This window comes from Lycium ferocissimum, chromosome 10, assembly GCF_029784015.1.
Source record: "Lycium ferocissimum isolate CSIRO_LF1 chromosome 10, AGI_CSIRO_Lferr_CH_V1, whole genome shotgun sequence".
NCBI lineage: Eukaryota > Viridiplantae > Streptophyta > Magnoliopsida > Solanales > Solanaceae > Lycium > Lycium ferocissimum.
Window position 1 is genome coordinate 48,803,593 of NC_081351.1, and position 60,645 is coordinate 48,864,237.

Here is a 60,645-nt window from a genome sequence, read left to right on the forward strand (position 1 = left end):
GAAGCGTTAGTGTGCCAATCAAACTGCACAAATAGTTTTTGCCTATGTCATGAAGTCAACCATGGCAATATGTTCTAGATCTCGTGAGTTTTCTCATCACCCCAGGGCAGTAGCAGTATACATAAGGAGATGCAAAAGGACGCTAAAATGTCATAATTCCAATTTAAACCCGTGACTAAAGATAAATAGTGAACCCCTTTTATCATTACAATATAAATTTTCCTTATATCAAGGGGATTCGATAAAGTTCATATTATTCGCTATTTGCACAGTATAATTTTGCGACGAAAAAGATTCAGTTCAACACCCTTATTGGAATATTATTCCTTAAGAATCTCGCCTTTATTGGAGTATAAGAATCTCCTATAAAACCATTCAACGATCTTCGAATTGGTTTGAGTTGATGTTGTCAAATTGATCTTCACAAAATGTCCAAGTACAAAATAAAGGAAGACTCTGGTTCTCTTTGTCAATCGAATGCGATAGGGGTAGGAAAAAAGGCTCGACTAAGAGGGGCATGTACTGAATTTCGAGCAAAAACAAGGTTTGGTCTTTAATGAGAGAGTCTAACTTCGTCCCTTTTACCAACTATCTGTTGGCCTTTCAAACCCGATATCTGTTCACTACTCGTACGTCTTAACTTAAATCTGCATTAGCTGGATTAATCAAAATGTATGGGGCATTGTTTGTAACTGATGAGGTGCAATAACCGTCCTCAATTTCCAACAAATTGGGATAAGATTATATTTTCAATTAAATAAAGCTCAACTCATGTCATCTACCATATAAAAAAGTGAATATATATATATATATATATATATATATATAAAAATAAGATTTGGTCTTTGATGAGAGAGTCTCACTTCGTCCCTTTTACCACCTATCTATTGAGCCTTTCAAACCCGACATTTGTTCACTACTTGTACATCTTAACTTAAATCGCATTATTTGGATTAATCAAAATGTATGGGGCATTGTTTGTAAGCGATGAGGTGCAATAACCGTCCTCAATTTCCAACAAATTGGGATAAGATTATATTTTCAATTAAATAAAGCTCAACTCATGTCATCTACCATATAAAAAAAAAATATATATATATATATATATATATATATATATATATATATATATATATATATATATATAATAAATAAGGTTTGGTCTTTGATGAGAGATTTTCTAAATTCGTCTCAACTCATTTACCACCTATCTATTGAAAAAAAAAAAAAAAAAAAAGCCTTTCAAAAGAGGTTCACGCCCAGTGTGACTCAATCGCTTGATTAGAAGTCAATCTTAACTTAGGCCATGAGCGCTGTTGTTAACATGTAACTGAATTAATCAAAATGTTGAAGCATTATTTAACTGAATTAATGAAACTCAAAAAATAAGCTAGCAAGAAAAAATTGACAACACTTCTACAACAATTAGAAGATAAGATTATACAATAAATTACACACAATTAAATAAAGCTCAATCATGTCACCTATCATATAGCTTAAAAAAAGAGTACAACAAATTAACCAAAGAGGTTCACGCCCAGTGGGACTCGAACCCACAATCGCTTGATTAGAAGTCAAGCGCCTTATCCATTAGGCCATGAGCGCTGTTGTTAACATGTAACTGAATTACTTCTAAAAGTTGAAGAATTATAATTAACTGAACTAATGAAACTCAAAAAAATAAGCTAGCAAGAAAAAATTGACAGCACTTCTACAACACCATTAGAAGAATAAATATTAAATCTACGAAACAATAAATATACACACAAATATTAAAAAAGAAACCTATCATGCTTAACTCTAATAAAATTTGTTATAGCTTATATGAATCCTACATGATAACTTTATTAGATTAATAAAATTTAACTTGACTCTTTTGAATCGTCGTTTACTAGTCTTGAGCACTCATATGTTTATACCACCGTCCCCGGTATCTTACAACCTATTACAAATTACGCTGTCACCATATATAATTTCACTCAAAGTGCATAGACAATTTCGGATCCTATTAATATATGGTAAAAGTTATTTCACGATCCTCATTTAATTCTGTAATCTAACTCCTTTAGCTAGTAACTGCTGTATTTTTACTACCTTAGCTTAATTAGATTGCCTGTCACCAGATCAATCTACGTATATAACAGCTTTGAGGGTCATCACACATATTTATTCTCTTTTTATCTAGATTCTAAAACTATACGAACCACATATAAGTTATTTGTTTCCTTTGTGTTTGGTTTTATTTTACTTATCTTTAACAAGGATAGCTCATTCTCGTAAAGTAATATTAGAGAAATAGGTAAACATAATCGAAGAAGAAGGCTTTGAGGCGTTGATAAATCAACTTTTTTTAAAGAGATATTATCCGCATACATGTTGGGGAAAATACAAGCAAATTCCTTCGTGATACAAAAGCCTTATGTTTATACCTGCAGATTTTTCTACATATCGCTTTAAAGTATCTTATATTTATAGAATTTGAGAGATGCTTTTTCATAATAGTCACGCTCTTTTCAAATAGATGTGTCTATTCAATTTAAGAATCTTATATTACAAACTATCTAACAAGTAAGATGTAAAGTTGTTTTCTGAAAGTGAATCTAAGAGTGTGTAACCGTTTCTTCTACTGAATTCCCCACGAACCTTTGATGAAACAGATATGAATTCTTAACCCCAACAAAAAAAAAGGTGCACATTAACTTTAGCTTTATTATTAGGGTGAATGAATAAATTCCCAATTTCCCATGAAGCTAAAGGAATTGGAACACTGGTTTTCAAGTTCACTTTGTTTTTTTCCCCTTTTGTTGTTTTTCTGTTAGTGGAGAACATAGTTCAGTACTTACACAGTTCTGTCCAAAAGATTGTTCTTTCCTTTCGAGTGTCGGATACAGTTTCAAAAAAATTATCTCCTTTCAATATTTAATTAATTTAATTTTAAGATTGATTTACATTTATATAAAATATCGAATATTGTTTTGAAAAGACATTTCAAAAGTTTTTCTTTATAAGAAAATTAAATCTATGCCTAGAAATAAAAAACAAAAATAATTTTTTATAGACGGAGAGTTTAAAAATAATTTCATTTATTTTTTTCTTTTTTGTGGTTATGTAGCAATGTAATTTGTTATAGAAGTCTGATACGTGACAAGATCTCTCTGATCACTTTTTGCCTTTGTTTTTTGGCTTTCGTCTAAAAGTTACCAATCATGCAATTGGCTATTGGGTCCTCCTGATATGGACGCGAATAGAATTCATGTTATTGACATTGAAACTTGTTAAGTGCAGACTTACTTTGGTTATTTATATCAAAACATTGTCATTTCTTTATTTTAATTTGGATCGAAATTTATTCTACAAGTCTGTCATTGTTAAAACGTTTACTTTAACATTTAAAACTTCAAAATCAAGTATGAAAATAGAAAAAATTGAAAAAGAGAATTTAATAAATTTGTTATTTTCGAAACTAATCATCGAATAATAATCATAGGGTCGGAAAATAATTTCGCTCCTAGCTATTTGTCAATTAAGGTTACGGTTTTACCACAACTCTACATGAGTTGTTAGCATTAAAAAGAAAAATAGGTCAGGATTCTAATTTATGTTAGTACCTATTATCATCTGACAACTAAAATTACGCTATGGCGGTACCCATGTTATATGTATTTCTTTAGTATGGTATTTACATAGTAAAAAATTAGGCAAAGGGTCAAAAATACCCCTTTATTTTAATTTGGATCGAAATTTATTCTACAAGTCTGTCATTGTCAAAACGTTTACTTTAACATTTAAAACTTCAAAATCAAGTATGAAAATAGAAAAAATTGAAAAAGAGAATTTAAACAAATTTTAATTTTGTTATTTTCGAAGCTAATCGTCGAATAATAATCATAGGGTTGGAAAATAGTTTCCCTTTATTCCCCAATTCTCTCAAACTTCAAACATAGTGAATGAATAAGGGGATCATTGGGTTAAACATTGCTACAGAAGCTTTAATAAAGTTTAAAAAATGATTTAGTTATTTTAGCCATAATTTCACAAACAGGATAATCTTCACGGATGAGGATTTTTGACCAAAATAAATCAAGGATATTTTTGGAAATGGCATCTTTTTTGACAAAGAAAGGTTGCAGATATTTTTAACCCTTTTTCCAAAAATTTATAGCCACTATATGTTTACACTAAGTCAATACTTACATGACATGTATTTGTACATAGATTTTAACATTTAACCAAAATAGATATACTTTCTCGTCTCATTAAATTACTTAAATATGATAAGGATATATTTTATACTATAAAATATCTGTATTTACAGTATTTCTTTATTATTTTCGTTTTGCAATAACAATATTACTTTTATATGATTATGATTTTTTTTGGTACCGCAAAGATCAGATGACGTGCAGATTCAACGTACCTTGGATTTTTGCGGCGACTAGGGTACCAGGCTACTACCAGCTATCAAAACTTAGACAACCATTCATTATAAATGCTCTTTTATAATTGTACTATACTACAGTGATTTTTTTACCCCGGAAGTCCAATAAATGAAGTATAACAAATATTTGTAGGGCTTTTTATTTTTCTCTACTTAGTAGGCGTTTGAAATCAGGTTCTTTTGATAAATAAATATTCAAATATAAATCAATTTTCGATTTAGTTTGAAATTATGATTTGAACCCAAATCATCCAAAAAAGCATGACTTGGGTTTGATACCATAGTTTCAACTTTTTTAAATACAAAATTTAACCTATAAGTTAATATTTTATAAAAAAAAACCCATAAGTTGGTAAATATTTTTAACAATTACCCCCATCAATCATTTACCAATCTCATTAACTTGCACCAACCTTTATTTATGTCTACCAACCTTTAATTAATGTGGGAAGATTATATTAAATAGTAGTTTTTTATTCATGTTAAAGCCATTTTATTAAAGTAAAGTTTGATTAATTGATGTTGCATTTTTTTAGAAAAGCCTTCTAGTAGTGTACTAATTTTATTATAAACTATGATTTGATCATTTGGTAAGATTGTATAAGAATTGAGAATGTTTTGATAGTTTTCACAATTTATAGGGGTTTTCATGTCTATAAGAGAAAATACAACTTAAAAATATTCAAATTTATGTCAAACATGGTTATAAAGTTTTATTCAAACATAGTTTGAAATAGGTTTCAAACCATGATTTCAAACCATGTCCAAACGGGGCCTTAATTGTAACTGGTTCTATTAGATAAATAAATATTCTTATAAATATTATTTTATTATATAGCCATTTTCATAGAAAATCAATTTTATAATCCACTCCATCGTTTCAATTTATGTGAATTTATTACTATTTGAAGAGTCTACTAGGTGATTTTTTGATCATGTTTATCTCACATTTTTTCTAAATGATTTAAATTATAAATTATCATGGCTTATAGTATCTTTTATCTAGTTCTTACAAATATAAATTTTATTTTTATAAACTTAAAAAAATGAAAATTAAAAGGTTAAAAGGGATCATTCTTTGAAAATGTTCACATTAAACTGAAATGGAGGGAGTCTTATTTTTTTAATTATTATATGAACTTTTTCCAAAATGAAAAAATCTTTGTAGATTCATTTTCATGTATTTAAATTATATACTTCGAGATTATATTCTTTTGAGAAAAAAGAAAGAGAAAAAGAAGGGAAAATGAGTTTTTGCATGCACTGTGTGATGGTCAACTTCCGTGAGGTTGAGGAAGACTGTTTTTTTTCTACCATTTCCTTCGTCGAAGTCACATCAATCTATCTCTCTCTTATCAAAATTAAAAATGAAAAGTAAGAGGCTAACAGGGATTCATGAATGCTGGTTTCTCAATTACCACGAAGAGCACCATCAATGTCTCATCCGTCCCCATTTCCAAAAAAGGGCCAAAACCCGTGTCTTTCTTCTAAACAACCAAACAAAAAGGAATATAACAATATTATACATTCATCATCCTCCCAAAATCTCTTCAAAGAGGGTTTTTGGGTTTGGATGTTTTACTCATAAAACAATTTTTTTTTAAAACTATTTTGGCTCGCTATTCAGATTATTAAATCGCAAAAGGTGTCTACTTACTCATATTTCTTCCATTCATGGCACTTTCTTCTTTCTCTCTCTGTATTTGAGGGTTGCTATACATATTGTTTAGTCTTTCTTATTTAGATATATTCACAAACTATTAAAATTTGTTTTTGAAAGTAAAAAATATGTAGATAATGTGAAAAAAATTTAAACCCTAAAAACTTATAAAAACACTTATATCGGGCACTTATAGCGCCAAAAATGACAACCCGGATTATCTTGGGTCTTTGATGGTCTTAGCTTACAATAATAACCACATTCACAAATATTGGGTTTTACAGCAAAGTTTGACGTTTCGGATATTTGAGACATGATTTTCGGGGGGCTAAAGTATGTTGAAAGAATGGAAATAGAGGAGGTGAAGAGTGACTTGAAAATAGTTAAGTGTTAGGGTTTATACTAACCCCTATTGCGCTGGAAATTCTTGCGCAAAAGGTAGTATGATAATTTTTTTTTTTTAGTGGGTATTTATGTTCAAAATCCCACAAAGCACAAAGTGGATTATTTAAGTTGCGGACTCCTCTTAATATGGACGCGAATACTTTTTTCATTTACGTCCTCCTGTGAAAGAGCTAGGTTGGGTTAAATTTATGTTATAAACATTGAAACTTGTTAAGCGGAGACTTATTTTGGTTATTTATATCAAAACATTGTGATTTCTTTATTTTATTTTGGGTCGAAATTTATACTAATTATTGCTCCATCTCAAATTATCTGTCGTGGTTAGTAAAAATAGTCGTCTCAAATAATTTGTCGTTTTATAAGTTCAAGACCTAATTAATTATTTTTCCCCATTTTATTCTTAGTAAATTTTGTCATTAATAGAGATAACACACAAATAAATAAACATTTAATAGAGAGAGAATATAACAGTAAAATTAGTCAAATAATCCTCTTAACTGATATTTCTTAAGGGCAAGTAAAGTAAAAAAAACGACAGATAGTTTGAGACGGAGGAAGTACAAGTATGTCATTGTTAGACGTTTACTTTTAACATTTAGAATTTCAAAATCAAGTACCAAAATAGGAAAAACTGAAAAAGAAAATTTAAACAAATTCTAAATTGTTATTTTCGAAACTAATTATTGAAGAACATTTTTAGGGTGGGAAAACAGTTTCGCTCCCTATTTGTCAATTAAGGTTATGGTTTTACCATAACTCTACATGAGTTATTAAAATTAATAGTTTGTTTGATCAAATTTTTAATATTAACTTATTTTAATTATTTACGATTTTTTTCCAATGACAATATTATTAGTACTATATATAAGGGAGAATCTTCATTTTTTGTAGTCCTCATATGATTTTTTAATCTCTTTTTATCTCTAATTAAAGTTTTTATGACTTTGTAAATCTTCACACATAGTTGTAAATTTCAAGAAATTTAAGGGCTATTTTTTAATGCCACTTAAATGATGATATCATGGATAAGGTTATAGTGGCCCTCACAAAGCATACTCATACATATTTGAGTCTTTTATGTGCAAATATAATTAATTTATTTTAAACAATATTTTTCCTTAAAATTTATTATAGACATGTAAAGAATTCTCATGTCATTCAAATTCTCTCTTAATATAGGCATAATTATTGAATTAAAATACTATTCTTATAATATTATTTAAGAATTATTTATTGATGTTATTTACCATTTATCATTTGCTATTTTATATTTTTATTCGTCCGATTAAATGTAAGTTTTATTTTATTTTATTTTCTCATGTCATTTTGTGTCGTACTTGCTGACAAACATAAGTAATTAACAAAGATTTCACTTAAAGTAGGATTAAGTTTTAAATTTAAAGAATAAATGCAAATAACTTATATCATCGTTAAATACTTTAAAAATGTATCAAAATGCAAATTATAGTCCATCCGTCTCAATCAAAAAATGAATTCGAAAGTACGGTAGTTAATTAATCAAATTTTACAAGTGCAGCTTTTAACATAAAATTAATCTAATAAATTACTTATTAAAAGAGAAACTATAAAAAGTTAGTTTTATATATATTATAGAAATGTTTGAAAACAATATTGTAGTTAAAAATACAATTTGATCTCCAAACAATAATAATACTAGACGATTGTAAAAAGTATATATTTTTTAATATAAATGTATTTTGCAAAATATCGGATAATCAATATATATATTTAGGACAAAATATTTAAGTTCGACATAAAAAAGTTATATTACAATGTAAATTTCATAAAATAGTTCATTAAATTAAGAAAAGAAAAATGTTTATTTTTTAACATGCATCTTTTGGAAGTAAAAAGAAGCTAAGCTTAAAGTAAAAACAATTTAATTTCATTGACTTTTCAATATTTTTTATGTGGTTTAATTTGAATGGAACGCGTATAAAATTATCTTCCAATATCAAGATATTTAATTATTTATATTTATTTATTTATAAGTTAACTTTATTGATATCATCATAAAACAGTATTTTCGCATCAAATAATTTTGATATTTATTGGATACTATAATATCTTGTAGTAAAAAATAAGTTAGCCAATATGGTTCAATTTGAAGAAACAAATGATATTAATTTAACATATAAAAAACTTGATTTGGATTATCAGAGACTTTAATCTTAAAAATTACAGTAAAATAGAAACTAGAAGAGCTTTCAATTGTTTGATTTTTTTTAAAAATATTTTATATATATAAAAAATATTTTCTTTTAACTTTCAGACACGTTTTTGTACTTTAATATTTTAGAAATTTTTTTGAATACGCAAGAACAAAAAAATATCTACATATTAAATTTTAACGTCGGTTTGGGCCCGGACTTACTACCGAACAAATGACACTAGTTGATTTTATATGATTACGACTTTTTTGGGTACGGCAAAGTCAGATGACGTGCAGATTCGCCTTACCTTGGATTTTTGCGGTAAATAACAGAAAAGCTTGGGTACCAGGCTAACAACAGCTATCAAAACTTCGACAACCATTCATTATATATGTTCTTTTAATTGGCTGAAAAAAAATGTTCTTTTACACACACACACGCACACACACATATATATATATATATTCTGTCTCGATTTACGTGATTTTTAAAATTTTTTATCTCAAAAAAACTATTACATTTCTATACTTAAAAAAAATATAACTTAAAATTTGTCCTTTGATCTATAATGAAATAATTTATAACTATACAAATATTCATGACTTGTTTTATACTATAAGTTTCAAAATTCTTTCTTTCTTTCTTTCTTTCTTAAATTCTGTACCTAATCAAATTATATCACTTAAATTAAAACGGAGGGGGTACTCATAATTTCTTTCCGAAAGTCAATAAATAAGTATAAGAAATATTAGTAGGGCTTTCTATTTTTCTACTTAAATTGCAACAGGTCATATGAGAGATATAAAAATATTCTTATAAATATTATTTTTATTATATAACCATTTTCATAGAAAATTAATTTATAATCTACTATTTTTCTAATTATATGACCTTTTTAACAAAAGAAATAACCTTTGTAGATTCATTTCATCTAGTCAAATTATACTTGAGGATCATATTCTTTTGAATGAAGAAAAAAGAAAGAGAAAAACAAGGGAAAATGACTTTTTGCACTGTGTGTTGGTCAACTTCCGTGAGGGAGAGGAAAACTGTCTATTTTCTACAATCACTTTCTTATCAAAATTAAGAATGAAAAATAAGAGGCTAACAGAAGTTCATGAATACCCTTATTGCCAACTACCACAAATAGCACCATCAATGTCTCATCCGTGCCCATTTCCAAAAAGGGCCAAAATCCGTGTTTCTTTCTTCTAACAACCAAACCAAAAAGGATATAAACAATAAGAAGGTTTTTGGGTTTGGATGTTTTACTCATAAAACCATTTTTCTTAATATTTTGGCTCGCTATTCAGATTATTAATAAATCGCAAAAGGTGTCTACTTACTCATATTTCTTCCATTCATGGTACTTTCTTCTTTCTCTCTCTGTATTTGAGGGTTGCTATACATATTGTTTAATCTTTCTTATTTAGATGTATTCAGAAAACTATTAAAAATGTAAATAAGCTCTTATTTCCTTTTTTTTTTTTGTTAGTTCAAAATGTTAAAAATCGTTGTAAAAAATTACTCTTTTAGGAAAAACAGGTTGGATTATGGAAAGAAAGTGTTCTCTTTTTGTGTTTTATTTTGCTTTTCTTTAACTATGAATTTTCATTAATCTCTATGTAAACTCTGAAGTAGTAAGATTAAAAGTTGTCTCTCTGAATAGTGAATCTAAGTAGGCTTTTGGCTATAGATTTCAATTATTTTTCACTTCATTTGGTTTATGAAGTTGGAGTTAAATGGAGTTGTGGTTTTACTACTTTTTGCAAAAAATATTTGAAATAATGTTCATTATTGAATGTACTTAAATATAACTTTAAAAGTGAAATGAAAAATATGTTATAAGTTATTTTGCAAACTTGAAATACAACTTCAAGTTGGATCTCAAATGTTTATGACCAGACGCTGATTTTAAAATAAAGTGAAAATTATCCGTAAAAAAAGTGAATAAGTTTTAATGTCTCTTTGGTGAAATAGATATGAACTCAGCTTTACTAGTGAATGGTCTGATTGGCTTTATTGTTGTCGCTTTTCGTAGGTTGTTGTGTTAGTGGAGAACATAGTTCAAATAGTACTAAAAAGATCTTTTAATTTGGTTATGTGGGGATGTAATTGGCTGTAGAATTCTGACAAGATCTCTCTCCACTTTTTGCCTTTTTGTTAAAATGTCATCAACCATGCAATTTGGCCGTTGGGTCCACTTAATTTGTACTACATGAACAGTGTTTTTATTGCACTTAAACAAATGGGTGCATGCCTAAGTTGTCTAAAAAATAATTTAAAAAATCATTGCAGGGCTCCAAATGACTTCTTCCTAGATTCTTTTTCCCTTTCAAAGTAATAATTTTTGATTTATGTCAAATAGTGAACTTGTAAATATTTTTTTATCTAGCTTTATTACCTAAGCATTTTTAATCTTGAAACAACTAAGAGAAGTGCCAACTTAACTAAAAGTTGTTCTCAATCAAGTTCTGTCATAGCCGTCCTTACAAACAGTTAGGTGGAATCAGATTCATGTTGATGACATTTGGTTGAATTATTGCACCTGTTTATGTATTACAGTACAAGACATCTTTTTTGACAATAGCCACGTGAAAATGTCCGTTAGGAAGCAGTCAAGGTTGAAGTTATAAGTTGACCTTATTTGATAGTACATTTTCTTTCGTGGAGGAGTAAACTTGTCCTCTATATTAAATTGTTACTGCACAAGTTTTTCTGGTTTGACTGAGTTGCTCTTTGAAGTTGTTGATATGCAGTTCTTCAACCTAGGAACTTAAATCAAACCAAGCAATTGTATTGAAGATTTATCTATAAGGTCTTGACCTTTTTTATTTTTATTTTTTATAACCGTGATATCTGATCCAGCTTGCACGTTCTATTAGGTCTTGATCTTCTGATACTATTTTATTCTTTCTTATGTTCAGTTCCCTTTTCAACTTTGGTCTCGTCCGATTTATTGATACATCTGTTGGGACAACATTCAGAAAGTGATCTGGATCAATTTTTTGTTGCTCCTTGTTTTTTTTTTTAATTATATGTAGCAACTTCGGTCTACTCTAGTTTCTAACTGTCTTGATGATTAAGTTTTTTTTATCCTGATATTTGAGTGGTTATATTTGTCATGGCTAGCCATATACTACTTTATTTCATAGGTGATATCATACAAATATTTTAAGTAGGTAGCATCACTTGTTTCATGCTATTTGTAAGCTTCCACATATGGAGTAGTTGGCTATAAGTCATTTGTTTATGCAGCCAATTGCATCATTCTGAATGTCATCTTACCTTGACAGTTGACTGAATATAGAAGTTTTTAGCTTCTTCAATAGTGAATGAAGTTCCAGTGAAGGATCATGGATTGTGAGAATAAGGATTCTGAGCTTAGAAAAGTTGGATCATCTCGCACAAGCAGTGCCTGTTCTTCTCTCAGGAGGCGTTCTTTAAGTTTATCACTTTCTCTTCCTAAACATCTGAATGATGATGACGATGAAAGTGAATCTGTATCCGAAGCAGGAGATATCGGGGATCGAGAGCTTCATAGCAGTAGGTACAGTGGGAGTTTCAGGCTAAGATTAATTGGTGAAAATGCACCAGAACATGGAGTGGTTGTTCCCATTTCAGAGGACAGTATGTTGGAGTCTAATGCCAATTCATTATGGTCTCGTGATCCCAATGCTATGAGTGGTGTTACTCCCGAGCATAAAAAGAATGTGAGTATGGTTAAATTTCCAGTAAGCTTATTCTAGGTATTCCAATCTACTTCTTCTGACCATCAGTGATCTTCATGCAGGATGAAAAAATAGAGGTGCCATGGATTTTGGAGTATGCTTCATGTCTCTTGTTTCTAGCTGTACTTGGAATATTGGGGGTAACGCACAATGTCTTATTTTGAGTCCACTAAAAAGCGTTTAGTTTGCATATTAGATTTTTGCCTTTCCAAATAGTAGGGGAAGTATGCTGGTTTGTCAATGTCCTGCCATCTTGCTTTTTGTTTCATTTTCTCTTGGGGTTCAAGTCTATATCTGATTGTCTCTCATTGGTTTTATTTCAAATTGGTTAATTTCCTATTCTTCTGCATTTGGATTCTTAAGTAAACTGTTGTCCTGAAGGCTCCTTCTAAACTGGCATGGTCTATACTTCTATTGGTCTATTTAATTGAAGCTATTTCATGAATTGAATTTTCTTGAAACAAAATTTGGTTTTCCAAAATGGAGGTATGGTGCATATGGCTTTTGAGAAGGTATGATGGGCAGTTTCAGTTGTTTTTGTTTGTTGAAAATGCCTTTATTTCCTCATGAGACTATACTGACTATATCTTGTCTGAAGATGCCCGAATCTGAATTTTGGACAAGTTACTGTTGATTTGATGAAGATTAACGCATTGTCTGCCGGTCTTAAGGTTGAGGCATTTGATGTGTGGAAACTTTTTGCTTCAGTTTTAATGATAGGATTATGCTCCACAATACTTGGTTTGGCTTTTGCAAGAACTCAAAAGTAAACACAAGGAAATATAGGGAGGATCTTGAACCCATAGCTATATCTGCTGACGTGTAGGACCATCACTTTTTTTGGGTGATTGGCTTGTTAAAAAGTCCATATGGACCTCGTCTGTGTTTGCTCTCTGTATGATTATATCTTCGTTTTTTTTTCTGGAATACTAAAATCAGCTTTGTACTGTTTTAGAAAATTGCAAAACATCACCAGACTGTAGTGCAACTTTACAGGAATCTGATTATGTAATACTCTGCAGGTTTTGTTGAGGTACGGTCTCCAAAAATTATTCGGACCAGGAATAGTTGGTGCCACATATGATCATAGTTATATGTATCCCGACCTGCCTTCTAACATGGTATACCATCCTCTTCCTATTCTTTTTATTCTCTGTACTTTTTTTTTCTCAGTAAGGTAGACTGCATGTTAAAGAAGATCAAAGATTTAAAGAGAAGATGTAGAATGATTATGACATCAAAAAAGAGACATTAACCGACCTGATACTACTATACAAAAACTGCCATATGTGAAGTCCAAAATCCATATCGATTCCAAACTCGTTCAAGATTCCTCCTTCGAGAAACAACTTTGTGGCTGGCAAAACTCTTCCTCCTGATTTAGGATTTCTGCATCCTCATCATCTGGTTTCACCATATCCAAGTTGTAGAAGCGATCAAGTAGCTTCAAAAAATCATCAGGAGCAAATTGCCTATTGAAGCTTCTACGCAGATATTCTGTTAAGCAGTGAAGGACAAAATGACGATGTATGCCTCTCAGTTTGCCCGGGGGGGGGGGGGTGTGGGTAGATTTCAAGAGCCTCCAACAACCTTATCTCCAATTCCATCTGCGATTGCTCCCTTCTTCTTCTTCTTCTTCTAATGTTTCTTTCTTCATTTCTTCTTCTACTTTCTTGCCTTTGCCACTTGCACCAGTGTTTGCCCCATTACCTTTTTTTTTTTCTTCTCGTTCTTGGGGTTTTATGGGTGTGAAGAATTTACCACATTCTTGGAGAATGATCCATGAAAGATTTGATTTTTGATATAAATTTTTGGTTTCTTGAAAGGGGTTTTGATTCAATAAGTTTCTTCTCTGTACTTGTTTATCTGCTTCATGCTGCAAGCCAAATATATGATTATGCCAATGGATGGGATTTAGTTTAAAGTATCAAATTTACTCCAGGTTGCAAGAGATCAAATATATACTGTTTGTTTCTGCAGTGAAGCAATGCCAAATTGAATATCCTGTTTCTCATGTTGTTCTGACTTATCTTTAATCTATGAAAAAAATGTTCGTTGAAGGAGTTCAAAAAAAAAAAAGTTCATTTGATGAGCGCAAGCTGGAGGGATCTCAGCAATTTGTTAAATCTTTGATGCAGTTGCTTTTACTTTAAGATGATATTATTAAACACATTCTGCTCTAGAATAGAATGAAGCTTATCAAATCATACACACATGATGATTATTTACACCTTGCCGAATATATTGGTAAGGTTCATAGGATTATCAGGGTTAGTACTATACTTGGTTCTTGTAGTTTTGTATGTGAATATTCATATGTATTTGAAGTCATTTGTTTGTTTATGCTTCTGTATATCCTTTTGATCAGCAAGGTCATGACTTGATACAATGCTCAACCAAGAACATGTGGTTTTAGCATTTTTCATGTTTCTCTTGCAACTCTTTTGTGCTAATTGTATTTTGTTATTTGACCTCATACAATTTATTTTTGCCTGCTAAAGGTCGGTTCGTTCTTGATGGGTTGGTTTGGTGTCGTCTTTAAAGAGGACATTTCCAGAATTTCAAGTCAATTGGCAATTGGATTGTCAACTGGTTTTCTAGGAAGCCTTACTACTTTCAGTGGTTGGAACCAAAAAATGCTCGAGCTTAGTGTTGGAGGGCAGTGGGTTTTTGTAGTTCTTGGCTATCTTATAGGTATATATTATTTTCGTGCATAGACGTACAGATGGTGTGTCAAGTTAATTACTGGTATAGATATAACTTCATCATAGTTATTTTTGCCTCTTTAACTCTTGTTAATCTTATTAGAGGAACCATTGTTTCCTTTTTTTGAACTTATTATTGATATCTACGAATTCTCGTAGGTTTATTTCTTGTTGCCTACTCGATCATATTTGGAATTGAGACTGCCAAAGGTGCCAACTGGCTCTACAAAAGAGCCAGTATGAATTCATCCAACTTGGGCACCGACTACCATTGGAGAGCAGATAGCTGCAAGCGCCATTTAATAGTAATACTTGTTCTACTAGTCATTCTAGCATCGCTCTGGGGGATGAGCATAGGACTGGAGGTAAATGAATTCAGCAGTGGCAGTACAAAAGTGCAGTTGTGGCTGGGCTGCATAGTTGGTCCATTTGGCGTGTGGATTAGGTGGTTCTTAGCACGACTAAATGGACGTGGTTTAGGAAAATCAGGCTTGCTCAAATGGGTACCTTTCGGAACTTTGATTGCCAATGTATCAGCAGCTTCTATCATGGCAGCACTTGCAACCTTGAAGAAAGCAGTAAGTATGCATATTCTTAACATAACGGCTTTCAGGGGCTGTCCTATGTGGTTTCAAGTGGGTTCATATGAACCCACTTTGTTGAAAAATAACGCTGTATATACATGTATATTTAATCTGTTTTTAAAAAATATATATGTATATACAGTGGTATTTATATATTTCTTATATATTGAAACCACTTGGTAAAAATCCTAGGTCCGCCACTGACGGCTTTATGTCAATTGTAACATATATAACGTTTAACTGTATGTATGTATTTTGATGTTGGTGGTGTAGGTCAACACACAGACGTGTGACACTGTTGCTTCTGGTATTCAGTTAGGATTATTGGGTTGTCTAAGTACAGTTTCAACTTTCATTGCTGAATTTCATGCAATGAGAGGAAGCAAGTATCCATGGAGGGCGTATGTGTACGCTTTGTGTACGATACTTATATCATTTGTCTTGGGGACACTTATATACTCCGTGCCTGTTTGGGTTGAAAATTTCAGCTAGAGGATCAATAATACAAGATCAAAGTCGATGTCGGGGTGCTTTCAAATAGTAAGTTGTTCTCAGCAGATCAGATCTTCATAATTTGGGCTGTTGAGGTCCTTATATATCTCATGGCAAATACAACAGTTGGCTGTTTCCCAGCTCCAAAGAAACAAGAACAAATACAAGAGAGTGTTACAAAATTGGGAAATGAAAAATCTTACCCTGAATACGGGTATTTAATCAAGTGGACAGTTTAAGGATGCAAGTTCCAGATCGTATTAACAACTGTTGTAACTTCATACATGTTACCTTCTCAAAAAGAAAAAAGACAACTGTTGTAATTGTAGGTCAATTTTAATCTCATATTGGCAGCATTTTATAGTTATTTTCTCCAAATTGGCTTTTGGATCTTTTGGTACTTTTTAGCCCATAGATATTCTTTTAATGAAGTAAACAATTGTTGAGATGTTTTCAACTTCTGAGGTTAGCACAAGACATGGATGGGTGGTTATTATAGTTTGACTATTCAGAGACAAGGAATGCTGGACATTTTGCATATTAGTGAAGACCGGCTTATCTTTTCTTTTTAGCTAGAATATGACAGTGGACTTATAATTAGTAATAAGCAACTGTTGTAGAATTTGAATTTGTTGGAAAGAGAGAAGTATAATTATGATGGAACAATTAAGGGTTCTTTCGATTTTTCACTAATAGTTAAAAAGGTATAATTTTTTTAATTAAAAAGGAAAAAAAAATCTTGATTTGTCTTGATGCTGATCGTTGAGATTTGAATGATTTGAAGCATATGAAGACATCTTTGATTTTCTATTTAGTGGTAAAAAAATTGTGATCAGTAAGTGATGCAAATTTGAAAAAACATTACCTTAAAATTTGGAAGTTCCTCAATTAAAACATAATAGTAGGTACTAGTGGTATACATGGATCGGGTTGGTTCGGATTTTTCAAATACCAAACCAAATTAATTGCGTCGGATTTTTAAATTTATAAATCAAATCAAACCAATAAAATTCGGCTTTTTCAACTTCGGAATTTCTCGGATTTTCTCGGGTTTTTTCGGGAAAAGTTTTCATACAAAACATATAACTTTTGCTTCAAATATTTCTTTAGTCCTAGTGAGTATAATTAAGGTGTTTCTTAAGAAAATAACACAAAATGTGAGATGAGTGATAACATTGTATTAAAATATTCAACAAAAAAAATAATAAAATCGATTAAAATAAATATTGCTAATTAATAAGTCATAAAGAAAATGATCATAATCTAAAACTACTAAGTCATGCTAAAATAGATACGGCTAGTAAGTATTAATTACATGATAAAGAAAAAAAATAAGTTATGTATTTTCAATCTCTAAGCCAATTATGCAAAACTCAAGAATAAATATCCAACATTATTGTCATTCTAATATTAAAATTGAATTTCTTTTCTTAGCATTAGTGTTGAGTTGATCTTGGTTTGGGCTTTATTTGAGTTATTAACATCCGTGAGATATAAAATTTATTGACAGTCAAAATTCTAAGTTCAAGCTTGAAATAATATGATAAAAGACAAAAAAATTAAGAAATATTTATAAATTACATTACAATAAATATTTTTATGTATAAAATGTTTTAAAAATTGAATACATGTAATGTCGGGTTGATTTGGTTCAGTTTGGCTTTTTTTAGCTAAAACCAAACCAAACCAATTATGGTGGTTTTTTTTTTTTCAACACCAAACCAAGTCAAACCAAACCACTAGTCGGATTTTTTTCTCGATTTGACTCGGTTTACTGGTTTGTCGGTTTTCTTTGTACACCCCAAGTAGCTACTATGATATTGATGGTTTAGACTTATTTCCGAATTAAATGAGACAAGTAGTACAAGTAAAAAATTACTCTAATCAATCTACTAAATCATATAAAAGGATTTAGTTTTCTTCAAAATGTGTATATCGATCATAGAATAATGAGTTCCAGTAACAATTGCATTTGTGGAAAGAATTTTTTCAAAATGAAAATTGTAGAAACTTGGAAACTTGCCTAAATTGACAATGTCTCGAGAGGAATTAAACAGATTAGTTATATTATCAATTGAAAATAACTATTAGAAGATATCGTTTATAAATAATTAATGCTCCGAATGACTTTACTCTTTGTGCAAGTGTATGTAGTCAATGGAGGCTTCTACTTATAAGTCATGCAATTCCTAGAGAAAACAACCCAAGAACAAGTTAAAGTCATGCAACTACTCTTCCAAAATCGTATGATTAACTTACTAAATTCTACTAATTATCTAAACAAGAAATAAAACAAATTAGTTATATTATCAATTGAAAAAGAAATTATTAGAAGATATCGTTTATAAATAATTAATACTCCGAATGACTTTGCTCTTTGTGCAAGTGTATGTAGTCAATGGAGGCATCTACTTGTAAGTCATGCAATTCCAATAGAAAACAACCCAAGAACAAGTCAAAGTCATGCAACTACTCTTCTCGTAGAAACTTACCTAAATCGACAATGTCTCTTAGCGGGCGGATGCTCTCTTTCTCTTGTCCAAAAAATGACTAAATATGCATATTTAGTGATAGTGTGAAAAATTAACAAAGGGTACAAATAATATAAATTGACACTAGATATGCAAAGTCAACTTTCACGGTTGGTCTAGCGCATAGTTAATGCTTTTGTGGAGTGTGGTCAGGGGTTCGAATCTGGTCAATTGCATGTTTTTTCATCTTTTGTTTAAATATTTTTCTGTTCTTTTTTAATGGGCTTTAAGCATTTTGCTATTTTATTCTTTCATCTTCTTTCTTAGTAGTAAAATTAATTATGAGTTTTTGAGTTGATGCCTTATATAAAAGAAAAGTATATACTAACATTTTTAATTAGACTATTGTAATTACATTTAAAATTATTGAGTTGTAATCATGTATTCCCCTAGTCCAATTTTTACTAGTCCAGTATAGACTTTGTACTCCTTTTGAAAAATCACTTATTAAGTTCTAATTTTACTAAGTTATACATATTAATTTGGATTTGGAAATCTAAATTCGACTACTATTATTCTAATAAATTTTGAGAAATAATTACATGATAAGGGTTTAAAGATGAAAAAATATCTCTATTGATTTTACATTATGAAAAATAAGAAGTTAAAAAAAATATTTTAAAATATTGAATAGTAAAAGATAATTAAAAGTACTAAAATATGTCTTATTCATATAATTTGAATGTATTTTTTATTTTCTTAACATGATGTTGTTATATTGATTTGTTCATTTATCTACTTCTTCCAAAATCGTAGAAATTTACTTAGAAACTTACCTAAATCGAAAATGTCTCAAGAGGAATTAAACAAATTAGTTATATTATCAATTGAAAAAAAAAATTATTAGAAGATATCGTTTATAAATAATTAATACTCCGAATGACTTTGTTCTTTGTGCAAGTGTACGTAGTCAATGGACACATCTACTTATAAGTCACACAATTCCAAGAGAAAGCAACCCAAAAACAAGTCAAAGTCATGCAACTACTCTTCCAAGTTCGATGAAACTCATTGGCCAAATACATGACTTTTTAGCTCCAATGCATTGTTTTCAACGACATCTTCTTTCCAGAGGACAAGGTGGATAATTAATACTTTTAAAAGACCTTGTTTCATTAGAGAGGAAACCAATAAACAAGCCTGAAAATAAAGAGAGCAATTATCCAATCGACACCATTTGCCAAGAAACATGATTTCAAGTGTTCTTTCTGATATTAACATGCCATCAGCCAAAACGATTATTTCTTCCACAGCTTCCATAGCTGCTACAGCCATGGTTGTTCGGTCAGTAGCCCGAGAGCTAATCCCTTATGAACTCCAACATTATGTTTACATGAGCATCCGTGGCTTCTTTAAATCATTTTCTTCTGAAATAGTTTTGATCATTGAAGAATTTGATGGCCTAGCCAGCAACCAAATCTATAAGGCTGCTGAAATCTATTTGGGCAGCAAGGTTTCCATTTCTGCTGGTAGCTTCAGAGTGAGCATGCCCGAAAAAGAGACTAAGATATCCACCTTGATAGCCAAAGACCAACAAGTCTTGGATAAGTTCAATGGTGTTCAGTTCAAATGGACGCAAGTTACAAGGCAGGTTGAATCAAAGATCAGGTCCAATTACCCTGGTCAATCTTCAACTCAATCAGAAATTCGCTACTTTGAGCTATGCTTTCAGAATAAATACAAGAAGATGGTATTCGAATCCTATTTCCCTTTCGTCATCAATGAGTCAAACAAGGTGAAAGAAGAGAAGAAGACCCTCCAAATTTACACTATGAATGGTGAACACATGAGGAGATACTCGTATAGTAGTTCGGGAGATTATACATGGAACTCCATCAAGCTAGACCATCCTGCAACATTTGACACATTGGCCATGGACAGAGAGCTCAAGGAAATGATCGTGGGCGACCTGGAGATGTTTGTGAAAAGAAGGGATTTCTACAGGAAAGTTGGCAAGGCATGGAAACGTGGCTACTTGTTATATGGTCCTCCAGGGACTGGGAAATCAAGTTTGATAGCAGCCATGGCTAATTACCTTAACTTTGATATATATGATTTAGAGCTAACTGACATACGTGCAAATTCAGACCTTAGGAGAGTCCTACTTTCAACAGGGAACAGATCAATTCTAGTTGTGGAAGATATTGACTGCAGCCTCGATATTGAAGATAGAAAAGCAGAAGAACAGACTTTGAAGGCACTCAAACCTCATATAACTCAAGCTCAAACTATAAATATTGTTAGGAAGCCAAAACCTCAGGAGGTAAGTCACACCTTAATTTCTCCTATATCGTCTCAAACATTCACTTCAACTAACTAGTTCAAAAAACAGACATTTTTCACAACAGTGCACAGAAGTTAAGTTTTTATTGATTTTGTTCATTATGGAATGTTGTTAGGTTACGTTATCAGGGTTGCTAAACTTCATAGATGGGCTGTGGTCAAGCTGTGGAGATGAAAGGATAATAGTGTTTACAACAAATCACAAAGACAGATTAGATCCTGCGTTATTGAGGCCAGGCCGTATGGATGTGCACATCCACATGTCTTATTGCACACCTTGCACTTTTCAGACATTGGTTTTGAATTATCTTGGAATTGAGGATCATCCTCTTTTCCACGAAATCTTTGATGTTTTGAATGAGGCAATGGTGACCCCTGCTGAAGTGGCTGAGCAATTGCTGAGGAATGAAGGGGTTGAGACTGCTATGAGCAGTCTCCTTGATTTCATCAACAAGAAAAAGAAAGAAGCTGATGAATTCAAGGCAACAGGTTTGAAAAATGAACAAACCGAGGGAGAATTAGTTGACGAGATTACTCAAGAATAAAAGTAAGAGTTAGTTTTTGGACATTCTTTTTGTTTAACTTTGATAGTTGGAGTGCATTTCGTTGAGAAAAGCATCAACTGCTATAGTGAAAAAGAATGTTCTCTATGATGTGTGATATATATATCATTGTACACTTGAGTTAATTCATAAACCATTTGAGCACTAGCTCTTATTGATAAGCAATAACTAAACAAAGAGATGGTCTCTTCAAGAACTCTTTAAGCTAATCGATGGTCTCTTCAAGAACTCTTTAAGCTAATCCACTGACAACTATCACACCTAGACAACAGAAGAAAGATGTCAAAGACTGATGGGGCTAAACTTCTCCTATGATCAACCAAAGACATCCAGAATTCACCCAGAAACGTAGTTGCAAAGCAACCTGCTACAACTTGAAAGTTGATTAGGTTGAAAATTCATTTCCAAATGTCCATTCCCGATTTCTGCAGTTAGCCTAAAAGTCAAGTTTACATGAGAACTAAATGGATTTTACCATAACTCGTTGGATGGATAATGGTCGGGTTGCGTTTATTGAGGGATCATGAGGTTTACAACTCAATCGACCAAAATCAACATCCCAAGTTTGTTAGGATCCGTCAGATAAATCCTCTGTATCATTCTATTCTATTTAGGTCCATTTCATTTTAATACTGGATATAATTTCCTTTTAATGCACATTAAGGGTAAATCTCTCACTTATCTCTGCACGATTAACTAGTTCAATCTCTACTAGCTGGCACTGCCCATACAGATTGTTTATTTCCAATATGTTTTTTTCTTACTTAAGTTTTCTTGAGTTCGAGAGATTCAGATATTTTAAAATAAGTTTCATTAACGTGAGGTCGACCTCGTCCTCTTACACTTTCAACAATCATATTGTTACATAACCATTTAGGTGATCTGAAGGTCCATGAGTGATACTTGCACCCTGTGTCAGATGTAATCAATTCTGATTTTTTCCATTGTGATATGACTAGTTCGGTTGCAAAATATGCCAAGAGAGCGTGAACCGATAACCTAACAATTCAAAACATATAACTTGTACATTTTCTGAAAAATTGACCTTTCTAATTATCTTTAGTGCAAGAATGAACATTATAATGATGATAATCATGCCTGGGAGGCCGGGTCTCAGAACCACCATTGATAATTGTCCTTAATGATATACTATTACATCCTGAGATATTCTATAACTATTGACTCATATGCAAAAACTTAACTTAGGGGCTTTGAAGCAATAATTTATGAGATACTCTATGACTACTGCCTCATAGGCAAAATTAGCTCAGGACTTTGAAGCAACAACTTATTCCCCATGGACAACATTTTACATTAACTCAATTTGACTAACTTATGACATACTCTACAATTCCTGCCTCGAAGACAAAACTTAGATTAAGGACTTTGAAGCCACAACTTATTCCTCATTGACAACACTTTACATTAGCTCACTGTGTCTAACTTATGAGATACTCTCATAGATGAGTTCTGCTTTCCTTGTTTTCAGTGTCACTAACTTTGTGATTTTCAGCCTCCGTCGTGCCCTCTTGATCCACTTTAGAAACAAGTTCAATGTTATCATCCTTGATATGATTCCCACCACTAACAGACGAAGTAACAAAATGCTTAGTTTTAGAGGTGGATTTTTGCTTGGTAATGTCTTGTGAGAAGCCTGGTTTACTATGTTGCTCGGACTTACCAAAAATATTGCCACACCCGTGTCGGATCCTCCAAAGAGTGCACTAATTTTGGAGGATACGACACGCACCCATCGACATTTTTGAAGAGTCCTAGCAACATAGCTGGTTTGAAGAGAACTGTACTTTAATTTTTTGGAATTTTTTTGCTCTTCTTCTTCTTCTTCTTCTTTTTCTTCTTCCCATTTCTTGTTGCCACAGTTTGTTGCTCCACATTGTTAACAGCACTGTTACTAGTATAACCACCATGTTGATTCGACTGATCATTTTTAGGCTCATCAACATCAACCTGTTTAAAATTTTGCTCCTTAATTTCCATGAGTCTTGTTTTTTCAAGAACTCTACACTTCACCATAGCATGGCCTAGTTTCTTACAATGTTTGCAATACTTAGGAACACCTTCGTATACAAGTTTTTGGACAAAACCTTTCAAAGGAGAGTCCTCACCCTCACATCCTATCCAAATAGACTCAGGTTGAGGTTTTAGAAGATCAACTTCAACTCGGACCTTAGCCATACTAGGTCGAGTTCTATTCCTTGTGGCAGTATCTAATTCTAAGGGAGTCCCAACAGTGCTAAGAATTTGGCTCAAGTAAAACCAGTTGTGCAAATGAAATGGTAATTTTGGAAGAAGAACCCATACGGACGCAATGGGTAGGTCTTCTTGTTCATGGGGATTGAGAGCCATAGTTGAACTTTGGGGTCTAGCAATTGTGGTTTTTGATGAAATTGCTTCCATGGGAGGAGTGTGCCCTGTCAGTGGTGTTTCCTTAAATTTTCTAGCCATTAGAGAGGAGAGAAACACATAGAATATTTATTTTTCTAGGAATAGGTGCAAATATACTCCTAAGACTTTTTAATTTAGAGCTATATATACCTCGTTAAAAAAAGTGGTGTCTACCTCATTAAAAAGTGGTATATATATATGAAATTTTTGTAAAAATCATTTAGCTTATTTTTTAAAACAAAAAAAGTCTACCCATATTTTTTGAGTAGACATATTTTTGTAGCACGGGGGTAAACCATTTAGTTTATTTTTTAAAAATTTTTTGAACCTACCAGAAAAAAAAGATATCGTGTGGCTTTAGAAAAATATGTCTGCTCAACAAAAAAAAAAGGGTAGACTTTTTTATAAAGCCGCATGACATTTTATTTAAATGATTTTTACTAAAAAACTAAAACGAAAAAGTATATTTTCACTATTTTTTTTAAATATTTGCACCATTTTAGGGTATATATACACTACTTTTTTAACGAGGGGTATATTTGCTCTAAATCGCAAAGTTGGGGAGTATATTTGCTCCTTTGCCCCTTTTTAGATTGCCCATATTTTTCTTCCTAGTACAAAAATTAGGGGTGTGCTCGGTATAGTTTTTTGGAGAATAAAAAATATCATGTTCAATTAGTTAGTAAAAAAAAAGAAAAATAGTCACACTAAAAATAAATGGGTAGACTTTTTATAAGAAAAAAATTATCATTTTTTAATTATTTTTTTTATAAAAATAAAATAAATATATGATAATTTTTATCAATTGGTGACTCATAAAAAATAAATTGAGATAATTTAACTTCTAATTGATAGATATTTCCTTCTAACTTTACCTCTTTATTGTATGTTGATTCCCCACAACTCTTCATTATGTATCCTAGTTCTAGGAAAAGTGTCAAAACTGAGTGTATATTCGATTGTATATTCGGTATATTGTTGTATATCACGTGGCAGAGGTTGTTAGAGTTAGTTAATGTTGTGATCATTAGTTTGTTAGTTAGTTTTGAGTGCAATGATTAGTTGTATGCCAGTTGTACTAGTCTACAAATAGATTTCCCACATTTTCTTCAATACAAGTGAATACAAAAATCTAGGGTGTGTTCGGTTTAAGGCTTGATTATGGTTTCCCAATTGATAAGAAATTCACATGGTATCGAGAGCGAGGACCTATTTTCCGATGTTGGGCCCCCAAATTTTGGCTTGGATTACCCCTCGGCGTGAAAAATTGTTGAAGAATGAAAAAAAGTCCTCATCGGTGGTTGATGAGAACCCTTATATGGACGCAATCCTCATAATCTCTTTTGGGGTTGAGTTACCCACCATTTCCCACGGTATCGAATAGTGATCACTCGACCCATCCTATTCGAAACTCTATTAGAGAGGATAATTGAAAGCTTGAAATAAAGAAAATGGGAGAAGAAACCCTCCCCAATCGATCATCATCCCACCCAGATTCGGATGTACCGGGTATGGTACCCACCAAATTACATATTATGGAGTAGATGCATGAAACTAGATCTAAGAGGTAAAGGAAAACTAGGATTTATAAGTGGAACCTATGCTAAAAGTTTTATCAGATTTAGAAGAGTTGTGGGAGAAGTGTGATATAGTGTTGTCATGGAAAAAAAAAAGTTGATACAGTATAATGTTTAACTTCGGGATGAATTTGATAGATGTTGATAGATCTAACCTTACTAGGATCTTTCTTGTATGTCAAAACATTCTCCCCTGGGATGAACTCTTCATTGGATGTAACCTAGTTATGATCTGGGATTATAAATCATCACAGACTAATGAGTTTTTGATGGGATTATAAAAGTTATTAAGGAGCAATTTGTTACTAAATTTTATCTTATGTTGTGGGAACACGAAAAAGTCAAGAGCACTTAGGTGTGGTAGATGTTGGTCATAGAGAGGCTCATAGGTGATTAGGAAAAATCTTAACATTGACAATTTTATCCACCTTGTGGAGAATGTGGATACAAAGGACACAAAACTAAAGTCTTAGATTGGTTGGATATTCTACTTGTAAGAAGAAAAAAGGATAATTGACTTAATAATTTGCCATGCAAATGCGGGAGAGAATTAAACACACTGAAATATCGGGAGGTCTTTGAACAAATTAGATGAAGAAACAAAAATTTGTACGTGGAAGGTATAACTTATGTAATCGGTTGTATGAGTGGATTGGATTAGCTAATATCTTGTAAAGAACTTAAAAAAAAGTTTTCAACATAAAGTCAACATGTAACAAGACATGTTTTGATAAGGACATAATAATATACTGCCAAACTTTAAATTTAACTGATGTTTAAAGTTACTATCGCTAATTTTCTTATGTGTGTTTGGGATACATAATTCATAGAGAAAGAGATGGTTTGTACATATTGCAGAGAGGAAAAATAAATGCATACACGGTTGGAGCTTACAATAGACATAATCCTTGTATGAATCTTCGTCTTGAATTTGGGATAGGTGTGAAATGTGGCCTCATAGATTGAAATTTCCATTAAGTGAGAATAAAATCGTTGCATGTTTTCAAATAGTGCATGCTAATCTTTAGGAGCGATATAAGAAAGCAACTTATGACAATAAACATTACTTTGTTACATTGGTTGATGATTACAACAGGTATACTTGGATTTGTCTCATACATTCAAAACATGAATACAGTATTGTCGACATTCTTGTTTGATAAAGTCCTTGTTCACTGTTTGTCCGATAATGGCACAATTTTTTTTTAACACATTGTGTAGAATTGTTTGCCATGGCATTATATATTTGTCCTTATACACCTCAAGAAAATGCTCAGAATCTGGAAGTTGCTAGAGCCTTAAGATTCAGTGGTGTTCCGATAAGTTTTTAGGGTGATTGTGTGATCTTAGATCATGTAAACTTGATTCTCCTAGAAATGGGAAGTGTCCATACACAAACAAAGAGAGAGAACACTAAAGGAATTTTGGATGCCTTTGTATGATCATAACTAGAAGAGATAAATTTGATTCAAGGGCTAGAAAATCTATATTAATTGGTTATTCTGAAACTCATAAGGGATATAGATCTCAAACTAGGTTCTCTTCATTCAAGAAGATGTGTCCTTTCCCTTTTAGCAAGCGTCTCCTGATTTTTTTAATCAATCATAGGCGATTCTTTGAAGTAAGGGGGACAAGCAGGGAGGATGATAGTGTCAGTGATACTTCACTAATTCTCCTACATAAAGAGATCGCACAAGCACCATCCATATACGAGGATGGTGGTGTGTCAGTTCTTGACACAAACGATGCTAAGAGTAATGACTTATTTGAGGTAGCAGAAATAGTTGAAGAGGTGGATCATGAAGAACAGCCTTATGCAGCAACAAGAAGAAGTTGAGCAAGTCAATAAAGTCAATGAGGAACTTGTACAAGCACCAATATTGCAGCAACATGAGCAAATTGATGAACAAATGCCAATAATACCAAAAGAACAAGGTTGAAGTGTCAGACCACTATATGGCATAGAGATGAATTGGCATCTCAATATAATGCATATCTGACCCTATGCTCTTATTTATCCTAGCATATTAAACATATTTGAGGGTTGTGGAAAAATTTTCCTAGCCTCGAAAGGAGAAAGTGTGGATAGAAGCAACAATTGAAGCGGTGGATAACAACACTTGGGAACTAGTTGTACCCAAATTATGATCAATGGGTGTAAGAAGTTAAAGGCTAATAGGAAGTTGACTTATACAAAGCAAGGTTAGTCACACAAAGAGAAGGTTTGGTCACCGCGGTAGTAAAAATGGTGGACAATCAGGACATCACATGATTGGGAATGTTCCAAATGGATGTTACATCATACCAAGGAGATTTGTTCATCTCTTATTTCAAAACAAGGGAGAATAAAGCATGTGGACTTTTAAAGTCACTATTGGGACAAGGGCAATGGGTGATATGCATTGTTATATCTGTATGGGCGTGATCATTCATTATTCACCAAGAATAGAGGAAATAAACTTGTCATCATTTTGATATATGTTGATGGCCTGGGACATGGATGAGACAAAGAAGTAATAGTGATTCAAGGTTAAAGGCTTGGGAATATTGAAGTATTTCCTGAAATAGAAGTGATGAGATCACCACCAGCTGCTTAATCAAAGGAAATATACATTGGAGTTAATTTATGAATTGAGACTTAGTGGAGCAAAAACATCCTCCAACCCAAGCCCAAATGTCAAGTTGACCTCTTGAATATGATGCAACATGTGTCTGATTACAAGAAGGAAAATGGATGATCAATCTAAAGAGCCTCTTAGTGCGTTGATTTATCTAACTATTCATTTGTTTTTCTTCCCAGATAAAAATAAGTCTAATGGGATGCAAAGTGGTGAAGTATGTAAAAGATCACCAGGATTGGGCATATTCTTTGAGAAGAAAAATGAAGAATTAACAGTTTTCTGTGATTCAGACTGGGCTTCTTGGCCTAAACACTAGGAGATCAGTAACAAGATTTGTTGTGCAACTTGGACAATCATTAATCTCCTGGAAATCCAAGAAGCAACACACACAATAACATATATATTTTTATAAAATAGTAAATATTGTTTATACGGGTTTGTTGGAGGAACTAGAAGTTAATGTGAAGCTTCCATAAAGGTTTATTGTGATAGAAAAGTTGCTATAATCAATCCAATATTTCAAGTAACAAAGCATATTGAAATTGTATTTAAGGAAAAGGATGGGACCATCTTGCCAACAAATTTAAATTTAACTAACAAAGGGCTTTGTGAGATCTTTACCCCAATTTGGGAACCCAGCTTGAAGGGGAGTGTCAAAACTGAATGTATATTCGATTGTATATTCGGTATATTGTTGTATATCACGTGGCAGAGGTTGTTAGAGTTTGTTAATGTTGTGATCATTAGTTTGTTAGTTAGTTTTGAGTGCAATGATTAGTTGTATGCCAGTTGTAGTACAGCTGGCCTACAAATATCTCATTTCCCTCCTCACATGTAATTTAATTCAATACAAGTGAGTACAAAATGTTTTAGACTGCCATCTTCATGATCGAGATTATCTGGATCATGGATGTCAATTCACAAAAAAGTCATCATAGTGATTAGGAAAAATCTTAATAATGACAATTTTATCGAGTTTGGAGTTTATTAATCTTAGTTATTCTACTTGTGGTATATTGCTTAATAATTAATTTGCCATGTCTAGAATTAAACACACTGAAATAGGCCAAAAGCAAAACAAATATTTGTATGTATTAATATGTAATCGTAATTATTAGCTAATATCGAACATCTTAAAAAAATTTAAACATCAAGTCCTCAAGTGTAATAAGATATGTTTTGATAAGAATAGTACTACAAATCGTAATACTGATGAAGTTACTAGCTAATTATCACTGGGATACATAATTCATCACTGAGGAAGCTTGTTGAGCTTACAATAGACATAATCCTTGTACTTCTTCGTCTTGAATTTGGATGGGTTGGCCTCATTAATCAGCTTAGGGATTGGCCCAACTTCATGCTCTGATGGGGGCTCCAAGAATACAGGCCATGACATTCTTGTCTTGTCCTTGTTCACTGTTGTCCTATGGTACACACCCTTATATTTCCCATTGCTCAGAATCTGTTCAACCATTCACTCATTTTCAGATATAGAAACATAGAGAGAGAGAGAGTGTACTGAATTTTACCGAATATGTATGGTCATAACTAAGGTAGTTGCCATTTATTATCAACAATAATAACTATGGTCAAACCTTTCCATATCATCATTGTTTATTTTAATATTCTTTTGGCTGCTATAGCGAAATATGTTATAGAGAACGTAGAATATAACACAATCTGAGAAATCAGTTTCAAAGAAAATTTGGCCATTGTAGTGAAATGTTATTATGGAGGATGGCTATTACAGAAACACCTGACTGTACATTTCAATTTTTAGCAAAATTGAAGTCGGCTATATGAATTATTCTTGTTGACCATGCCGTTCCAATCAAGTTTGGGGTAGGGAAAAACCTACCTCTAGAAACAAATTCAATGTACCCAAAATATGATCAACAAGAAGGGAATAGGAGATATACCTCAACTTGGTCACCAATGTGGACAATCAGGGCATTTGGTATGTACTTGACATCATACCAATGGTCATCCTTAAACACTTGGAGGCCTTGGACTTCATTTGGGACAAGAATGGTGATGTGAGACATATCTGTATGGGCCACAACACCAAGAGCCAAATCAGGCCTGGGACATGGTGGGTAATAATTGATCTTCAACAAGTGAACTATGTCTTCACCACCAGCTGCCTCCTTCATTTCATGGGCTTCCAACCCAAGCCCAAGTGACAAGCTCTTAAAGATCCTGTCTGATACTTCTCTCAGCCTCTTTGCGTATTCCTCATTTGCTTCCCTAAAAATAATAATGAGAAACTGAGATAAAAGATCATCGCAAGAATGCATATTTTTGTATATTAATGTATGTTATACATAACATATATATTTTTTATACAAAATAGTAAATATTTTTTGTATACGTGGCTAGCGAATGTATTTATTTTTGCCGACCGGCCAAATGTGTAACTTGTCTCAAAAAAAAAAGTAAATAAATAACATAGTATGTATTTAAAGACGGATTCCAGATTTAAATTTAACGTGCTCAGCCTTTGAAATCTTTACCCCTGAACCCATTGCACTATGGATTCATAACCTAATATTTATTGACATTTAATAAATTTTCGCATAGTTTACAAGTCTAGAGCACTCAACAGAAAAACATGTTTTAGATGAGGAAGTTTATCTTAAATGTCAATTGAAAAAAAATTGGTTATGTTTTCATAATTGCTAACACCTAAAAATTCCTATTGCACATCAATGGTAACACAATGTTAATCATAGATCCTAGTTGTATTATTTAGTCTTAACTGAAATCGCACGATACCTAGATAGTAACTGAAATACTATTGGCACAATTGTTGAATGCTAGTGGGGCTGAGTCCATTTTCTACCATAATTGAGGTGAGTAAATATCCCAAATAAATCACATATTTGGTAGGTCCTCGAACGTTTTGGACATTGTGAATGTCGGAATTTAAGTGTGATAATTTTTTTTTTAAGTGTGATAATTGAGGACAGACAAAAGGTGTTTGAAGAAAAGGAGTGGAACAACTTTCATTCTCAATAATATACTTAGAGTATCACATTTTATTCAACCATAAAAAATCATAATATACATCTAACATCATCAACAAAAAAGTACTACTAAACTAGAAGAGCTTGAAAACTTAACAAGGAAACTAGAATAAAGGCACTACGAATGGCGCCCTAAAAAACGCAAAATTCTTAGATGATGAAGATCAGCAAGACTTGGTCATAGTTAGAAAACTCTTCTATATTTTATTTTCTGTTTTACTAAGTACGTAGACATACATATAAAGAGGTAACAACTTATTTCCTCAACCATTGTGAGATACGTAATACTTTCCAGCGCACCTTTGACTAAACATAAGATGATAGACAACATCATATGAAAGTATAAACTAAGAATAAATTAGATGTGTTTGTCTCGGATAACATATTAAAAATGCACCTTATCGAGCTAATTTAACTCGTATAGTTAATTCATAAGATGAGAATTACTCAATACCATATAAAATGACAGGAACTAATTTCCTAAAATATGTGAGACATTAAACATATGACTCTGTTTTTCTTTAACAGATGTCTGAATACATTTCATCTTTTTTTTTCCCCCACTAAAGCCCATCTATTCTTATTACGTGTCTTCCTAGTGAATTGCAGTAGTCTACAACTACTTCCAGTCCCAGTGACGTTGGATGCAATCCATCTTGGCTTGCAAACAAATAGAATTTTTGCCTTATCGCCGATCTATCTCATTTCTGGACGGTGGTTTAATTTAGTTTCCTACTCCATTTAATATATATCTAGCATTTAAGATTTAACATTTTTTTCTTTTTTTTTCCCTGCATAAATAAAAGCTTAACAAAACTATGAAACATTACTAACAGAAATGACAACAATACCATAACAACCATGAAAATGGTTGCGCGCATGCATATTTATTTTAGGATTTACTCCCTCCATTTTAATTTGTTTGTCATCTAATTTTGACTTGACACAGAATTTAAGAAAGTTAAATCTTTTGATTGTTAACTAAAGATATGTAAAATGTACCAAACTGCCTTTTAATTTTATGGTCTTGTCATGTGAAAAGTTGCCAAAAAAAAAGAGAAAAGAAACGTTCTTTTTTAAACGGATTAAAAAGGAAAGGAAACAAACAAATTGAATATCACATCATAAATAATTTTTCACTACTAACGTATTTTGATCTGTTGTAACAGATAAATCTATGTTATATTTTCACTAATCTCACATTTTATAGATATTTATATAAAATTAACAAATAAAAAATGAGAGATTTAGAGAGAAAAAACCTGTAGGAAGGAGGGTTTTTAGGCCAATAACGGTAATTGATTTCAGAAGGAGGCCAAATCTTGTGAAACAAGTGATCAACCCAACCTTTTTTCCCTTCAACTTCTTTTTGCAAAGAAGTCCCATACCCTTCAATACTCTGTGACCCTGGATTCTTTGCAATCAGCTCTTTTTCCTCTTGTGGCACTTCCTCAAAAAAATCCTTCCCAACTTTTTGTAAATTTGCAATCACCTCATCAGGAATACCATGATTTATCACTTGAAAAATACCCCACTCTTTGCTAGCCTCTGCTATCATTTTCACTACTTTTTCCTCATCAACGTCGCTTATGTCGATGACTGGCACCTGAAGAACCACTCCATGCAGCGTTGTGGCTGCAGGTTGTTCGTTCTCTGAACGAATATACTCCGATGGGATTGTGTCCATGCATTTTGATATTGATGCTATTGCTTGTACCCTTGCCACCTCCATTGTTAGTGTTGTCGTGTCGTTACCTTGAACCGTTTTCATTTTTTATTTTATTTTGTCTATGCTTGTTTTTTTGTTTTGTTTTTGTTTTTGTAAGTGGTCTCTCTAATATAGGTTCATGCAAATTTTGTTGCCGTTATATAGGGAAGTGACGCGGTGTGCTTTTTACTACGTCTACTTTAATTTTGCCGAGCTTCTTGCTTTTACCTAACACTATGAAGGAAAATATGATTCACCAAAAATAGGACAAATTAAATGCAAAATGAGGTCCTTTTCTTTTTCATTTTTGCTTCCTCGTGAGTGAGCGTGGACTATTGTGGTTCACTAATACCACCTACCGATCTTCATTTGTTATTTGTAGTGAATTTGAAATGAAAATTAATATTCCACTTTTCATTGAATGTATATTAATTATATGGATGTCTGAATGTAATGTAGCCTTTTGAATTTATGATTCTAGAAGATATTATTTGTATCTTGTGATTTTAAGCATGTAACGTCACTCATACGAAGGACTGTTATTGAAGATAAAAAGTGAATGTTGGAATTAAACGCATACTACAATGAAATGTCACAGTACTACTTTTTAGACAAATTTAAAATAAGAGCGTAGCACATAATTAAAATGAAACAAATGAAATATTTAAGTATTGGTTAAAAAGTCTTCCCTCTATTTAATTTATATGAAAGAGTATGAAGAACGAGAGTCAAAATAATTAATTTTGATTATAAATTCGAATATAAATTTTAATTTTTTTAAAAATAACTACACATATTTGAAAACTTCATGAAAAATACTAGAAGTCGACATATATAATAATTTGAAAAAATTATCTAACTCCCAAAGCAGCGATATCTTTACATGATTAAAATGGGATGGAGGGAGTAAATAAGTGTAGATATAATATAATAGAAAGAGACATTTGGTATTGTAAGTGCCACTCCTTCAACCTACCAAGAAATATCGTACAGAACATGAGGAGGTTTTAGTGGGTTCCTCGGGTCAGCAGCCTGAGCCACTCCTTCAAACTACCCCAAAGTCTTGTTTGGATGAATTTTCCAATATCGACTTAAAATCACAACTTGGAATTGATATTTTGTATGTATACTAATTCAACTTTTTTGTCTTTTTAAAATCAAGTGTTATAATAACCATGTGAATAAAGTGCAGGACAATACAATACTTTACTCTAGTAGCTAGCTATCATAGATGGTACATTTGCATTGATAAACAGGATATATGGCCACTTCTGGATAAATTAATTACTATATAAAACCGAAAAGCATAATAATACCAAAATTTAATTTAAATATCTGGATGTCATGTCTTAAGCACGACATATTAAACATTATAATGAATAAGAAACATATACTCTATATCTAAATTGTAATCAAATGCTTAAAAGAAAATTTAAGAACATATTCTGAAATTGTAAGGGGTCACTTGGCTGAAAGGATAAGAATATTAATCTTGGGATTAAATGTGGTATTATTTTATGTTATATTTATTCTGTTATAATAATTCTGGGATTATTTATCCTATAATTATACAAACTAAGGTATATGACTTTTGTGTGTCGTGTTTAGTTCTGAAATTATTTATGTGATAATTATAGGATATTTCATAAGCGGTGTCGATATTTAAAAAAATGAATAACTTCCTATCAACATCATATTTAAAAAACCCAATTCATTACTACAACACTCCTCGTCGTTTTCTTCTTTTGAAAAATATTATTAATAGCCTCATTAGAATTAATACTAAATACTTCTTTTTCAATATAAGGTGCCAAACAACTCCCTTAGTGGATGCTACTTCGGCTCATTGACCCTTTCTTCCACGTTAGATAAATTTTGTATTATAACTTAGTTTTCGAAGCTTTATAACAATATATCTCAATGAAATTTAAGCTAAACTATAAATTAAAATATCATTTTAGATAAGCTTTAAATATCATAAAATTTAGCCCACAAAGAAAACAAAATGTCAGATATCTTTAAAAAAATTCCAAATAAAAAGAAGAAGAAAAAAACTACTAAGAGAAGTTGCAATGATAGACAAGAATGAATAATTTTGTTAAAGTTAGGATTTAATTTTCCTGAATATTCTGAATTCTAGAATGATTCAAATAAGTTATAAAATGTTTCAGCTGCTCCTTATTTTGGCAAAAGATCAGTGGTTCATTGAAGTTGGAATTCAAAGCAGGAGAGAGAGACTCAAAAATTAAGAGGCAAGCTGTAAGTTAGGTTCGAACCTGGAACCGCAAATACGAGATTTAAACACATACCAACTGAACCAAATAACGCTTGTTACGAATCGGTGTCAGTTTATTTTATGTATATATGTAATTCATTTTTTGGTTATTATCTTGTATACATGAATATTTAATAAAAAAAATCGGCGAAGCCGTGTCGGATGACACTCCTTAGCCCCATATGCGTCCGCCCCTGTATGTGATATATTTTGACTGGGCACGGAGTTTAAGAAATAAAGGAAGACTTTTGAATCTTGTGGTCTAAAATAAGCCAAAGATATTTGTGTAGTTATAGATCATCTCGTTAAGTGTAAAAGGTAAAGTTTAAATTAAAGTTAAATTGTTGTCAAATACGAAAATGTATCATTCTTTTTGGGACAGACTAAAAAGGAAAGTGTGTCACATAAATTGGGACATAGGAGTATATTTTAGGCAATTGGAAGAACTAGATTAAGAAAAACATTTGATAAACTTGGAAAAGAAAAGGCACGTGAGTCCATTCTAATTAGCCTTACCAAGACAAATCTGTTGGGAGCTATACAATTGAATTGCTTCATTGCTTTAACTTGTCAAACAAAAGAATGTGATCGATGTCAATCAAGTTAAATTTGAAAGTTGGAACATGTATATTTGTAACACTCTTCTACGGATCAATTCCCCACATTTTTGTCTTTATGATAATTATGTAATTACTGTGCCATACGGGGGCAGAAGCAGAGGGATGCAAGGAGTCTAATTGAACTCCTTCGATGAATAATTATATTATATAAATAGAGTAAAAATAAATTTTCTTGTATATATATAAGTTGTTGAAATCCTCTTAGTTATAGAATTTTTTTTACCCTTGTTTAAATTCGTGGCTCGGCCAATGGTGCCATCACATCACATTATATATATATATATATATATATATATATATATATATATATATATATATATATATATATATATATATATATCCAGACCATAAAAAAAGAAGTTGCGACATATTATGCAGAACAAAACCATGCATGAAAAAGATGTCCCTATTTTTTTGTTATTTTGACTTTTGTAACCAGTAGGCAAGATAAATGAGAAATTAATCATATGTTTGTAAGCAATGATTTAATTCATGTAATATGATCGGTTGCACCCAAAACTGACTAGCATTGCATGTTGTTGTGTTCTTAATTCTCAAACTTTCTTCAGAATTTTTATCCGTTGTTCTTGCACATGAGCTATTGTCTTGTTTTCTCTATTCAAGTTGAAAATTGGGGCAAATCTATGAATCTTATAGCACAATTCCGTAAGGTGACATGTTTTTTTCTACATTGCCAACAAACCAATTTTTTTTTTCTTAGAATTGTAATTATTGCTCTTCACGTTATATATTAGGTTTTTGTCCATGAGAAGTACATAGTTGCAACTTCATTATATATGTTAGCTAGATCTTTTTTAATTTGATTAAAAGTAATGAAACTCTTAAGTTTTCTTTATTGATTTGGCATATAAAGAAAAATACACAGTTGAAATAATAGTCATTACATCTTGAAAAAATATATACAGTTGTTGATTCATTATTTTAGATAAAACTATTTTTATTTGGCTAAAATGATGGAGTTCGAGCCATTTTATTCTTTTTTACAAATTGGCCTGAAAGGAAGAAATACACAGTTGAAAAAAATAGTTAACAAGTACTTTGTATGTAAAGAAGAAATCTTAAAAATACAAAGTTAGGATAAAATTTGTGTTATATATTAACCCGAAACAAGAAGAAATTTGCAATTGGAATAAATAAATCGTTATATATGATATGGGACGATTAAAGGATGAAAAATAACCTACTAATTGGAGCTTTTTTCAATCCCACGCGCCTAAAAAAGAGTGTAGCCATGCACTTTGTCACATCAACGTCTAGGATAGTAAAGAGACTATCAAATAGCCAAGTTCAAGGAGTAACTAAAAGTTAAAAACTACTGATAGTTTAAGTGTGCTCGACTAATAATTCGGATCAGGTTTACGGGGTAGTATTCTGCCTAAAAACAAATAACTATGAAGTTGGTTTATAATGTTTTTTTCATTCTTTTTCTTGACAATGCCACCGGCCTTAGCTCGCGGATACATGGAAAATCTGATTTATCATTTTTTTATGGGTAACTTACACAAATAGCTACTGTTTATAGGTGTCTAATATGATATAGCTATAGTTTCAGTTATTACATTTCGTAGTTCGTATTTACCAGCTATGATGTGTATTTCATTGTATTTAAATATATGAGTATATACATTGATGTATCTTTTTGTTTTGATTTGAATGTATTCAACCTCAAATTTGAGAAATACACTCATATCCAAAATAGTGGTGATGACGGCCGGTGATACACTAAATTGATTCGAAATTGAGAAATGCACTCAGAAATACAAGATACACTAAATTTCAAAACGAAGTCGGAGAAATAAAATACAAATCCGAAACCAAATATCGCGGGAGGTGACGACGGTGACGGTCAGATCCAAGATGGAGGTGATGACGGTCAGATCCGAAACCTCCGGAGATGATGACGGCCACGTTTGAAACAGCCGGAGGTGTTGACGACGGCGACAGAAAATTCCGGAGGGAAACGTATTGATTGCCAGCGGAGGGAGAAGAAGAAGATGACGATGGATTCTCAGTCAAGAACTAGGAGATGACGGCTTTTTCTCGCCGGAGAAGAAGAATATGAGAGAGGGAAGCCGGCTGTGAGGGAGAAGAGAGCGGTGAGAGAGATGAGAATTGGAATACACAATATAGCTACGAGCGGTAATATATGTGTAGTTGTTGCTACGTATGGTAATATATTTAAAGTATAGTTATTATACTTAAATATCTCTTATATGTTAGCTATAAAATTTTCATATTTTATCTTGGGCACCCCATTGTTCAAGCTACAGAATCTGGCCCAAATTTAGCTCTACATATGAAGCACAGTCTATTAGGTTTTTTTTTTTTTTTTTTTTTTTTTTTTTTTTTTGGAAAGAGAAATAGAAGCCCATTTGAACCTTGGCAGGAAAGGTCATCCTCTCGAAAAAATTGCACTTTTGTCCGGTCTTTAATTTTTGCTTTTCAAATGGGTTGGTATTTAATTTTTTCTCTTTAGCAATTGAACTTATGCGCTATGCAAGCATAAGTCTTTTTATTTGAGGCGTAATAACTTGTGAGATATTATGATGCATAAATATAAACTTATGTCACGCGAAAAAGTTACTCCCTCCGTTCCAATTAATGTGATATTTTCTCTTTCCGAGAATCAATTTGACTAAATTTTTAAAAATTGTACTCTCTCTGTTTCAATTTATGTGAACCTATTTCCGTATTAGTCCGTGCCAAAAAAAGAATTGACCCCTTTCTATATTTAGAAACAATTTACCTTTATGTAATAATTTATAGCCACACAAAGTATATGTGACTCATTTAACACCACAAATTTAAAAGTCTTCTCTTATTTCTTAAACTCCGTGCCCAGTCAAATGAGTTCACATAAATTGAAATGGAGGGAGTATTAGATTAACTCAATATTTTAAGATTAAAATTTATATATTTGAAAATTACATGAAAGGTACTACTTATAAGTTACACCTTTTCCATATCAATTTGGTGAAAAAATACATCTAAAATTATCAACCAAAATTCGTACAATTTGAATCACGAGAAGCTAAAAATATCTCACAAATTAGGACAAATGGAGTACTAATGTTATGAGTGGAAAAAATTGAAGACCAGCACAAAATAGGGGCATATATGCCCATCCTCTCGTTTAGTTTTCATCTTATCCGGTTGAGGAAACGAAAAGCAAGAAAAAAGAAATCACACGTACGTGAAAAGTGATTCTATTAGGAGAAAAATAAGCATGAGAAAACATCATGCGCTTAATTCTGGGCCAGTCAAAAGAGGGCGTTATCTATATCCAACATAAACCTTTATGAGAAGCAAAAATAAACTGATTTTTGTCTGCAAAAATGGCAGCTACTTCACTCTCACTGAGTCTTGGGCTTCCATCAGCAGCCAACAATTTGAATAGGCATGCTGCATTGAACATTATCACATGCGAAAGCACATCCCCTAATCAAGAGAGTAAGAAAATCGAAAATCCTATCTTTGAGGTAAACTTTTCCCAACCCTACGTTAGTGTTGATTTAACAAAAAAATTCTAATATGTGTTACAGGAAGTTGCACGAGGAGGCCATTTCTATTGGGAGCAGGAGCTCTTTCTTTGAGTTTATTACCCGCGAGTGCCCTTCTTGCCCAAGGTACTCTCTTATTCCCTCTGTTCCAATTTATATGATACACAAGAGTCAAAACTTCTTTATTTTGAAGGTGAATTCGGACATACAATATTTAAGTTTTTTGAAAAATAAGTTACATACTTAGAAACTACATAAAAAAGTAATATAAGTTATAATAATTAACAATTTAAAATATTTAAAGGACATACGAATAAATCACGATCAAAGATTTTCTTATTCGACTCTCGAAAAACGAAAAATATCATATAAATTGAGACAGAGGGAGTATATATAATTTTGATTGTCCTTATCTTCTTGGAGAATGTCACTTTATAAAGTTCATATGGTGTCTGCAGGGAAACCGGAGAACTATGAAATCTTTGTTGACAAACAAGATGGCTATTCATATTACTATCCATCAGATTGGAGGGTATGTAAATGTAACGTTTTTAAGAATTGAATTTCTTGGAATGACACTTCTTTAACTTGGTCTGTTACAACAGGAATTTGATTTCAGAGGTCATGATTCTGCGTTTAAGGATAGATACCTACAACTTCAAAATGTGCGACTAAGTTTTATACCAACTGATAAATCAGATATCCATGATTTGGGGCCAATGGAAGAGGTAATTACTGGCTGCTATTCATCTATGTAAATGTATATAGTTAATGAGGAGGAAAAAAAGAAAAAGACCTGTCTGCCAAATTTTCTTCTTTCTGATTTTCTCTTGATTCCAAAAGGTTGTGCCCAATCTTGTAAAACATGTGTACTCTGCACCAAATCAGGTGGCAAACATAATGGAAATGAAGGAGGTATCATCTTTCTAATGCTCTCTACTATTTAGATACACAGCATATGGAACTTTTCGCGTTATTTTTTCAAACTAATTAATGTAGAGAACTACGGACGGGAAAAACTATTGCACATTTGAGTATGTATTGACATCTCCAAATTTTTCTCGGGCAGCATTCGCTACCATAGCAATTGCAAATGGTAAGCGGCTGTCCGTCTCCGAGCTTTACATCACGTACAATTTTACAGGATTTGAGATGTTCGCTTTTGTACAGGGAGACACTACACACTAATCGTGGGAGCAAATGAAAGGCGATGGAGAAAATTCCGTAACAAACTTAAAGTGGTGGCTGACTCATTTCAAGTCCTGGACATTTAGAATTGCTCTCATATGCTGCCAATCATGCAGTCTTGTGAAACAGGCAGTCATGGATTGTCTATGTATGCTCTTGCAATTGAATATATATATATATATATATATATATATATATATATACATACACTTGTCTATGCAAAGGCGATCGAACTAAATTACAAAAATGTCTGCGGAACACAGGTCGCGTAAGTAAATGAATTTCGCTGGAATTATCAAAATGAAGCATGAGTGTTTGATGTTATTTTTTATTGCGCTATTCAACAAACAACTTTTAACATGATCACCTTTTCTGAATATGTCAATAGTTTATACGGTATCTAAATAGAATATATGTAGCAGTGCTCTCATGACGGTAAAGAATGTCCCACTTTGCAATAATTTGTTAATTCGTGTTCAACTTGGATAAGTTTGCTTCTAAATGCACCTAAATAGTATGTTCCATCGACTGAAAGAAGGCATGCTTTGTCAACCACACAATATCCCCGTCTCCCCTCCAGTACTCCATCCCTCCGTTTCATCCAGTTCTACCCTAGAAACTTTACACGTGTCCTTTCATTCAATTAATGGACCAGATTCTTTTGGTTAACCAAATATAATAACTGTAGTTACTTGTTCTTCTCTTCCCTCCTTACCCATTTGTCCAGCAACGAAAATGATACAATAACACCAACATACAGATTGCAAACCAAAAAGCCAATCTTTCTTTCATTTGTTCTAAGCACAATCAAGCAATAACACCTTTTCCCTTAAAAAAAAAAAAAGAGGAGAACAAGATACATAGGGTGCAATTGAAATATGAAATCTCAGAGATCCGAACAAGAAGAGTGAAATTCATATACTTAGAATTATAAGGGTCAAATCCAAAATCTAGGTTAGGCAGCAATTGGGTTCTAAGAAGGCTTTGGCGTCTTCTTCATAATAGCAAGGTTTTCAAATTGAGTTTTCCCACTTTCTCCAAATTAGAATTATAAGGGTCAAATCCAAAATCTAGGAAAGGCTCATGGATACCAGGGGACAGGAAAAATAGCGGATGTACGATTTGTCTTTCTTATGAAATCCCTATGTTTCTTGGATTTTTCTTTTTCCCTTGTTGTAATGAAAATTGGGACCTTTGATCCCACTCTCTTTTTTCCCTGTATCTATTTTTTCTTGATATTCTCCCTATTCATATATGTTTCATTGTAAAATCTTCAGACTTCAAGTAATATTACATTAATTAATTTTAGCTTTCAAGGATTTTAATCTACACACGTAAATTGTAATGTTGCATCTTGTTTTTTCTTAGACGGATTAGGAAGGTAGAAGACTACCCTGCTGTAAACAATGGGTAAGGAGAAAAGATAAAGAACAAGTAACCATAGTTAATAACATTTGATTAATCAAATGAATCTGGTCCATTCATTAAATGAAGGGACACGCATAAAGTTTCTAGGGTAGAACTGGATGCAATGGGAGGGATGGGGTACTGGAGGGGAGCACAATCCCAATATCCTTGAGTGCATATTTTGTTTGGAAATGTATGTAAATAATATGAAGCAGCTAATTTAAATTATTATAATGTTGGGCCCAGAGGAAAAACTCTGGGAATTTTCTTTTGATTGATGAATATTCCTCCACCAAAAACAGAAACTTGGCAACTTTATCCAGAATTTTAGGCAAGTTGATGAAAACAGTCATGTGCTTCTTACAAAGTCCATTATTAGGCATTAACAAGAAGAAGGTGCTAAAATAGGAGACAGCTCCAACAAGCTCAAAGCAAGAGAAATATTCGGATCCAACATGCAATATCCTTTTTTTACGAAACTAAATATTAAAAAGAACAGCACGGAGACATAAATACAAAAAAGAGAACTATCTTGAGTTTTGAACTTTTAGGATGAAAGAGACATATGAACACGCTTCCAAGTTTTGAATGCAAGCATAAGTGCAGAAATCTACATACAATTCACTACTTATATTTATGGAATAAGATCCCAAACCATAGATTCTCAAAAGTGGCATAGGCAGCATTTATCCGCAGCAAGAACCACAGGCAGGAAGAGAGCCTGCAGTAGGAAAAATGGTCAGATTAAATAACAGCAGAAATTCTTTTAAACAAATAACTAGATGCAATTTTAGGAAGAAGTATTATGAAAGAATATTTCCGGAAACATTTGTGCAGAACATGTTCGGATAGTCAGTAACTTTTTGGAAGAACTGTTTAAGTTGTGCGTGGAAGAAGAGTTCTTCTATGAAAGATACCCTAAAGCCCTTCTTCATAGGAAAACTTTTTTGGAAGTTTTGCCAAACGTTTTTCCAAAAGTTCAAAGAACATTTCAGTAAACGAACGCCAAAAAATCGAAGAAAAAAATTAACATACTGTGGTCGATGCCTCGGACATTATCCAATCCACGGGGTGGCCCACGTGGACCACCACCATATGGACCACTTCCAGGACCTCCAGGACCGCCACCATACCACTTCTTGCTGGATCCTGAACCTTTTTTGTAGGCATCTGTTTTCTCCATCTGTGAAGGTATTAAAGTAGTTAATACCGAGACTACAAAAGCATGATTCTAGCATATAGTGGTTCTTAACCAGGAACTGAACATCATTACCGAAAACATAGTTACAAAAAACACGTTAATGAAGTTGATGATGGACCAAAAGAAATCAGTGATAGTCTTCAATCGCCATATAGAACGCTTGGATTTTACCACACCTGCAAAATGAGATGCTTATATGATAAGAGATCTCTCACTATATAACAAGTTAGTATATGTATCCAAACATAAAACCTCATATATTAAATGTTTCCCTATCAGAGAATACATTTATCTATAAGAAGACCAACCGGCAGAGACAGAACATGACATTTGATTTCCTAACTGACTTGGATCCAGAGATAAATTTAAGTTTCTTCTAGCAACAAGCCAAGGAAGGTCAACTGAATCAGCCAAAAGCTCAGAAACATTGTTGCTCTCAAACACCGTTATAAATGAATAAGTATAACCACAAAATCGTTCAACCTACTAGTCTCAATCCCAAATTAGTTAAGAGTAGACTATATTGATCCTCTATATCCATTTGGCTATATTTGAGCACATTTCAGTTCAAAATCATAGTAAATAATTTACTTTTAAAGGTTAGCAGTTTTCTATAACAAAAGGTTCTCTAAATTTTACATGTATCTTTTTTTATTTTGATGAAGTAATAAATTTTATCAATAATGTGGGCATGGGACGACCCATATACAAGAAGTACACCAAAAGTAGAAAACCTATAAAAATATATGGTTTTCCACGTATGAACGACACCCAATCATTTATACAGCCTACCTGCCTCATACAAGGTAGGGGTAACGTCTACGTACACCCCACCCTCCTCACACCCCACTCGTGGGATCACACTGGATATGTTCTTGTTGTTGTTGCCACTCAATCACCTATACAAAAAGGAACCTGACAGGTGCACCAAAAGGAAATAAGAGATAAAAGGCTATTCCTCAATTCTACAAAGTTCATCTCAGCATCTTCAAAAGCTCTCATGTCTCTTCCACTCCAAATGTACCACATGAGAGCAAGTGGAGCAAACATTTCATGCGCTTCATCTTCTCCACCTACCGCAATTTCAACTGAACATAAATCTTACACAGTGCTTGGCATAACCCAAGATATTCCAAACTACCACAAGATTTCCCTCCACAATCTCAATGTTACCCGACAATGAAGGATAAGATGGTCAACATCTTCGACCAAGCTCTTACACATAAAACACCAACCCATATATGTAACCTTCCTCCTCAAATGTTCGGCCATCAAGATCACACTTATCCTTATTCAAACCTAATATGTGTCGAAAAACAACAACAACCACCAAGCCATAATTCTTACTAGTTAGTATGGTATAAGGGACTTTGCTTCCATAGTATTATACTATCAGGTTAAGTTTGTATCAATAACGAGGGATTGCAGGTCTTTGAGAAAAATTCAATAGTGGTTTAATTTGACCTTCTCCCATTTTAAGCAACTTCAATCAACAGATTACGCACCCACAGACTGCTACTTTTGAAAATCCACATACTGCAAGTCCAAAAACAATCTCATCTGGCATTCTTTCATATTATTCGCTATGCTACTATTTGCCTTTTCTGTCTAATGTTATCGTTTCTAACCTTGTGTACTGTATGACCTCACATCCATATCAGCATCCACATGTTTACAATCTTCATCTGGTGGATACGTCTCAATCCCTTACAATATTGCTAGTCTAACAACTGTTTTATAAAATCGTCTTTCACTTTGTTAAGCATATTTCCTACTGCATAGAACTCTTGCGGAACTTCTTTCGTCTCAAACTTTCATCATATTACTTTGATTGAATGTGGTATATCCTCATCTATCATGTCTGGTAGATGAGCCTATTGAGACACTGCTCGCCTTATGGGGGCTAAACTGTTCATATCTACTTATCCTAAAGGAGAAGTGGAAATAAAAATATACAAAACTCAGTATTTTGATCAATCCCTTTTACTAAAAACTTGATGCAGTTAAATCTCTATGCATTAACTAACAAGTTAACAACATTTATTGCACTTTTACAATGACCTAATGAAGTTTATTCCTAGGATTTATCACCACAGTATGCTATCTGATATGTATATTGTTCTGGTTCACGGAATGGGAACGAGTTCACAACTTACTACTAGATCAAAAACAAAATTTACTCGGGACAGGTTTCTTTAGATTTGTTTAGATTACATGACAATACATATTTAGAAACCTTAATTCTAACAATTCTCAAGTCAGAGAATTTTTTTATTTTTTTTTAAATGACAAGGGAACTCGCAGCCGCTACACCCCGCTCCTGTGCAATAGCCACCCAAAACCACACAGGAGAGATAACCCACACTAGGCAAGCCCCTTGCGACGAGCTCGACTAAGATTATACCAAACCCATTAAACAAATAACAAATCGAAATAATAGATTCATCTCACATGGTAAACCATTTAGAAATCAATTTTTTTCAGTTCAATATTGCAAAAGTTCAAAGGAAAAACATCATTAAGAATTTGGATCTTGTATCTAAAAAGGCTTAATCAAACAAAAAGATCCTAACCTTAACTGAACTAAGCAAATTACTCATTAAATTACAACAATATCAAGAACCAACAAAAAGAAAATGAACAATAAAATATCAAACGACAGGTGAAATCAACAAATGGGTATCAAAATTTACCCTAGATATGAAAAATTAGGCAAATAATTTACCACCCCAGAATTTGTTTTACTTGATAACAAATCACCAAATCAAAAACTTTTGAAAAAAGAAATGAAATCCCTAGAAATTCCAATCAACAAGTAAAGGGTTTACAAATAATAATTAAAAAAAAAGAAAGAAAAGGGGGTTAAGGATGAAATTGAATAAATAATCGTAATTTTACCTCTTTCAACGTAAGCCATGTTTTGTAGAAGCTCTTTCTTGCAAAATTCCAGAGTGATTTCAACGTTGCTTAACTTTTATTATATTTAAGTGGTACGTCTTTTTCTTTTTCGCGTGTTTTCTCCGTTCTACGTTAGTTCAGCAAATAGTAGATTGACACGTCATGAGTTTCTGTCTTTGATCAAACTAGACAAAATGACAAAAATGGCCTCTAATATTTTGGAGTAGGTTTAAAATAGCGTCTAGAGTATTGCTCGGAACAATTTTGATTTTTTAAGTTTTGTCAATACTCAATAGTTACACTTTTTGTTTCCGTCATATATTTAACGACGAACTCTAGATTTGATGAAAATTTTGAAGAAATTGTTTTGATAAAAATCACTAGAAAAGTCTCATTAAATCCTAGAAATTGCGACACGAAAAAATGTACTTGACGTGAAAAAAAATAGACCAAAAGTAGCAACCCAAAAAACTACACGGGAACTAATTCTTTTTCTTCCACAGTATTTGTCAAATTTAATCGTTAAATATTTGAAGGAGACAAAAAATATTAATTTTTGACAAACTTTTCTATTATATATAAGTGTGGAAGAGGGACCAACACAGCATTGACTGGTTGTACCAAAAGCTTTATAAATTGTACACGCAATAAATATTTATACCAAAAGCTATATAATTTATACACTTTAACCAACTACTTTTTTATCCCACGTGGACATATATCATAGTATTTAATATTTATTCTCTTCTCATGTATAGACATATGCACTTCAATTTTAATTCTCCGACCCATTTATTTCCTCTTTGCACTTTTACTTGTTCACTTTTGACTTTTCACGTTCTTGCTAAATATTTATTCTCTTCTCATGTATAGACGTATGCAGTTCAATTTTTATCCTCCTACAAATATTTATTTCCTCCGTGCACTTTTACTTGTTCACTTTTGACTTTTCACGTTCTTTAAGAAATAATAAATCCTACGTGGACATATGTCATAGTACTAAATATTTATTCTCTTCTCATGTATACACGTATGCACTTTAATTTTAATTCTCTGACACATATTTATTTCCTCCGTGCACGTTACTTGTTCACTTTTGACTTTTCACGTTCTTGCTGAATATTTATTCTCTTCTCATGTATACATGTATGCACTTCAATTTTAATTCTCTAACTCATATTTATTTCCTCCGTACACTTTTATTTGTTCACTTTTGACTTTTCGCGTTCTTTAAGAATTAATAAATGAAGTACTCCCGCCGTCCCATATAACTTGGCCACATTACTTACTTTTTACGTTCTTTAAGAATTAATAAATGAAGAACTCCCTTCGTCCCATATTACTTGGCCATATTACTATACTTGACTTTTCACGTTCTTTAAAAATTAATAAATGAAGTACTCCCTTCGTCCCCATATTACTTGGTCATATTACTAAAAATATATGACTATTTTTCTATTTTCTATTTTTCTTATTTTATATATAAACGCCCAAGGTGGATGAACACAACAACAATAAGTTGTACAAAAAATAACTGAAATTGTACTCTAAGCCGGGACTAACATGTGTATATTTTAGAAGTTTAACATTAATACTATCTCTTGTGTGTTTACCTTTTAAGTTCTCACATGTCCATAGTGTCTCAATTGTCGTTTCATTTTCTTCATTTAGCATATACTCCCTCTGTCTCAATTTAAGTGTCTATGTTTGACTAGACATGAAGTTTAAGAAATAAAGATAGATTTTTGAATCTTGTGGTTCTATTTTTGAATCTTGTGGTTCTAAATTAAAAATGTGTATAATAGAATAAAATATCCTTTGAATCTTGTGATTATAAACTTGACATGTAGGATATTTGAATTGTCAACTTACTAAATATAAAAAGAGGCGGGCATAACCAAAATAAAACAAATATTAACAACAATTGAGAAATTAAGGGGGAAAATAAGAGGAAAAAAAAATATGGCGACTTACTAAGGAGAATCGCAGTATCCTTTGCAAAATATACAAATCATAAAGATTAACCAAATTGAATAACCAAATTAATCATGTTAGGCTCCGTGGATTGCACGAGCATAGTTTGCTAGTAAAGGACTATATATATATTAGAACATATTTTAGAGCTATTAATTCTCAAATAGAAGGGATCGAGCTAACGAAAGCTGAAGGTGAAGCAAGGCTACATGGTATCGAACTAAGAAGACAGAGACCAATTTATGCGACAATTTTTTTTTTTTTTAGTCAATTTAAAAAGTGTGACATGTGTTTATATTTAAAGCTACGATATATACGTTTGCTAGAAATACCTAACTGTTTAGAACATATATTACAAAATAGAGATTTTCATATATTTTCGCAGAAAAATATATATATTTTTTATAAAAAAAATATTTTTTTCTAAAAAAAATATTTTTATTTTTAAAAAAATAATTTTTATATATTTTTAAATATTAACAATGGCTTATTCTCATATTTCTATGTATGAATAGTTGTATGAAATGTGTATGTGTGAGCAAAATTTTTTAATATAATTTTCATATACAAAATTTTGAGCGAAACTTTAACGAAAGCTGAAGTTGTATTTTTTTGAATCTAATATGAAATTTATAGGCTTGAGGAAGATATACACATTTCATACCATTCGCATAAAATTTTAAGCATAATGAAGACAGAGACCAATTTATCGAACTTTTTTTAAGCCTTGCGCAAGATATACAATTTTTTTTTTTTTTTAATTCTTGAATGTTAAAAAGTTGTTGTAGTTGTATTGTTTATATTTGAAAATAGGAAATTTTAAGACATGACAAGATACAAATTTCATTTGTTTTCATACACACAATTTTTTGATGATGTCATGAAGTTTTTGAGCAAGATATACACATTTCATACATTTTCATAAATAAAATTTTGAGACTTTTTAAGTTTTGGCGAGATAAGAATTTTTCATAAACTTTCATACTTAATTTTTGAGCAAAAAAAAAATATTAATTTTTTTAAAAAATAAAAAAAAATTTAATTTTTTTTTTTTAAAAAATATTTTTTTAAAAATGATTTTAAAAATAAAAAATAATTTAATTTTTTTTTTTAAATATAAAGCATTTTTTGTATAGGATTTGTAATGTTATGTTTTGTAAATATCAAAAGATAGTTTCGAAAAAATTAAGATGTATATATATGTCAAAGACCCTTATATTTAATAAGAATTTAACTACAGACTTCTTTGTTTCATAGCCACACAAATATCTATTGCCTGTTTTAGCCCACAAGTTAAAAAATCTTTCTTTCATTTTTAAAAAATTTGTGTCTAGTTAAACACGTTCACATAAATTGCGGAAGGAATATCAAAAGATAGGAAAATTTATAGCCTAATATTATCTGCTGACACCCATGCTCTAAAGAGGCTAAATAGGATATTTGGTTGAATGCTGAATTATTTACCTAGAGGACAGGGATCAATTCCTACTCAATACATTTTTTTTTCTTTAGCGATACACCTATATTATAAAAATGCTGATCCGTTTCTGTCAAAAGAGGAAGCTAAGACATGTGCATAAGGATCCACATGAGGTGGTACAGTCTTAAGGGTAAAGGGGGTGAAATATATAAGAGTACATGAAAAACCTACAGAAAGAGAGCCAAAGCAACATTTGTGAACAAGATAACATTGGGAGTTTATGCAGAAACTAGCAAACTATGCCCGTGCAGTACACGAAGTCCAACATAATTAATTAAGTTACTCAATTTAGTTAATTTTTATGGTTTGTATATTTTGCAAAGGATACTGCGGTTCTCTTTAGTGAGTCTTTATTTTTTTTTCCTTTTAATTTCTCAATTGTTGTTAAAATTTGTCTTATTTTGGTTATATCCGCCTCTTTTTATATTTAGTAAGTTGACAATTCAAATATCCTACATGGCAAATTTATAATCACAAGATTCAAAGGATATTTTATTATATTATACACATTAAAGTCTATCTTTATTTCTTAAACTCCGTGTCTAGTCAAACGTAGACACATAAATTGAGATAGAGGGACTGTATGCCAAATGAAGGAAATGAAAGGACAATTGAGACACTGAGGACACGTGGAGGCTTAAAAAGTAAACACACAAGAGGTAGTATTAATGTTAAACTTCTGAAATGTACACATGTTAGTCCCGGTTTAGAGTATAATTTCAGTTGCTTTTTGTACAACTTATTGTTGCCGTGTTCGTCCACCCTGGGCATTTGTTGTTAAAAAAAAATTATTTTATTTTGGTTATGTCCGCCTCTTTTCATATTTAGTAAGTTGACAATTCAAATATCCTACATGTCAAGTTTATAATCACAAGATTTAAAGGATATTTTTTTTTATATTATACACATTTTAAATTTAGAACCACAAGATTTGAAAGTCTATTTTTATTTCTTAAATTTCATGTCTAGTCAAACATAGACACTTAAATTGAGACAGAGGGAGTATATGCCAAATGAAGAAAATGAAAGCATAATTAAGACACTGCGGACTCGTGGGGATTTAAAAAGTAAACACACAAGAGGTGGTATTAATGTTCAACTTCTGAAATGTACACATGTTTGTCCCTACTTAGAGTACAATTTCAGTTGCTTTTTGTACAACTTATTGTTCTTTGCGTTCGTCCACTTTGGACATTTATATATAATAAGAAAAATATAGAATAGAAAAATAGACATATATTTTTAGTAATGTAGCCAAGTAATATGGGACGAAAGGAGTTCTTCATTTATTAATTCTTAAAGAACGTGAAAAGTCAAGTATAGTAATGTGACCAAGTAATATAGGACGAAGGGAGTACTTCATTTATTAATTCTCAAAGAACGTGAAAAGTCAAGTAATGTGGCCAAGTAATATGCGATGGAGGGAGTACTTCATTTATTAATTCTTAAAGAACGTGAAAATTCAAAAGTAAGTAAAAGTGTACGGAGGAAATAAATATATGTCGGAGAATTAAAATTGAACTGCATACATGTATACATGAGAAGAGAATAAATATTCAGCAAGAACGTGAAAAGTCAAAAGTAAATAAGTAAAAGTGCACGGAGGAAATAAATGTGTCGGAGAATTAAAATTGAAGTGCATACGTGTATACATGAGAAGAAAATAACTATTCAGTACTATGACATATATCCGCGTGGAATTTATTAATTCTTAAAGAACGTGAAAAGTAAAAAATGAACAAGTAAAAGTGCACAGAGGAAATAAACTTGTGTAGGAGAATTAAAATTGAACTGCATACGTCTATACATGAGAAGAGAATAAATATTCAGCAAGAACGTGAAAAGTCAAAAGTGAACAAATAAAAGTGTCTAGAGAAAATAAATGTATCGGAGAATTAAAATTAAAGTGCATATGTTTATACATGAGAAGGGAATAAATATTATGTATTATGACATATATCCACGTGGGATAAAAAAATAGTTAATTAAAGTGTACAAATTATATAGCTTTTGGTATAAGCATTCATTGTGTGTACAATTTATAAAGCTTTTGATACATTATTATTGTTATATATTTCGACTATATTAGATACGGGAGTTGGGGTACGAACAAGGAGGGGCCGGAACCAAAATAACAAAAAAAAAAAGGGTATAAATCAAAATACCCCAGGAAAAAAAACAGGTACAAAAGTACCTTTAACGCATGATTTTCATGCGTTATTGGATCTGTTTTTTTTTTCTTTTTTTCTTTTCTTTCTTTCTTTCTTTCCTTTTTCCTTTCTTTCACACTTTTTTACATACTTTAGCCGTTGATTAATCATGCTTCGAGACTCCAAAACTTGAATATTTTGTATAGAACCTGATATTTTTTTCTGCGTACAATAATGTAGGCTCAATACATCAAGGATACATAGACGTTCGGATAGTCATTTTTGCCCGAAGTAAGTTTTGTTTGAAAAAACTTAGTGTTTTTTCCATACTTTGACCAACGATTAGTAGTGTGTCAAGACTCCGAAACGTCAACATTTTATATAGAACCTGATATTTTTTTCTGCGTACAATAATGTAGGCTCAATATATCAAGGATACGTAGACGTTCGGATAATCATTTTAGAGGTTGAAAAGGTGCCCGAAGTAAGTTTTGTTTGAAAAAACTTAGTGTTTTTTCCATACTTTGACCAACGATTAGTCGTGTGTCAAGACTCCGAAACGTCAATATTTTATATAGAACTCGATATTTTTTCTGCGCACAATAATGTAGGTCCAATACATCAAGGATACGTAGACGTTCGGATAGTCATTTAGGGGTTGAAAAGGTGCCGAAGTAAGTTTTGTTTCAAAAAAACTTAGTGTTTTTTTCATATTTTGACCAACGATTAGTCGTGTGTCGGGACTCCGAAACGTCAACATTTTATATAGAACACGATATTTTTTCGCGTACAATAATGTAGGCCCAATACATCAAGGATACGTAAACGTTCGGATAGTCATTTTAGGGGTTGAAAAGGTGCCCGAAGTAAGTTTTGTTTGAAAAAACTTAGTGTTTTTTCCATACTTTGACCAACGATTAGTCGTGTGTCAAGACTCAAACGTCAATATTTTATATGGAACTGATAATTTTTTTCGCGTACAATAATGTAGGCCCAATACATCAAGGATACGTAGACGTTCGGATAGTCATTTTAGGGGTTGAAAAGGTGCTAAGTAAGTTTTGTTTGAAAAAACTTAGTGTTTTTTTCATACTTTGACCAACGATTAGTCGTGTGTCAAGACTCCGAAACGTCAACATTTTATATAGAACTCGATATTTTTTCGTACAATAATGTAGGCCCAATACATCAAGGATACGTAGACGTTCGGATAGTCATTTTAGGGGTTGAAAAGGTGCCCGAAGTAAGTTTTGTTTGAAAAAACTTAGTGTTTTTTTCATACTTTGACCAACGAATAGTCGTGTGTCAAGACTACAAACGTCAACATTTTATATAGAACCTCGATATTTTTTTCGCGTACAATAATGTAGGCTCAATACATCAAGGATACGTAGACGTTCGGATAGTCATTTTAGGGTTGAAAAGGTGCCCGAAGTAAGTTTTGTTTGAAAAAACTTAGTGTTTTTTTCATACTTTGACCAACGATTAGTCGTGTGTCAGGACTCCGAAACGTCAACATTTTATATAGAACCTGATATTTTTTTCTGCGTACAATAATGTAGGCCCAATACATCAAGGATATGTAGACGTTCGGATAGTCATTTTAGGGGTTGAAAAGGTGCCCGAAGTAAGTTTTGTTTGAAAAAACTTAGTGTTTTTTTCATACTTTGACCAACGATTAGTCGTGTGTCAAGACTCCGAAACATCAATATTTTATATGGAACCTGATAATTTTTTCTGCGTACAATAATGTAGGCCCAATACATCAAGGATACGTAGACATTCGGATAGTCATTTTAGGGGTTGAAAAGGTGCCCGAAGTAAGTTTTGTTTGAAAAAACTTAGTGTTTTTTTCATATTTTGACCAACGATTAGTCGTGTGTCAAGACTCGAAACGTCAACATTTTATATAACCTCGATATTTTTAACGTACAATAATGTAGGCCCAATACCTCAAGGATACGTAGACGTTCGGATAGTCATTTTAGGGGTTGAAAAGGTGCCGAAGTAAGTTTTGTTTGAAAAACTTAGTGTTTTTTCATACTTTGACCAACGATTACGCGTATTGTTTTCAACCCCTAAAATGACTATCCGAACGTCTACGTATAGTCATTTTAGGGGCCTACATTTTGTTAAAAAAATATCATGTTCTATATAAAATATCGACGTTTCGTGAGTCTTGACACACGACTAATCGTTTTATATAGTATTTTTAAAAAACACTAAGTTTTTTCAAACAAAAACTAAGTTTTTTCAAACAAAACTTTTTTCAAAAATTCCTCGCACCTTTTCAACCCCTAAAATGACTACCCGAACGTCTATGTATCCTTGATGTATTGAGCCTACATTATTGTATTTTATATTAAAAAATATCGTGTTCTATACAAAATATTTAAGTTTTGGAGTCTCGAAGCATATATTAATCAACTACGCAAAGTATGTAAAAAGTGTGTGAAAGAAAGAAAAAAGGAAAGAAAGAAAGAAAGAAAAGAAAAAAAAAAAAAAAAAAAGGCAGATCCAATAACGCATGCGTTAAAGGTACTTTTGTACCTTTTTTTTTCCTGTGGTATTTTGGTCCATGCCCTTTTTTGGGGTTATTTTGGTTCCGGACTCCGAACAAGGATGAATAAGGGCATATTTATGATTTCAGATATTTTAAAAAGCAAATTGGTGATTCATGCCTTCTAATCTAGGAGCTTCTGGTCATGGCCATTTTGTTTTCTTCCCTTTCTCTCTGTGTCGTCCTTCTCTCTCTTTTTCACTTCTCTGTTGAAGATTTTTGAAGTTGCTATGTCTTCAAAAAGGCGAAGATGAGCTGAAGAGAATGGAAAAATAAGTGATGGCGTTTCTTTTGACTATTTAGGGATTCAACCCCTTTTCTTCTTTCACCTAATGAAAATGTTCTTCTGCATTTGATTTCCCAAATACCCAAAAGCCTATTCTTGAATAAAAAAGCAATCTTTATGTGTTTGGTGCCTATGGGTACTCAGAGTGTTTTTTTTTTTTTTTTTTTTTGACTGATAAAGAAAATGTTGTGACTGATTTTAAAATTTTTACATATTTTTTCTTGGATTTGCTTGAGTGTTTTAGTAAGTAATGGAATAAAAAATGGATCATTATGAGATCATGGAACAAATTGGGCGTGGAGCATTTGATGCTGCTATTTTAGTTAATCACAAGCAAGAAAGAAAGAAGTAAGTAATTTATTTTTTTTACTTGAATGCTTATAAGGATTTGAATTTGATGTAAGTTTTGATTTTGTTTCTTGAATTTCTTTGTCGGGTTTGTTGAATTAATAGGTATGTGTTAAAAAAGATTCGATTAGCTCGACAAACAGAACATTGCAGGAGATCTCCTCATCAAGAGGTAGTACATTGTGTTGTTTTTCAATTTTGTTTTGGTTATTGTTTTGCCTTTATAGCCTGTTTCCTCGAGCTTTCGGGAAGTCAAAAATGTTTATTTTATAGAGTTGAGGTGTTTGGTCGACCTTTTAGGAAATTATGTTAAGAAATTTGTGCATTCTTTTTTACACTTGCCCATGCTTCGGTTAACATTTTGATATTGGCAGCAAAATTTAGAACCCATTTGGATGGACTTATTTTAAGTGGCTTTTAAGCATAAGCCATAAGTTAGGAATTATAGCTTTTGGCTTTTTAAAAACAAGTGCTTAAAAACACTTTTTTACTTTATCCAAACAGTCAACTATTCTTTAGAATAGGTAGGTAAATTTTCTCGAATCAATTTTTATTTTCTTTATGACCAAGTTTACTTTGGCAGATTGGATGTCCTCCTCTCGTTCTGAGAACTTCAAGATCGTTTATGAAATTTTCTACCGCCTACTTGGAATGACTCGGGTTATCCGAGATGTCTCGACGTTTAGAGATGGGATGCGAAAGCTTCCGTGCTGTTTTAGGGATGTAGCTATGTCATTTCATTACTACCGACTCTTGGAGAAGTTAATTATCAGATTTTTTGTAGTTATTCTTGAAATTCCTGTGGCATTTGTTATTCTTTTAACCAATTCCGTACATGCATTGATTGAAGAAAAGGGGCTATAGAGAAAGTAAGTCTTCCATCTTGAACAACTATTTTGCTCTTTGCTTGCTCCATCTTTGGGCCTTGGATTTTGGATTCATAGAATTTCTACATGTTGGTTCCCTTTTTTTTTCTAAGCATTTTTCTTTAAAAATTTAGGGTAGAAGTTTGATGCAGCAAAGATGTTTGACAATATGCCTCAGGCATTGAATATCTTTTTTGATCTATCCTCCATCGATCCAAAGGTACCTTACTTACTTCTATTGGACTGTATTACTTAATAATCATATATTTGTTAAATGAACATTTGTTTTAGAGAAAAGACATCATTTATATTTGTTAAATAACTTCGTACATTTTCCCCCTTAACAACTTTTTTAAATAAGGATTTAATTGCACATCATGACGTCGTCGCTATGCCATGTCAAAAATGACTAACCCTTCATTTTTTGTTTTTCTTTTATTATTTTTTCTCTTCTTCTTCTTCTTCCTCCTCTCTCTCTTTCTTCTTCTTTATCCTCAACACCACCCCCCGCCCCGCTGCCGCCACACCTCCGCCACCGCTGCCCTTCCGCCGCCGCGCCGCCGCCGCCGCCGCCAAGCAAAATAATCAATACTAAAAAATTACCAACCCTTCATTTTTTATTTTTCTCTTCCTTCTTCTTTCTTCTCATCCTACCATAAACACCCATAAGAATAACACCCACAAGAACAACACCCACCATCACCCCACCAAATTTCATCCCATTTTTTTTCAAATTCGTCCAAATTGATTATTTTAGTTGTTATTCTATTATTATTATTATTATTATTATTATCATTTTTTAGGAAATTTCTTGATTTTGATTTTTGTTTTCCATTTCTTCCATAATCATTATTCCATAACCACCACCATCTTCTTCTTCACAACCCCTCACCCACGCCCCGCCCCCACGCCCCCCTCTCCCCACCATCTTCACAACCCCCAACGCCCCCGCCCCTCCCCCAACAATTACATGTTGCCCCCCCCCGCCCCCACCACCAATAGGTCCTCTTTCTCTCTATATTCTCATCATTCTTTTCAAGTTTACCATTTTTTGGTTTCTGTGATTTTGATTTTTGTTTTCTTTCAAAAATAAAATTATGAAATAATGATTCTTGAGAAGTCTCTCTCGGGATGAGATGCATAGCAGGGGGTTGATAGCTATGTCATTTCTTTATTGAGGAGAAAATTAACGTTATTTAGGCTAAGTGAAGAAGCTAAAAGTAAGGAGAGAAAAATAATTAATTATTTTTTAATTATATATTATTTTTATTTTATTTTTAATTATATAATAATATATATCTATATATATTGGCCCACCTTTTCACTCTTTTAATTTTTTTTTACTTTTTTTTTTGCCACGAAGTTTGTGGTAAATAAAAAAATATGGGGGTAAATAGCCTTATAATTTTTTTATATTTTTAAATCTTTGTTTTAAATGGATTTAATTAGCTCATATGACTATTGTGGTATCACTAGTGTTTATCTAAATAACAGAGAAAGTCATATTCAATCCAAACTGGCGCGGACTTCTTTTGTGGCTGTCATTTTGCTGCTTGGTATGTATTCATGATTGAATTAGCTCAACAACAATTACATGTTTTTATCATGTTTAAGAACCTCTTAAAGAGTTGCATAGTTATGATACCTTTTCTGTTATTTAGGCTAAGTATGCTAAAATTCTAGTAACCGTGGGATAGATTGTCTAGAAAAAGCAAGAGTAGCCTTATAATTTTTTTATAAAAGTCCTAAACATTCCACAACATCTTCCCAATTAGAATTACTTAACCACTCACTCATCTCCTCATTGTGATTGTTGTGAGTATTTTGTATGGGAACCCTACATTCATATGCTTGTTGCAACATGATGTAAGTGAAGTTCCACCTAGTATCAACTTCAACTTGAATTTTCTTAGGTGTAAGACCAACACTCACACATAGAATCTTAAAATCTCTAATTTTAGTCCTATTGGCATTACAAAAAAGAAAAGCAACCGCATCTCTAACCTTTTGAATAGGATCATCAAATAACTTAAGACCATCTTTAACAATCAAGTTTAAAATGTGACAACTGCATCTCACACGGAATTTTTTTTTTCTAGTAGGGGGTTTAATTCCTCTTTTATTAGGCCAATCGCCGATGCGTTGTTTGAACATTATCTAAAGCAATACAAAGTGTTTTTTTGTAAATGTTAAAAATAGTTAATAGTAGTTGTTATTCCCTTAGATAAAAATTTACCGTCATGACGACTCTTCCCTTCATCATATATATAAGCTATAATTCTTTTTTGCATCACTCAACTCTCATCTATCCAATGATATGTAATAGCAAAAAAATCTAACTTATTAATACTAAGACCAAGATCGGCGGTAAGGGAAACATTACAATTTAAACAATTAAGTACATGGCGCAAATAAAATATATACTTTTTATATAAATCAATAATATTTACTCTACAAATACTTTTAGAAATACATTCAAACATCAGATTATAAGTACGTTGAATATAAGTAACAAAATCCGGCCCCGAAGGAAAGGAAAATGATAAAACATCATAAGCTATCATTTTAGCTATCTCTACACGGTCTTTCTTATTGTTGTAACTAAAAGTTTTCCGGTATGTGGGTCTATTGTTTTTTGAATACCTCCGAAACCCGTTCGCTCTCCCCACCTGATAGTGAACCCGTTCTCCCATCCTTATTGTTCCTACACTTGAATTGAAATGATTTTGCACATATATTACATGTGACTATTTCTTTCTCCCTATCTTTAGTCATATAATTCTAAACTTTAGAGGTTGGCTTACGTATGGGTTTTGGCGGTGCATCTTGTGTTTGTGATTGTTGTGCTTGTGTATCTCCTATCAGATGTTCCGGTGATTGTCTTTCATCATCATCGCCAACTTGATGAAAGGTTGGGCCAAATCGATGTTCCATTGCTTCGCTATCTAAAATTGGATTATTTTCACTAATGGCATAACCTATATTGGGTGTTTCACCCACAAATGTTTCATCCATATTTCCCCTCCCCCTACCACTACTACTACTACCACCAAAGAAGCCCCGTCTCTTCATAATTAAATAGCAAGAAATTAAATCGCAAGTAAATAAATTGCAAGAAATTAAATTGCGAAAGTTAAATTGCAAGAATTAAATTGTGAAAATTAAATTGCGGAAATTAAAGATAGAGTTGGAACGAAGGAACCAAATTGCTGAAATAAATTCCGACAATACAATCGTTGAATTGAAGGCGGCTAGAATTGCAAATCCACCAAAGCTTTGAAGCTATTTCGGATTATTGCAAAATCTCCAACTCCACCAACACATTCTTTGTATAATTGCAAAATATAAAATTGAAACTTGAAGGAAACTTTATAGTGTATAATTGAGAGAAATTGTAATTTTAAAGTGGCTAGTTGTTGCAAAATAGCTATAAATTGAGAGAAAGTGTAGAGAGAATTGATGTGGATGAAAATAAAAATGGAGAGGGGTTAAAGTGTTAAAAATAAAAGTTTGGGGGTGGTGGGGGGCCAAAAAATCAAATTTTGGCAGTTGCCAACAACCATTTCTGCAAATTGGTCGGTTGGGCAATGGCACAGTAACGACTATATTTGGCTGAATTAAAAAAAAAATTAATTCAGCCGGTTAACCGGTTGATCGGTTCATCGAATTTTATTTTGCCAACCCGTAACCGGCCCGTCTCAAACGGGTACCCGTCAATCGGGAACCGGGAATCCGGGTACAGGACCAGTTTAGCCGGTTCTGGTCACCCGTTACAACCGGTTCAACTGGCCCGTTTGACAGGTTTAGTGCTAATTTGACAAAGCTGAAATGCACGCAATATTTGCACCATATCAATTAATGCAAGACATATGTTCATTCACTTAAATTATGCACTTCAATGTTCGAAAGTTAAGAGAACGTTTACACGGAGGAACTTATGTTTGAAGTCCCTCCATTTGGGATCTTTTGGTGCTATCAAAAGGCCCAATTCTGAATTCTCCTGGGATCTTTTTGGAGTTCCTTGCTGAGCCCTTCGAATGATCTTTATGCATGATGTCATTGCACCAATTTGTATATCACACAAATTGGTAATGAATTCCCTTCTTGTTGGTGTCATACCTGCAAATCAAATTTGTGGTAAGCTCAATCGATGGCTTATTATAACAATCTATGGTTATCCTATTCTTTGACTCAATAAGCTCAGTAGCCAGGAAATAACCTCAACGACTATGAAAAAAGTAAATCGTTAGCAGAAAGTACCTAGGAGTGCGTTGCAGTAACATTTAAAAGTAGTTTTACAGTGTTGAGTAAATACCCGAAAACACTTTTACAAATCAAACTTTTTGATCCAAAATATTCAGTCACTAAAATGTTTTTCTTTCAACTTGGTACAAAATATTTTTAATATAAATTAAAACTAGAAGGAAAAAAAGAAGAAGACAAGGATAACAAACAGAAAAACAAGACATTTTTCACTAGAGTCTTTAAAAGGGTATACGAATGTTATTCTCTAAATAGCGTAACTAAGTCAAAATTTTAAGTATTACTATTAATTTAAATTTTCGGATGGGAGCACACACGTAGGCAAGTGCTTTACATATGAATGTAATTTTTATATTTTGACCACCAAATAACACTGGCAAATATTCTTTTGTTTCTCTCTAATGCACCTTTTGCAAAAGGACTGCCACACAAGAAACTACGTTAACTAACTAGCATGAGATAATCAAATCTGAAACATCAACCATGGCAGAAATCAATAGAGAATGTTGAAAGAGATCTCTTACGTCTGATCATGAAAAGAAGTTTCTTTTGATCTGAAACATCAACCATGGCAGAAATCAATGCTTCCCCGATCGTTTTACACCAGTTGCCCATCTCTCCATGTCCTCTTTCACTTCCCATATCTTAGTTTCTGTTTCCCAGTCCCATATTCACTTGAAAGTTGAGAATAACCCTCCGTC

The 60,645-nt window shown here is 32.3% G+C and overlaps 5 protein-coding genes and 1 non-coding gene across 6 annotated transcripts; 3 read left to right on the forward strand and 3 right to left on the reverse strand.

The window, feature by feature from the left end:
• Positions 1–1,532: 1,532 nt before the first annotated feature.
• Positions 1,533–1,605, reverse strand: TRNAR-UCU (transfer RNA arginine (anticodon UCU)). Its single transcript has one exon. It is a non-coding gene; the product is annotated as a tRNA-Arg (tRNA).
• A 10,428-nt stretch (positions 1,606–12,033) lies between these two features.
• Positions 12,034–16,855, forward strand: LOC132034164 (fluoride export protein 1). Its single transcript, XM_059424436.1, has 6 exons — positions 12,034–12,390; positions 12,471–12,548; positions 13,431–13,529; positions 14,910–15,102; positions 15,273–15,691; positions 15,971–16,855. Exons 1-6 carry the CDS (start codon positions 12,034–12,036, stop codon positions 16,187–16,189), a joined length of 1,365 nt encoding a protein of 454 aa, XP_059280419.1. The 3' UTR covers positions 16,190–16,855.
• A 3,014-nt stretch (positions 16,856–19,869) lies between these two features.
• Positions 19,870–21,722, forward strand: LOC132034165 (AAA-ATPase At3g50940-like). The gene is made up of 2 exons (XM_059424437.1): positions 19,870–20,983; positions 21,120–21,722. Exons 1-2 carry the CDS (start codon positions 19,910–19,912, stop codon positions 21,546–21,548), a joined length of 1,503 nt encoding a protein of 500 aa, XP_059280420.1. The 5' UTR covers positions 19,870–19,909; the 3' UTR covers positions 21,549–21,722.
• Positions 21,723–29,232: 7,510 nt separating this feature from the next.
• On the reverse strand, positions 29,233–33,140 carry LOC132034166 (flavonol synthase/flavanone 3-hydroxylase). Its single transcript, XM_059424438.1, has 3 exons — positions 32,462–33,140; positions 30,093–30,420; positions 29,233–29,635 (listed from the first exon to the last, which is right to left on the reverse strand). The coding sequence occupies exons 1-3, from the start codon at positions 32,968–32,970 to the stop codon at positions 29,423–29,425; spliced, it is 1,050 nt and encodes a 349-aa protein (XP_059280421.1). The 5' UTR covers positions 32,971–33,140; the 3' UTR covers positions 29,233–29,422.
• Positions 33,141–39,013: 5,873 nt separating this feature from the next.
• On the forward strand, positions 39,014–40,704 carry LOC132034167 (photosynthetic NDH subunit of lumenal location 1, chloroplastic). The gene is made up of 7 exons (XM_059424439.1): positions 39,014–39,273; positions 39,366–39,449; positions 39,782–39,855; positions 39,929–40,051; positions 40,167–40,238; positions 40,323–40,419; positions 40,494–40,704. The coding sequence occupies exons 1-7, from the start codon at positions 39,159–39,161 to the stop codon at positions 40,595–40,597; spliced, it is 669 nt and encodes a 222-aa protein (XP_059280422.1). The 5' UTR covers positions 39,014–39,158; the 3' UTR covers positions 40,598–40,704.
• A 1,657-nt stretch (positions 40,705–42,361) lies between these two features.
• Positions 42,362–46,178, reverse strand: LOC132034168 (uncharacterized). The gene is made up of 4 exons (XM_059424440.1): positions 46,018–46,178; positions 43,192–43,295; positions 42,954–43,101; positions 42,362–42,639 (listed from the first exon to the last, which is right to left on the reverse strand). The coding sequence occupies exons 1-4, from the start codon at positions 46,034–46,036 to the stop codon at positions 42,605–42,607; spliced, it is 306 nt and encodes a 101-aa protein (XP_059280423.1). The 5' UTR covers positions 46,037–46,178; the 3' UTR covers positions 42,362–42,604.
• Positions 46,179–60,645: the final 14,467 nt, after the last annotated feature.

What these genes read in the sequence shown, in the direction of transcription:
- LOC132034164 (XM_059424436.1), top strand. Translation starts at nt 12,034, where the DNA reads ATGGATTGTGAGAATAAGGATTCTGAGCTTAGAAAAGTTGGATCATCT. An exon ending in CTCCCGAGCATAAAAAGAAT is followed by an intron (nt 12,391 to 12,470) that starts GTGAGTATGGTT and finishes ATCTTCATGCAG; the next exon opens with GATGAAAAAATAGAGGTGCC. An exon ending in CTGTACTTGGAATATTGGGG is followed by an intron (nt 12,549 to 13,430) that starts GTAACGCACAAT and finishes AATACTCTGCAG; the next exon opens with GTTTTGTTGAGGTACGGTCT.
- LOC132034165 (XM_059424437.1), top strand. Translation starts at nt 19,910, where the DNA reads ATGATTTCAAGTGTTCTTTCTGATATTAACATGCCATCAGCCAAAACG. An exon ending in GGAAGCCAAAACCTCAGGAG is followed by an intron (nt 20,984 to 21,119) that starts GTAAGTCACACC and finishes GAATGTTGTTAG; the next exon opens with GTTACGTTATCAGGGTTGCT.
- LOC132034166 (XM_059424438.1), bottom strand. Translation starts at nt 32,970, where the DNA reads ATGAAAACGGTTCAAGGTAACGACACGACAACACTAACAATGGAGGTG. An exon ending in AAAAACCCTCCTTCCTACAG is followed by an intron (nt 30,421 to 32,461) that starts GTTTTTTCTCTC and finishes TATTATTTTTAG; the next exon opens with GGAAGCAAATGAGGAATACG. An exon ending in ACATTGGTGACCAAGTTGAG is followed by an intron (nt 29,636 to 30,092) that starts GTATATCTCCTA and finishes ATGGTTGAACAG; the next exon opens with ATTCTGAGCAATGGGAAATA.
- LOC132034167 (XM_059424439.1), top strand. Translation starts at nt 39,159, where the DNA reads ATGGCAGCTACTTCACTCTCACTGAGTCTTGGGCTTCCATCAGCAGCC. An exon ending in CACATCCCCTAATCAAGAGA is followed by an intron (nt 39,274 to 39,365) that starts GTAAGAAAATCG and finishes TATGTGTTACAG; the next exon opens with GAAGTTGCACGAGGAGGCCA. An exon ending in ATTTGGGGCCAATGGAAGAG is followed by an intron (nt 40,052 to 40,166) that starts GTAATTACTGGC and finishes TGATTCCAAAAG; the next exon opens with GTTGTGCCCAATCTTGTAAA.
- LOC132034168 (XM_059424440.1), bottom strand. An exon ending in TTTTTGTAACTATGTTTTCG is followed by an intron (nt 43,102 to 43,191) that starts GTAATGATGTTC and finishes ATACCTTCACAG; the next exon opens with ATGGAGAAAACAGATGCCTA. An exon ending in TGTCCGAGGCATCGACCACA is followed by an intron (nt 42,640 to 42,953) that starts GTATGTTAATTT and finishes TTCCTACTGCAG; the next exon opens with GCTCTCTTCCTGCCTGTGGT.